The sequence below is a fragment of the Panicum virgatum genome, chromosome 2N (genome assembly GCF_016808335.1).
Source record: "Panicum virgatum strain AP13 chromosome 2N, P.virgatum_v5, whole genome shotgun sequence".
NCBI classification, from domain to species: domain Eukaryota; kingdom Viridiplantae; phylum Streptophyta; class Magnoliopsida; order Poales; family Poaceae; genus Panicum; species Panicum virgatum.
The window spans coordinates 55454704-55515651 of NC_053146.1; the positions used below are offsets into that span (position 1 = coordinate 55454704).

General features: G+C 48.0%; 4 protein-coding genes and 1 long non-coding RNA gene across 9 annotated transcripts; 2 read left to right on the top strand and 3 right to left on the bottom strand.

Annotated features, from left to right (window-relative positions):
* Positions 1–25814: 25814 nt before the first annotated feature.
* On the bottom strand, positions 25815–31904 carry LOC120658200 (la-related protein 1B-like). The gene is made up of 7 exons (XM_039936442.1): positions 31408–31904; positions 30496–31291; positions 30254–30410; positions 30081–30171; positions 26617–26694; positions 26453–26524; positions 25815–26345 (listed from the first exon to the last, which is right to left on the bottom strand). Exons 1-6 carry the CDS (start codon positions 31774–31776, stop codon positions 26474–26476), a joined length of 1542 nt encoding a protein of 513 aa, XP_039792376.1. The 5' UTR covers positions 31777–31904; the 3' UTR covers positions 25815–26345; positions 26453–26473.
* Positions 31905–34032: 2128 nt separating this feature from the next.
* LOC120658201 lies at positions 34033–44048 on the bottom strand. 5 transcript variants are annotated; one of them, XR_005668547.1, is made up of 8 exons: positions 43576–44037; positions 43299–43338; positions 42631–42731; positions 42356–42485; positions 35129–35201; positions 34799–34847; positions 34577–34686; positions 34033–34487 (listed from the first exon to the last, which is right to left on the bottom strand). It is a non-coding gene; the product is annotated as an uncharacterized LOC120658201 (long non-coding RNA). The 5 variants fall into 5 exon arrangements; XR_005668546.1 differs by having other exon boundaries at positions 42631–42726; positions 43576–44036; XR_005668548.1 differs by having other exon boundaries at positions 35129–35307; positions 42631–42726; positions 43299–44048.
* A 6311-nt stretch (positions 44049–50359) lies between these two features.
* Positions 50360–51927, top strand: LOC120658202 (probable aquaporin PIP2-7). Its single transcript, XM_039936443.1, has 4 exons — positions 50360–50763; positions 50875–51173; positions 51274–51408; positions 51524–51927. The coding sequence occupies exons 1-4, from the start codon at positions 50466–50468 to the stop codon at positions 51644–51646; spliced, it is 855 nt and encodes a 284-aa protein (XP_039792377.1). The 5' UTR covers positions 50360–50465; the 3' UTR covers positions 51647–51927.
* Positions 51928–53014: 1087 nt separating this feature from the next.
* LOC120658203 (cucumber peeling cupredoxin-like) lies at positions 53015–54076 on the bottom strand. The gene is made up of 2 exons (XM_039936444.1): positions 53711–54076; positions 53015–53612 (listed from the first exon to the last, which is right to left on the bottom strand). The coding sequence occupies exons 1-2, from the start codon at positions 53967–53969 to the stop codon at positions 53239–53241; spliced, it is 633 nt and encodes a 210-aa protein (XP_039792378.1). The 5' UTR covers positions 53970–54076; the 3' UTR covers positions 53015–53238.
* A 2106-nt stretch (positions 54077–56182) lies between these two features.
* Positions 56183–60675, top strand: LOC120658204. The gene is made up of 2 exons (XM_039936445.1): positions 56183–56659; positions 60265–60675. The coding sequence occupies exons 1-2, from the start codon at positions 56280–56282 to the stop codon at positions 60365–60367; spliced, it is 483 nt and encodes a 160-aa protein (XP_039792379.1). The 5' UTR covers positions 56183–56279; the 3' UTR covers positions 60368–60675.
* The last annotated feature ends 273 nt before the right edge of the window (positions 60676–60948 follow it).

Consider the following 60948-nt stretch of genomic DNA (forward strand, 5'->3'; position numbering starts at 1 on the left):
GATGAAAAGAAGCAAGATTGCTTCAGAAGGGGACTTAGTACGAAACTTCAAGACAAGCTAGCTCTTACTACTTGCAACAACTTTACCGAGCTAGTTAATAAAGCCATTACCCAGGAAGATGCCACGCTGGCGCACAAAGCTGATAAGAAGAGAAAGGCACCTGCTGGATCCTGCAGCAATGCACCCCAGAGGTACAAGCTGGTTCAGATAGGGAATCAGCAGGCTTCAAACCGTCCTCCACAGCAGGGCCGTTGGGTCGCTAGACCCCCACAGCAACAACAGCAGTGGGCACCCCGTTTCCCGACACAGCAGCAGAGGCCTTTAATGCTACAAGGTCCTCGCCCCAACAATTGTGGTAACCTGGGGCACTTTGCACGTGACTGCTGTCTGCAACCTCGGCAGAATAACTACAAGACTCCTGCGCTGAGTCAAGGTTCCGGCCAGAAGGATCAGAAAAAGAAGATTGTACCTACCAAGACTGGTCGCGTGAACTACACCACTCTGGAGGAAGTTCCGAAGGGCACCCAAGTGATGGCGGGTATGTTCTCCGTTAATCACTACCCTGTTACTATGTTATTTGATTCGGGAGCATCTCATACCTCTATCAGTGAAGCATGTGTGGCACGACTTCACTTACAAGTAACATGCCTAGAGAGACCCTACATTATTCAGACACCTGGCACCCGGTTAAATGCTGGCCAAGTAGTTCGAAATGTTCCCCTTAATTTGGGTGGGAAATTTTTCCGATCACTCCCATTGTCCTTCCAAGTCAAGGAATAGATGTCATACTTGAAATGAATTGGATGAAGAAGCATGGCGTTATCATCGATACCTCTTCTCGTATCATTCAGTTCAATTCTTCCACGTATGGTTCCATGGATATTCATCTTTCCCAGCATGAAATTCCAACCACTGTCATATACCATCTTGAGGGGAAAATTCTAGAAGAAATTCCAGTGGTTTGTGAATACCCCGATGTGTTTCCAGAAGACTTGCCAGGCATACCTCCCGATCGGGATATTGAGTTTGTCATTAAGTTACAGCCTGGCATAGCGCCCATATCTCGAAGGACATATAGAATGACTCCAAGTGAGTTAGCTGAATGAAAAGTTCAGTTACAAGAGTTGCGGGATAAAGACTTTATTCGACCGAGCACCTCACCTTGGGGATGCCCGGCTTTGTTTGTAAAGAAGAAAGATCACGGGCTGAGGCTATGTGTGGATTACCGACCTCTGAATGCAGTCACTATCAAAAACAAATACCCACTTCCTCGTATTGATATTCTTTTTGATCAACTAGCTGGAGCTAAGGTATTCTCAAAAATAGATCTACGATCTGGTTATCATCAAATCAAAATCAGACCGGTGGATATACCAAAAACAGCTTTCTCTACTCGTTATGGTCTTTACGAGTATTTGGTGATGTCCTTCGGATTAACCAATGCTCCAGCTTACTTCATGTACCTCATGAATTCAGTATTCATGCCGGAGTTAGATAAGTTCGTTGTAGTCTTCATTGATGATATCTTGATCTACTCCAAGACTGAGGAAGAACATGCTCGCCATCTTCACATAGTTCCTCAACGTCTTAGAGAGCACCAGCTTTATGCCAAATTCAGCAAATGTGACTTCTGGCTGAAAGAAGTTCCATTCCTCGGTCATGTCATATCGGCTGAGGGCATCACTGTGGATCCCAGTAAAGTACAGGATGTACTCGATTGGGAAGCCCCAACTTCAGTTCCTGAAATCTGCAGTTTCTTGGGTTTAGCTGGGTATTATCGTCGGTTCATCCCAGAATTCTCCAGAATTGCGAAGCCGATGACTGATCTTCTTAAAAAGGGTGTCAAATTCTATTGGAGTACCCAATGTGAGGAAGCTTTCCAGAAATTGAAAACACTTCTCACTTCAGCTGCAATCTTGGCCCAGCCCGACACAATAAAACCATTTGATGTCTACTGTGATGCTTCAGGCACAGGACTTGGCTGTGTGCTGATGCAAGATAATCGAGTGATTGCTTATGCTTCTCGATCACTCAAGCGGCATGAAGAAAACTATCCCACTCTTGATCTTGAATTTGCAGCTGTGGTCCATGCTCTGAAGATCTGGCGACACTATCTTCTGGGTACATTGTGCAACATTTATACTAATCACAAGAGTCTCAAATATCTTTTCACTCAAGCTGATTTGAACATGCGTCAAAGAAGATGGCTTGAGTTGATTAAAGATTGTGAGCTCGAAGTGCATTATCATCCGGGAAAGGCAAATGTAGTTGCCGATGCACTAAGTCGCAAAGCTCACTGTCATTGCATTTCAGCTATACCATTAAGCGAGTCTCTTTGCTATGAAATGGAAAAGCTGAATTTAAGCATTGTACCGCATGGCACATTGGCTCATCTAGAGCTTACTCCTACTCTTCGTGATCTCATCATCGCGGCACAAAAGCAAGATAATGGGGTGAACAAAATTCAGAGAAGACTATCAGAAGGAGACCCTAAAGTGAATTGCTTCCACCAAGATAGTGAGAATGTGTTATGGTTTAAGAACTGATTGGTGGTGCCTAAAGATTTTGAGCTCAGAATACAAATTTTTGAAGAGGCTCATACCTCTCGACTATCAATCCATCCGGGTAGCAACAAGATGTATCAAGATCTTAAACAATGATTTTGGTGGACTCGGATGAAAAGAGAAATTGCCAAATATGTGTCAGAATGTGACATCTGTCGAAGGGTTAAGGCCAGTCATCTCAAGCCAGCTGGAACTCTTCAACCATTGAATATTCCTAAATGGAAATGGGAGGATATCAGCATGGATTTCATTGTCGGTTTACCTCGAACTCAAAAGGGATACGACTCCATTTGGGTTGTGGTGGACAGACTGACCAAGTCTGCACATTTTATTCCCGTCAACACCCACTATTCAGCAAAGAAGTATGCCGAGCTGTACATTAACAGTATCTTGTGTTTGCATGGTGTGCCTAAGACCATCATTTCTGATCGAGGGAAACAATTCGTTGCTCGCTTTTGGGAGCAACTACATGCTAGCTTGGGAAAACGTCTTATTCGCAGTTCTGCGTATCACCCTCAAACAGACAGTCAAATGGAAAGGATTAATCAAATTTTGGAGGATATGCTCCGTGCTTGTGTTTTAGCTTACCCGCAGAAATGGGATCAATGTTGCCATTAGCTGAATTCTCTTATAACAATAGTTATCAAGAGAGCATCAAAATGGCACCATTCGAAGCACTGTATGGTCGTCGATGCCGTACACCTCTCAATTGGTCTGAAACTGGAGAAAGAACTATCTTTGGGCCCGACATAGTTCAAGAGGCCGAAGAACAAGTCCGTCTTATCCAAGCCAACTTAAAGATTGCACCGTCTCGGCAGAAGAGCTATGCGGATAAAAGAAGAGATCCACTCGTCTTTAAAGTCGGTGACCATGTCTATTTAAAAGTATCACCTTGGAAAGGCGTGCAAGGATTTGGAATAAAAGGGAAGTTAGCTCCCCGCTACATCGGTCCATATCCAATTGTGGAAAGATGTGGTCCTGTGGCTTACAGATTGAATCTTCCAGCCAATCTTTCTGCAGTTCATAACATTTTTCATGTATCACAACTCAAAAAGTGCCTTAGAGTTCCGACTGAAGTTGTGGAAAGTGACTCGATTTAATTAGAGTCTGATCTCACTTATTCTGAGCATCCTATCAAGATTATTGATCGCAAGGATCGAGTTACTCGTCGCACCACCAACCGATTCTACAAAGTTCAATGGAGCAATCACTCTGAAGAAGAAGCTACTTGGGAGAAAGAGGAATTTCTGAGATCCAAGTATCTGGACTTTTTAAACGCTCATCCAGGTACTTCATCTTCGAACCTTCTCACCTGTTTATATTCTCTCGTGCCTGAATCTCGGGACGAGATTCTTTTAAGGGGGAAAGGCTGTAACACTCTGGTGTTAATTTTACGCTAATACCGTGCTTAATCGCTAATCGAGGCTAATCACCGTCATTAGCGCTAATCGAGTTCGCATAGTACATTTCGTTTTAGCCGTGTTCGACTGTGTTTTTCTCCTTGATCCGAGCCTCAAATCAACTTTCGCCCAAAATGAAAGCTGTAGATCTTCTCTTCCTCTACAACTTCTATTTTGGCCAAATTTCAAGTTCATATATCAAAATTTGAGTTTTGGCGGGCCAAACACGGGTCAAAATCAGTCAAAATGTGTCACTGTTTGCTCCTGTGCTTGCCACGGTGTCGCCCGGCGCCCATGCCGGCGACTGTGGTCGTTGGTGCCTCCTCCACGCATCGGCCGTCGACGATCCTCGCACACCGCGCTGCGCGTCCTTATCCGCTCGCGACGCCCATCAGCCGTTCCTCCTCATCCCCTTCTCCTTCCTCGCGCTCGCGTCGCGCAGAGCACGAGCAAGCCGCCGCCGAGCCTTGCACCGGCCAACTCTCACCGCCGCAGCTTGTTTTCGCACGCCTCAACCTTCCTCGCCTCGCCCCGCACCCACGCCGCACCGCCTCGACCTCAATTAGGCCGTTAATCGGCCCGAATCGAACCCGCAGACCGCCGTCCTCCATTGCCGCTCCGCCGAGCTCCACCCCTCTCCGTCGAGCTCCCTCTCCCGGCCTTTCTCCGCCCAAATCGAGCCTAAGGTGAGCTCGGCCGCGACTTCCTCTCCCTTCCCGACCTCTTCCCCACTCGATTCCGCGGCCGCCAGCGTCGGAACGCCGTCGCGCCGCCGCCGCCGCCGCATGCCACCGCCGGCGCACGCCGCGGGGCCACTAGCACATGCTCGCGGAGCGCCGCCGCGAGCCTCAGGGCTGCCTGTGTCCCCTGGCCGCCACCCGCCCCGCCGCGCCGCCGGTCCGACCCCACTGGCGGGGAAACGCCGCGCGCCGCCGCCCTTGCCATGGCGATGCCACGGGCCGCCTTGCGCGCGCCTCTAGGCCGCGCCACGCGCGCCCCGCTCGCCCGCCGCCCGCCCCACACCCTGGCCGTGGTCCAGCAGAGCCACGCCACCGGCCGGCCATCGCCGGCGGGGGCCGGCGCCGCCGCGAGCCCGCCGGGCCGTGCGCCGGCCGCCGCGCGGGGCAGAGCAGGGGAGGGGGGAACTGGGGCTGGGCCGGTGCCCACTTACATGTTGGGCCCAGCTGTCAGCCTCCCCCTTTTTTAATGTTTTTTTTGTTTATTATTTATTTCCGCTATTATTGCATAAATGATTTATAAATCACAGAAAAATCCTAAAAATGCAAGCTAAATTTTGTTAGATTTCTAAAATTGAGATCTTCAGAAGAAAAATACTTGTGCATGGGAAATGTCACTTTTTCCCATGCTAAAAATGTGGTTTGTGTTTAAGCTAGTGTAATTAATACTAGTTGTTTTTTTGCTCTAAAAATTATGAAAAATTCGCAATGGCTTACTCCTTTCATGTGTAGTCCACTGTAAAATTTTCAGGTGCATGGTCTTTGTGCATGTGTGTGGATCTATTGTTGTTTGATTTCTTTTCTAGGGTTAAAATGAACACTCTCGATCGTCAATAAATGTTGGAAAATTTGGGTGGCATGCTTTATTTTTTTCACGTTGAGCTGGTAAATTTTTGTTGCTAGATCATGTATGCAAGTTAGGTTTTTGCTTATAAATTGCCCCTAGCTATGCTCTTTTCTTTATATAAATGTTGTTAGTTAATTATTTCATGCATGTGTAACCTCAACAAAGCAAGTGTCTGTCTTAATCCATGCTACTCTAAGCAAGTTTAATAGTTGTTGTTTTGAAGGAAACACTTCAGGCTAAAACAAGTTGAACTTCTGAACTACATGGCATTGCATCATTTTGAAATGCATCTCATCTTGAGCACTCATGCGTCGCATTGTGTCCTAACTGTTGCATGGCATTCTTTTCATATGTGTAGACGCCGCAGACGAAGTCGCCTACGAGCTGATCGCCGAGCCGATCCAGGAGCCGCAAGCGGGAGAGCAGCAGGAGGACGCAGTCGAACCCACTTCAGAAGAAGTTGCTAACCCCGCTGACCTGCAAGGAAAGCCCCGGAGCATAACCCATAAATTCAGTATATCAATGTTTAATTAAGTATTTGTGCATTTATGTTCTAGGAGTTGTATGGAACCCTAGTATGCATGTTTCCCTAGGTACCCGTGAGACAATACTAGTATGCAGATGTTGATAGAAATGCTCTGCTAAGTAGGATCTCGGTAGAAGTCGAGTGATTTCTGTCGCTCGAGAGATTTAAGATAGTGTTACTTTGTGGCAATGTGGTTTGAGAATGAATCAATGAGGAAAAAGAAATGGAGACCGGGCGGGGATGAGATGGCTCTGGATATGAAAGGGATGAAAAGAAAGCCTCCGCCGGTGTCGATTGAGGACCGTACCATTGTTGGCCCTGTTGATCGAGGATTGAACAGTTCTAACGACATGCCGGAAGTAGGAGGTAGTCGAAACCGGTAAGCTGTGTACCGCTTTACAACGATAGTTTGAATTCCGGCCTGCTACGCTGGGCGTGGGAGTTGGCGGGTGTTGGATAGGATGCCGCCTTCGGGTTCTCTGGGAATTCACCGGGAGGGGCCCATCACCTGGGTTTTAGCAGGCGTGCTTCAGATATCGTGGTAATGATGGAAATAGTTGATGCGCGTGGCCCGACGAGGCTTACGTGTGTCGTGTTGGTTAGGTCCACCTTGCAAGGTTAAAACAAATCGATTCGCCGTGTCTCACGGATATGAGAGCCTTGATCACTGCGTCACATCATAGTAAAGGATGCAAATGAGATTTGGAATGAAAACGTTCGTTGATGTCTCAATAGAGGTTTAATCTGATCCATCATGTGTGCTCTAGATGTTTAGGCGAATTTAGTTAATACTCGCTGTACTAAATGGAGCTAAAATATTGAAAGTAAGGATTCACTTCTAGCAGCCTTTCAGCAAAAGAACTCCAGAGCCAGAAAGCTTTGCATGTCTAGGTAATGGGCTAAGTATACCCAAAGTCGGGTAAGTCTTGCTGAGTATTAGTATACTCAGGGTTATTATTGTAACCCTCCTGAGCAGGTTGTGTCCCCGCTGACTTCAAGGAGGTCTGTGCGTCCTGGATTGGACAGCCTCTTCCTCCTGGGTGGACCGTCGAGTGGGCCCCGTCTTCCCCGTGAAGATAGGGCAGGTTGGCATCACATCGGTGGGCAGGATGTGGAGCTCACCTTGTATCGTCGTCGTGGTTATCGTATTGTATTTCGAACTCGGTTTTAAACTTCCGCTGTGTTTTGAACTCTATCATTTGTACTTAAAGCTTTTATGTAAAACCTGTGTTGTAAATTAATTTGAAGATTTCTGTATGCTGGTATCATCTGTGCTCATCTTTGTACGGGTCTACTAGTGCAATTGTGATCCTGGAGTACAGTAGTTTAATCGGGATTTACCCGACAGCCTGTCAGATTACACCGTTTTAAGTGCACGGTAACTTGATTAAGTATTAAGATGATGGTTAGCGCACTTAAGCCGGTTTAATTTGGGCGGTGCTGCTACAGCTGGCTTCAGAGCTCTAAATTGCACTGGGGTGGTTACTGGCGTGCTTAATTAAGTTAAGTAACTCTTACCTTGCAACGATTTCGGGTTTTTTGAAAAGTTGACGCTAGATGCGCTAAGGAATAGAATAGATAGTTCGTATGCCCTAAAGTATGTTACATAAGTTAGGTGGCATCTAAGTATCTATTTTTATTCCAGCACTTCCAGCTTTTACTTTTTGTTAAACCTTACTTCGGTAACGACGCACCTACGCTAAGGTAAGCAAGGTAAGCATTCTTGGTAGTCCTTTAGAATAGCCCACGTGTTTCATACGTGTGCGGGTCCCGTATGATGAGCATACGAGGAGGTGATAAGGCTCAATTCAAACGAGCTTGTCGCTATCTGCCGCCTAATATGGAGTGCGGATTTCCTACCGTGTGATTGTGATCACGGCCATTTCGTAAGGCAATGTTACGAGATGTAAACCTGTCATGCGGTTGGCCATGACCGTGACCCTTGGGACACGTCTACCCTTGGATGTCCCGTAAGGCGAGTGTACGGGAAGTGAATACGTTGTTATGACGTATGCAGCGCTGCCCATTCAGCGTCGAACGTCTGGGTGCCATCTCTATAGTGGATGGTAATGTATGTGTGAATATGTGGGAAACTTCATATGCGTTACCCGTGTGGCGTAGGACACATGGGGGCCGTTCGTGAGTGCTGGCACGAGGGTCCAAAAGTGGTTATATACTCTGTGTTCTTCTGCAGGAAACTAACCACGTTAAGCGCGTTATGAAATCCTTGATCATAGGAACGACTAGATTATATATAGGGAGAGTACATAATTGTGCCACCGATTGTCCTCGTATACCATATTTTGGTACTTGTTTGGGTGAGAAACGCTAGAACGTGCATGCATCCTGCATCTTGCATAACCGAGTTGGTTGATCATTTTGTTGCTTACGGTTGCACTTCATAAAAATTTAATTGGATCTCCATGTTTTTACTAAGCGTTCTTCAAAAATTTATTTATGTTGCGTTGCCAAATTTAATTTTCGTTACTTTTGAAAACTGTGACTTATGTTAGCGCTATGTGTTCTTATAGATGGCTAGCTTCAGGCACGTGATCGTGGATGCTGAGGGTTGGGCGCACTCCAATGCCCTCCACACCGGCCACTTTCCTCGTCTGCTGTGGCAGATGCTCAGGGCGTTTGACTACACTGAGCCCCCACAGTACTCAGGACACGAGTCTAGCGCTGTCAGATGATCGTGAAGATTCCTACGTGCCCCGCTCGCTTGGAATGGGACTCGTGGCAGCTCACAGTGTATGGAAGGAAGCTGGCAGACTCCTGGGAGATCGCTGCTAGGAAGGCTATTGAGGAGTTCTGTAACGAACATGGCACCATTGATGCCATTTCGAGTGATTTTGGTGATCGAATGACAACACAACACTTGGACTAATATGATTGTTAAGATGATCATTCTCAGGCTTTTAGGTTCAAGTGATGACAAAGAGAATCGATGGTAGTCGGAAGAACCGACGCCTTGATACTTTGGTGCAGAAGGGAATCGAAGCCAAGTCAGCCTATAGGCACCGGTTGAACCGACGGTCCAAAATAGGGCATCGGTGCAATGGCCGTCCTTTGTACCAGAGACGATGTCAAGTGCCCAGAAGAAGTTTCTTCAGCACCGGTTCAACCGACGGTGCATCGGTGCATACCACCGGTGTAATGACGTCAGCATCCAGGAGAAGATTCTTTCAGCACCGGTTGAACCGGTGAGGCATCGGTGCATTGCATCGGTTCAACCGGTGGTCTCTGCGTCAGCTGTCAGGACTTCAACGGCTACTTCATGTTGTGAGTGACCGGATGAACCGACGCTACCCCACCAAGAGGCATCGGTTCTTCCGGTGATACGCAGATTTTCAGCTAACCGTTGGAGCAACGGCTACAAGACTTGGTGGCCTATATATATGCCTCACCCCATCCATTTGAAGTGTGCTGGAGTTGCTGAACATCCCAAACACACCCAAGAACATCTCCAACCACCATAGAGCTTCATTGTACATCATATAGGCTTAAGCACACTTGTGAGAGTGCTTAGTGCTTGTAATAGGGATTAGTTCTTGCGAGAGCTCCCTTGAGAGAAGTCTTGCTGCGGCAAGCAACTTGTGATCCGTCGTGTGACCCTCCGTCTTGGTGTGGAGTGGCAACGACACTTTGTGCGGGGGAAGAGGAGGCCCCCTCCTTGGTGGAGAAGCTCCGTAGTGGATTTCGGCCGGGTGACCGAGAGAGACGGTGGCGGTGCACTAGACTCGGTGTCTTGTGCGCACTTGCCTTTGCTTGCCGGCATCGCCTTAGTGGCGTAGTGCAAGACGGTGATCGGAAGAGCCTCGGTGTCCCGTGGACGTAGGCGTTTGTGCCGAACCACGTTACATGACCGTGTCTACTCGGGAGTTTGCATCCCTCTTGCACTTATCTCTTTACTTACCTTATTACGTTTCCGCATTTACTCTTTCTTGTGTGCCTTTACTTTCTTAGTTAATTTGATTAGGATTGGCTATAGGTTGCAAGTTTTTAGGGGTAAGTAGAGAGTTGCATAGATAAACCTTAGTCATAACTAGCATGTGTAGGACGTGTTAGGTTTATCGTTTGCAAGTAGATTGAGCCCTAGCTTAAAAAGCGATTAGCGACCCTATTCACCCCCTCCCCCTCTAGGGTCGGACACCCCGGTGATCCTTACAAGTTCTCGGAGAAGCATAATGCCGAGGTTATAGATACTCCCTACAGTGTGTTTTCCTTGAAGGATGAGACCACTCAGGCCTATGCAGATCGGGTGAACCGCAATATGAACTATATGATGCCCAACTACAACGTCTGGACAGCCCTCTCGTTCAGCTATTCCTCAGCTTTGATCAACATGTATGAGCAGCTTCGCGAGGAAAATGCGATATGCAGGAGCAAGGCTTGAGAGGCTCACCTCCATGAGCAGCACATGATTGGTACCCAAGACAAGATCAAGACCCTGAAGGCCATGTCCAGAACTAGAAAGATAAGGATTCAGGAGTTGCAGGAGGAGCTGGAGAATAAGACTCAGATGGTGCAGCACCTTGAGGGGCAGCTTCAGCAGGCCCATGAGTTGATTGAGGACGTCCAGGCTCAGGTGCAGGCAGTAGCAGACATGGAGGCTGAGGCAGCCGAGGAGGAGCCAGAAAAAGAGGAAGAAGGCCCTGAGGAGATCGAGGGAGTGTCTGGAGTCGAGTCGGGACCTGGGACTCCGTGAGGACGTAGCTGGATAGCGTCGATTCTCCCCTTGCAGTGTAGCCTAACTGTAGGATAGTTGGGTAGGATGACCAACATAGTGCTCTAGTCTAACCTTGGGTTGAGAATTCTTTTGTGGCCCGGTAGTTCGAGTCATGTAGGATAACCCTTCGCTAGTGTGGTGTGTAGCCAGGTCATGTAAGACCCCTCTTTTCGTAGTGGTGTGTTGTTCGAGCCATCACAAGTTAGAGTACCTTAGATGAGCCTTCTCTCTGCGAAGAACTTGAATCCACAACACCCCAGGAAGGGAATCGTGGAGAGGAAGCTCCCCTACGCCAATTTGCTTCTTTCCTTGGCCTTGGAATCAAGTTTGATGAAGGGTTTTGGGGTTCTAGGGTTTTGGGTGAGAGAGAGCACGGGAGAGAGTGAGGGAGAGCTGGGGCACCGAATGAACTGATGAGAGAGAGAGTGTGTGTGATTTAAATGTTGTGGGGCCCAAACCCGTTGAAACAGGTTGAACCGGTCAGACCGGTGGTCACGACCGGTCAGACCGGTCCGGCTCAATCAGACAGCAAACATTTTTTGTATAGGTTTTGGTCGTGTCAACTTAATCTAAGGGTCGTGGTTAGTGTTAATTGTGGTGATTAACACCTGGGTGTTACAGTCCTTCCCCCTAAAAGAAATCTCGTCCCGAGATTTAATGAAGGTGCTAATTGAAAGGAAGATGGAAGGGTTAGTTACCTTGATAAACTTGTAGTAACTCCGGATACTTGGATCGGAGAAATTCTTCCATTTCCCGAGTAGCTTCCCGCTCAGAATGATTACTCCACTAAACCATATAGAAATTGCTGGTCTGATTCCGAGTGACCCTGGTCTTGTGATCAACAATTCTCACCGGGTGCTCTGGATAAATAAGATTGGGCTCCAACTGTAAATTTTCCGTATCAACAACCTCAGTCGGAACTCAGAGGCACTTCCGGAGCTGGGATACATGGAAGATATTGTGGACCGCCGATAAATGTGGTGGAAGCTCCACTCGATATGCCACCGGCCCACAACGCTCAACAATAGGAAAAGGCCGAACATAGCGGGGTGCTAGCTTTCCCCGTATTCCGAACCGTTGAACACCCTTCATTGGAGACACCCGAAGGTAAACACGATCACCAACTTCAAATATCAGAGGCCAGCGTCTTTTATCTGCATAACTCTTTTGGCGGGATTGAGCGGTTTCAAATTTGCTTGTATAAGACGAACCTGGTCCTCAGCCTCGCCAACCATATCGGGCCCAAGGAAATTTCTTTCACCTGCTTCCGACCAGTTCAATGGAGTCCTACATCTCCGTCCATACAAGGCTTCAAAGGGTGCCATTTTGATACTTTCTTGATAGCTGTTGTTGTAAGAGAATTCAACGAGTGGCAGACACTCATCCCATTTCTTACTATAAGAGAGTACACAGGCCCGCAGCATATCTTCTAGAATCTGATTAATTCTCTCGGTTTGACCATCGGTCTGAGGGTGATAAGCCGAACTGCGGATCAGTTGTGTACATAAAGTCGCATGGAATTGTTCCCAAAAGCGTGCAATAAATTGTGCCCCACGATCTGAAATAATGGTCTTAGGAATCCCATGGAGACTTACTATACGGTCCAAGTACAGTTGAGCATATTGCCTCGCCGTATAAGAAGTCTTTACCGGTAGAAAATGGGCTACCTTTGTAAGTCGATCAACTATTACCCAAATGGAATCATACCCTTTAGAGGTGTTGGGTAGACCGACAATAAAATCCATACTGATATCCTCCCACTTTCCTGAAGGAATATTCAAAGGTTGAAGCATTCCGGCGGGCCTCAAATGACTTGCTTTCACCCTCCGGTAAATGTTACATTCTGATACATACTTTGCAATTTCCTGCTTCATTCTAGTCCACCAAAATCGCTGTTTCAGATCTTGGTACATTTTATTACTGCCCGGGTGAATGGAATACCTAGAGATGTGAGCCCCATCAAGAATTTGTTTCCGGAGTTCTAAATCTTTAGGTACCTCCAATCGATTTTTAAACCAAAGAACTCCCTCACTATCTTGATGGAAACATTGAACCTGAGAATCATTCCCACTAAGTCTCTGTCTAATCTTGCCCATGCCCACATCAACTTTCTGGGCAGCTACAATTTGATCCCGAATCGTTGGGGTGAGGGTAATGTTGGTAAGTGTTCCTTCAGCTACCATGGCCAGATTCAGCTTCTCCATTTCATGACATAGAGTTGCATGTACATGTGTTGCTGAGGTGCAGTTGCAATTCGCTTTTCTACTTAATGCATCTGCAACAACATTGGCTTTGCCTGGGTGATAATGAATCTCCAGATCATAATCTTTAATTAGCTCTAACCACCACCTCTGGCGCAAATTCAACTCGCTCTAGATAAAAATATACTTAAGACTCTTGTGGTCTGAGTATATGTGCACTGGATTGCCCAGAAGGTAATGGCGCCAGATCTTTAGTGCATGCACCACTGCTGCTAGCTCTAAATCACGGGTGGCATAATTTTCTTCATGTTGTCTAAGAGCTCTGGAGGCATAAGCAATCACCCGCTGGTCCTGCATAAGGACGCAGCCTAGTCCCGTGCCTGATGCATCATAATAAACATCAAAGGGCCAAGTAATATCTGGCTGGGCCAAAACAGGGGCCGACGTCAATAGCTTTCGCAAAGTCTGAAAAGCCCGTTCACTTTTGTCGTCCCAAATAAATCTCACCCCTTTCTTGAGCAATTCAGTTATGGGCCTAGCAATTTTGGAGAAGTCCGGTACAAACCGGCGATAATAACATGCTAGCCCAAGAAAACTCCTGATCTCTAGTACAGAGGTGGGAGCCTTCCAATTCAGGACATCCTGAATCTTGCTAGGATCAACTGAAATTCCATCCTTTGAAATGATATGGCCCAAGAATTGGACCTCCGTGAGCCAGAAATCATATTTACTGAATTTGGCATACAGCTTGTGCTCCCGCAGGCGCTAAAGCATAATACAAAGATGCTCTGCATGCTCCTCTTCATTTTTGGAATATATGAGAATGTTGTCGATGAAAACCACGACAAACTTATCTAGCTCAGGTATGAATACCGAGTTCATGAGATACATGAAATGAGCAGGGGCATTTGTTAGCCCAAAAGACATGACCAGATATTCATAAAGCCCATATCTGGTGGAGAAAGCCGTCTTGGGTATATCCTCAGCTCAGATCTTGAACTGATGATAACCCGAGCGAAGATCAATTTTTGAGAATACCCTAGCCCCGACCAATTGATCAAATAGAATATCAATTCTGGGAAGGGGATACTTGTTTTTGATTGTGACGGCATTTAGAAGCCTATAATCCACACACAGCCTGAGACTTTGATCTTTCTTTTTAACAAAGAGTGCTGGACAGCCCCAAGGTGAAGTGCTAGGACGGATATACCCCTTATTGAGCAGCTCTTGTAATTGCTTTTTTAACTCGGCTAGCTCATTGGGCGGCATGCGATAGGGTCTTCTAGAGATCAGCGCCGTTCCCGGTTGCAACTCAATAGCAAATTCAACATTGCGATTAGGTGGCATTCCAGGCAAAACATCCGGAAACACATCGAAATATTCGCATACCACTGGTATATCTTCTAGCTTCTTATCCTTGGCGTGGTTCACCATATGGGCCAACGGGGTAGAGTTCATATGACACAAGGTCATCGAACCATGGGCAGGAGAATTGATGTGCACAGATTGAGAAAGAGTGTCAAGAATGACTCTGTGAACTCCCATCCAATTCATGCCAAGAATAATATCCATCTTCTTAGATGGTAACACTATAAGCTATGTGAAACAGACCAGGTTCCCGAGAGGAGAACCCGACTCTCTGTATCGTCGTCATAGTCCCTGGATCAGTAGCTATCACAAACAGAACTCATTTCAATCGAATATCACAGACATAACTCACGTTTACAACATCACATGGATTTAATTATTACATAATCCAAAGGATTGTACTACGAATCTCTGAGTACAAGCCCCTTGGGCTAAAAGAAAACAAACAGAAAGCGGAAACGATATCTAGTCTTCTGGGCAACTTCATCTTCATGAATTCTCTCCACAGGCAGCTCGGAGTGTAGCTCGGGCCATCCTTCACATCTTCTTTCTTCATCATCCTGTCGACTCCTTCACTCGGATCCTGCAGCTAGCAGGCTATCCCCAAGGACGGGATAGGTTCACTTCACCATCCATATGCAAGCTTTATGGTGGATGCAAACGGTAAAAAGATAATGCCAAGGATAGGCTATATTTTCCTAATGCAAGCAATATATATAAGTCATCCAAAACACCTTTCAACATGGGCAGCTCCGGCATCCCGGACTCCCGATCTCCTATCTTCCACTACAACTGTCTCAACCCTGAGTCGGTGCGGGAACTCCCTCTCCCCGCACCTCAGCTGCTATCCGAGCAGGAAAAGTGGTACTAGAGGGAGGTAGAAAAGTATATGTGGTTCTAACTACAGTGTGGTGCCAGATCCAGAGTTGTACATGACTGAGTACGCGGCTATACGTATAGTTTTCACCCTGCAGGGGTTGTACACCTGTACCCACTCGCCCCGTCACCAGCCGACCCATCGACCGACTGACTCTGAGGCACCAGTCAACGAAACTAACGGCTACGGTACCATCCTACTCCCGGTCTGGGGCGCGTCCTCCCGCAGAAGGTCGCCCGGGGCTGTGAAGCTATCTAGAATGGAATCTCCATGGATCCTGTGATCGGGGGCGATAGGGTCCTTCCCTCTCCCCCTGACACTAAAACACTATCCTCCTGCAGTAATGGTGCCGCGCATAGCTAGCTCGGGCTGGGTCCCCCCTCATAAAGGATAAGTGGTGTGCACGTTTGACATAGTTCCGTCACTAGGGCCACAAAGTCAAGTCCTTCATCCAACCGAGGCGAGCGTCTTCATCCAAGTTGGCATTCCGTCAACACGGTCTGCAATCAATAACCATTACAAGTATCTCCTCCAAAACTACACCTCTACTATGTTCCCACAGGAACGGTCTAGCACCCGCCACAGGTGCCCGTCACCCATTACAGGTGCTCACAGGATCGTGCCCAACACACAATCCCCGGCTCTCGATCCGAAGATAAGAGAAGAGGGTCCGCTCGCCCCCGCTGTAACCTAATCACCAACTCCCATATATGTGAAGGCATCTTCCAGCAAGCAAGGACTATCATATCATAAATCCCCATACCCCAAATCTCACTCATAGTAGCAATAGCATACAACAAATCACATCTAAGCATGGGAATCAAGGAATACGGTAAATAAATGGCCATGCAAGCTCATCTCATCACACTCAATTTGGGAGCGTAGCGTATCTAGCAAGCAATGCCTAATAGGTATTCAATCGCGAACGGGCGTGAACCTGATAGGTCTTCGTAGTCTTCCTTGATCTTTGACGTCTTCTAGTCGTCCGGTACGTCCTTCTGGGTCCTCCGGGTGTCAAGGTAGTCCTTCTGGATCTTCTGGTCGTCCGGGACGTCGGTCAACTCCTCCACATCAGGACCTAATCGTAATTACATATAAATACAAGGACCAAAGTGCAAGAATGCACAAAACAGGCTCAAAAGAGATCCAACTCACAACAAAACATATTCTAACGCGTAGATCATATTTTTAGAAGAATTATGAAACTAGTTTCATATTTTTCGGAGCTCTGGTTGAATTACTGTGATTTTTCAAATATTAAAGCATTTTCTGGAATTAATAAAAGATTATCGATAAAGGAAAAACACAGAGGTGACACGTGGCAGCGCCAGAGCGTGCCACGTCAGCACGATGACGTCAGCATAACGTCATCATGACATCACCAGAAATGTCAGCTCTGCTGCATCAGCTGTGGGCCCTGCTGACGTCAGTGTTGACCAAGTCAACGTTGACCGTTGACTAGTCAACCGGTCAGTGGAGTCCGCAAGTCAGTGGGTCCCGCTGGTTAGCCTCACATCAGACACTTACAAGCGGGCCCCACGTGTCAAGTTAAACCAGAAGAAGGGGAAAAGGAAAAAGGGTTATTGGGCCGGAAGAGATCTGGCGGCCCAACAAGGCTCGGCTCGCACAGGTGGGCGGCTCGGCCTGCGGCTTGCAGGCCGGCTCGGACAGTGGCTCAGACGTGATGGGCTGGCTCGGCGTCGGCTCGGACGAACTGAGCTGATAGGGCAGTGGTGGCCCAAACCTTCTTTCTCCTTCTCTTTTCTTTCTCTTTGCTTCTTTCTTCTCTGGCTGACAGGGCTGGCACACCCGTCAGTGTCTCCTCCCTTCCTTCATCTTATCCTCTGCTTCCTTCCGCGGCGGACATGTCCGCCGGGCTTCGGTGGCGGCGACGAAGCGGTTGCGGGTCGTCGGCGAGGCGGGGTAGAGGCGGTGAGGTGGTCGCGCGTCACGTGGTGAGGGCGAGGCAAGGGTCTGGCCTTGAGGGCGACGATGGCTCGGCTGGGATCTCCGGCAGGGCTTCACGGCGGCAAGGTAGCGGTAGAGCGGGGACAACGGGGGCGAACTAGGTCCGCGGCAGCGGCACGGGGACGGGACCGCGGTTCGTCAGAAGGCCAACACCGAAAAGCGCGCGCGAGCCCTTGGCAAGGCCGAGGCAGCGGTACAGCGATTGGGTCAGGTCAGCAGGTCGGGTGTGTGCGCGCGAGCGCGACGCGGGGGTGTGCATGGCAAGGGCAGAACAAGGCGTGCGCACGCGTCGGGCATGGACACGGCACAGCGGGACGCGTCTCGCGGCGAGGTTGCGTGGAGAAGAATGCACGCTCGTGCGTGCGCCTGGGACACCAGAGCGTGGCACGGCAGTGCGGAAGGCGTCGACGGAGCCGAGCACGAACGACGGCAAGGAAAAGGCAGGGCCGGTGCGTGCACGGGGTTTGGCAGGGTGGCAGAACATGGTGAGGCCGGCTGCGTGGTGAATCTAATGGCAGCGAGTCGTGTGCGCACGGGGTCCGGCATTCCGGGCCCGTGGCACTGACGTCGAGGCACAGTGAGGCTTTCGTGCGCGTTCACGAGCAAAATGCAGGCGTTCCCGGTCCACCGCGATGCGGTGAGGGCCAGAGCAGGGCTGGGTTGTCGAGGTGGAGTTGGAACGCGACGGTGGAGCAGCGAGCACGCCATAGGCGTCGCGCTAGGTGTGCATGGGCTTGGACTGGTGGCTGCCCGCAAGGTGTTCAATGAAATGCCCAAAAGAGCTGGCCACGTCGCACTTGATGCGGCTGTGTTCATGTCCAGGAGGTCGTGGCAAGGCTCGGTTTCACTATGGCTGTGCGTGTGCGTGTCGTGGTGTTGGAAAAAGGGCGACCTTGGGCGGTTTCCACGAGCGTGCGCGCCGGGCATGGCCATGGCAAGGCCACGGCGTGGCCACGGCGGTGGTGCAACGCCATGAGGACAAACGACGGCGGTCTGCAGGGTGGAACACAGCGCGTTGGGTCCCTGCAAGCGGAAAAGATAGGCCAGGGTGCTATGGCTTTCTACGGACGGTTCATCGACATGTCGCCGGCAGCACACAGGGACTGGAACGGAGGCTAGGAAATGCGACCTACCGATTCGAGTTGGGGACGACGAGAATGACGCAGTGATGAGGTGAGGCCGGGCGAGGTCGCAGCCATGCCGTGCCGAGCTGCTGCGTTGACAATGGCGTACGGGGCGCAGGCATGGTGAAGAGGCTCTGGTGGCGATGTCCTCCTCACGCCCGGCCCTGGGCGCAGCGGCGGCGTCCCTGGGCGGCGGCTTCTCCTCCTTTGTTTGACGAGTGACGACGATGGCGGCCAGCATGTCCTCCTCCCTGGGCTCGGCAGCGCGGCCGAATCCTCCTCCTTCTCCCCTGCTTCTTCTTCTCTTCCCCCCTCTTCTTCTTATCCACGACTCCCCTGCTCCTCACGGCTCACTCTCCCTTCCTTTCTATTCCAGGCAACGGCGGCGGCTAGGGGAAAAGAGGGCATCCCTGGGCTTTATAGGTGAGGCGCGGCTAGGGTTCCGAGGGCACGGACGTCGGAGATCGACTGGGCCGGCTCGGCGCGGGCATCCGGGGTGCGTGGCGGCATCACAGCGGCTGCGGGGCTCGGATGCGCGCGCGGTGGTCAAAAGCGAGAAAAGGAAGCGCGGCGGGGCAGAGCGCGGGCGGCCATTTCGTCGATTTGTCGCGAAGCGGGGGCGGAGAGGGAAGGCGCGCGCGGCGCTGGCGAAAAGCGAAGCGGAGCGGCGCGTGAGAGGCGGCATCGCTGGGAAGGGGAAAGGGGAATAGGACCCCCTGGCGGGTGGGTCCAGGCTGGCGGTGACACAGGTGAGAGGGAAAGGTGGCCACGGTGCTAGGCTGGGCTGGCCCCCTCGCGAGCTGGGCCGAGCGGGTTGGCATGGGACGCTGGGCCAGGCTGGTGTGGGTTCAGGCGTTGGGCTGGCGGGGTTGGACTGGTGGTGCTGGGCTGGTTCAGGCTTAGCAGGCCAGCAGCTGGTCTGGATTGGTCTGGGCTGGTTGTGCTGGGTTGGTTTGAGTTAGGGTAGGTCTTGAGTTTGGATATGGGTCGACGAACGGGTCACGGATTCAATTTGAATGGCTCATTTCAAATTAAATCCCACACAACATGGTTAGCATTTGAATTTGAATTGAGGGGCACACCTCAATTTAAATTCCACATAATTTTCAAGCAAGAAAAACAAACCCAAATCAAATTCGAGTAAACAAGGTAGAGCCAATAAAATCCAAGTAACTCCAAATATTTTCACACTAGCAAAAATAATTCCTTAATTCAAATCAAAGTTTTAATTTACTAGGATTTTTAGAGAGGTAGAATTCCTACTTAGATGAATTATTTACAGCACCAACACAAAAAAAATTTGAAATTCACATTTTTCAACTTTATAACATTCCGGAAAAATCCGGGATGTTACACTGTGTGACAAAAAAATTTCCCTATATCTGCAAGGGTACTTGCCTAACAAGTTGATTGGTAATTAAATGCCCCCCAGGTGAATGAATATGGTACGGCCTTGATATACTTTCCACTTCCAATCCAAGTCTACTTGCACATTCCTTGCTAATAAACGTGTGAGACGCCCCAGAGTCAAACAATACTGTAACAAGGTGCTTGTTAACTGAAAACGTACCCGTCATCACTGGAGCTCCCTCAGGAATACCCTTAAGGGTAGTGTAATGCACTTGTCCTGGCTTGAAGTGAGCCACCTTGCCCTTCTGATTCTGTTGACTTAATGGCTGTCCTTGCTTGGGTGGCATCGGACAGTCACGTGCAAAGTGGCCAACTTGCCCACAATTATAGCACGGATATAAATTTGGGTGCATCCCCTGCTGTTGCACCCAAGTCTTCTTCTCATGCTGCTGAGGAATAGGAGGGCTAGCTACCCCCTGTGGCTGTGGGTGCTGAAGTGGCCTATAGCCCCACTGCTGCTGTAGTGGCCTGGACACAGGCTGGTGCTGGAAGGGGGCTCTCTGTGGCCCAGTTTGCACGAGGCGGAACCTCTGGGGTTGCTGCTAGAGGACCCCGCTGCAGGTGCGTTTCTTTTCTTTTTTGCTTTATGAGCTAGGTGGGCGTCCTCCTGAACAATAGCTCCATTCACCAGCTCACTAAATGTGTTAAACTTGAACATTGCCAGGCGATCCTGGAGCTTGCTGCTAAGCCCCTGCCTGAAGCAAGCCTATTTCTTTACATCTGTATCCATGTGATACCCGGCGTATTGAGAGAGGGTGTTGAACATCTGGGCATATTGCATTACGTTGCTGTTGCCCTGCTTTAGGGCCAAGAACTCAGTGAGCTTCCTTCTGATTACCCCTGCTGGGACATGATGTGCCCTGAAAGCTTTCTTGAACTCCGCCCAGGTAAACCGAGTGCCAGTAGGGAACATGGCCACATGATTGTCCCACCATGTGTTTGCGGGACCTCTAAGCTGCTGTGCGGCAAACCCTGTCTTATCTTCATCATTGTACATGTACAGGGTGAACTTTGAGGGAAAATTCGATTCGTGCCACCACAACTCCGTGAAATTGGGTGTCACGTTCAAAATCATGCCACTCAATGGCATGGATTTCAACATGAAATCCAACTTCAAGAAATTGTAGTGGCATGGATCAAAATGACCCGAACTCAATGGTCTTGAGCCAGCTGTCGGCCTCCAATGGCTCATCCGCCTTGTGGAAAAACGGCGGTTGGGTGCCCAGAAACTCCTGGTATCCAGGAACAAGTGGCGGGTGGTGGTGTCCTGGCCGTGATGCTGCCCCCTGCTCCACGAGCTGACGAAGAAGTGTCGTCTGCTTGTCGCACCCAGTGAGCATAGCCGCAATGGCCTGAACCAAGTCAGGAGGCGGCGGTGGCGCTCCACCACCCTCGTCTGCCATTCAGCATTCAATCATGATTGGTTTAGTCACATTATCTTGATTACACAAAAATACTAATCACGACAGCAACTAATATCCGAATCATAGAAGAATTTGCAGAAGATGCAATATTTAAACTCATTGTCAGGTGTTCTGTCTACCCAAAACCGACCAGACCAGTGCCACCAATCAGTCAGACCGGTCTGCATGGCATTGTACCGGCTCAACGTAGAGGAACTGGTCAGACCGGTAACAAGGACCGGGCAGACCGGTCACTACCCAGAAATGAAATTCAGCGCTAAGTCTGAAATAATAAACCCCCAAGCCAATTCCCAAATGCACTTTTCAAATTAATGAATGTTATGATGCATGAGTATCCAAGGTCATCATCCAAATGCAACTGGAAGAGAATACACTTAACATGATGCATGAACGTCCTGCATTAATCTCTCAACCCAAAACCAACCCTCTATTTATGACTCTAACATAAACTATATAGGGCTATTACGAGAAACCCCCACTAACTCTACTAAATTACTCTCTCCCTAAGTCAGAAATTTATTTTTAATTTCTAATTTCTGAAAATTAGTCATACTCGTACCACCCCCAGTGCGTTTCAACTCTGATACCAGCTATTGACGGAACAGTCAAATTAAAACTCTAATTAAGCGTAATGGCCGTCATTTGAACAAATCAGGCGCACTAACTTAATGGCTTAATTTGGCGATCCTTTCGCATCCCACGGTCCGATCGAAATATCACCGGTACTCCCACGCGATGGTGGGCGCAGATGGTACAAGCATGACAGATTACTTAAAAATACATACACAATATGATCTTGGAACATTTACTTTTACAAACTGAGTTCAAATTTACACAGGAGAGTATAATTTACAACACTTTACAATAGATGCAGCTGAACGTTTGAATAGAAAAGATCCTACCACTACACTATTCTTCATCAGTCCTGATTCTTCATGACCGGTCAGACCGGTTCACCCCAACCGGTCGGACCGGTCGGCATTACCCTGCCGACATCACCGGTCAGACCGGTCCCACGGACCGGTCAGACCGGCCTTGCACAAAACACTGGGGTGCACACTCAGCCCTCCAGTGTGCACTCCACCGACTCCCTAATCCTAAGGGTCTCGCTCCACCACCTCCCACCCCTTTGTATTCCGGTGGATGAACTTAACACAGCAGGGACAGAAGTCAACATCTGAATGTCCTGAAATAATTGTGGTAACAAACCCTGAGTATACTAATACTCAGCAAGACTTACCCGACTATTGGGTATACTTAGCCCACATATCTAGACATGCAAAGCTTTTTGGCTAGTGGTTAGTTTTTGCGGAAAAGAAGCATCTACAGGTGTGTTCCTTGTTTTCCAAATTTTAGCTTCAATTTAAAGTAATTAATCTACTATTCCTCTATGGTTTGCAAATCTACCACAATCATGGTGAACAAATCATTAATTTAGATAATATCAGTCCGCATCTCATCTCATATTATTCCATTTCCTTGCTACGATGTAACCAAGAGATCAAGGCTCCCATGACCGCGAGACACGGCGAATCGATCTGATTTAACTTTGCAAGGTGGACCTAACCAACACGGCACGCATAAGCCCCGTCGGGCCACACGCACCAACCGTTCTCCTCTCCGCCGCGAACTACAGAACCGCCCCACCTGCGTATAGTCAGCCGAGCTCAACGTGAGACCACAAAAAGTAAAAACATACATTCCGATTCTCCGCGACTACTCGAATGTCCTAAGGGGTGGGTAGAAGTCATGTACTTTCGAAGTGAGGTAGTACTAGGCTTACCGGTTTCGACTACTTTCTACTCCCGGCATGCGGTTAGTATAATTCAATCCCCGATCAGCACAGCCGACAACGGAACGGTCCTTAATCTACTCAGACGGATATACACATTCCCCGTCCGGTCTCCCATCCCTCTTTCTTCCAATTGAACTTTAATACTCAAGTATCAGAATATAATAATTTCTATATCTCACGAGTAACCGGAAATTACTCGACTTCTACCGAGTCCTATTAGCATGGCAAAGCTATCGACCTACACATTCTAGTGTAAGACTCTGGGAACTTCAGAATTATGCAACTAAGGTTTCAAACAATTCCTAAAACGTAATGCACAATAGTAATTATATATATATATATATATATATATATATATATATATATATATATATATATATATATATATATGTTTCATGAATTTAAAATACTGGGTTATGCACCGGGGCTTGCCTTCGGGTTGCTGCTCTGCACTGGGGTGAACTGGGCCTTGGGCCGGGGCCTCACGCCTCTCCTCCTACTGGGCTTGCTCTAGCGGCTCTTGTGGCTCCGCAACCACCTCGTACACCACCTCCTCTGCCACGGCTACTACACGTGTGCATATGCATATGGTATGAGAAATGCATGCATGAATTATAAATTAACAACCAACCCATACCCGAAAATAATTTCTACCACTTACATTAACCATCCCACACTGACCCTGCACAGCCCCTGCCACACCGGTCAGACCGGTACACCTGACCGGTCAGACCGGTCCGGCCTAATAGTAACTTTAGCCTCTAGACAGTTCTGGATGATCCGAACCACAGGCCGGATAATCTGGATCCCTACCACTAGTCAAACCGGTCCATCCGACCGGTCAGACCGGTCCTACACAGATCAACACTGGAAACCTTGGCGCGGCGAAAATCGCCCACCAATTCCAAAACCCATCTAGGCTCTAGTTCAGAGACGCAAATAGATGTGCTTGACCGGAGGAAATCACCTCAAACTATCTCGAATAAGAGATCGAGCCATCACAAGTTAGAGTACCTTAGATGAGCCTTTTCTCTGCGAAGAACTTGAATCCACAACACCCCAGGAAGGGAATCGTGGAGAGGAAGCTCCCCTACGCCAATTTGCTTCTTTCCTTGGCCTTGGAATCAAGTTTGATGAAGGGTTTTGGGGTTCTAGGGTTTGGGGTGAGAGAGAGCACGGGAGAGAGTGAGGGAGAGCTGGGGCGCCGAATGAACTGATGAGAGAGTGTGTGTGATTTAAATATTGTGGGGCCCAAATCCGTTGAAACAGGTTGAACCGGTCAGACCGGTGGTCACGACCGGTCAGACCGGTCCGGCTCAATCAGACAGCAAACATTTTTGGTATAGGTTTTGGTCGTGTCAACTTAATCTAAGGGTCATGGTTAGTGTTAATTGTGGTGATTAACACCTGGGTGTTACAGTTCATTCCTCACCTACCCTACAAATTGATTTTCAAGGCCGGGGGGATAAATTGCCCTGCAAATGCATTTCTAGGGATGGGTGAGGGCGTGGCCTGCCCATGGAAATGAGCTCCCACCAAAACTTCATCTCTTCGAATTTAAAATTTTCAATTTTATTTTCTGCTATTTTCAAATTTTGAGTTCCCACCAATTTTGATCTATCAAGCTAATCCGCAATCAAATTTCATAGTGATAGGCATGGAATATGTTTCATCATAAATATAAATAATTATGTATTGTTGGCTCCGGAAATGGCTGACTGCTATTCAACTCGATCGGGTGTTATCGTGCGTCGGACCGGATATGGTAAAGCACAAAATGACTCGAGGTTTATATTGGTTCTGGCTTGAATGCCCTACATCCAGCTGCGGAGTGGTGGATGGTATTGCTCGAACCCAGGTGCTCAAAGGATTGGGGAGTTACAAACTTTTTGTGTGGGAGTGAATGCGAGTAATTCTTCTAATGCCATGTTTAGTTCCCAAAAAAATTTATATAGTACCCATCACATCGAATCTTCGGACACATGCATGGAGCATTAAATGCAGTTAAAAAATAACTAATTATACAGTTTAGCTGTAAATGACGAAATGAATATTTTAAGTCTAATTAATCCATAATTAGACAACAATTACCAAATAACAATAAAAGTGTTGCAGTACCAAAATCCAAAAATTCTCTCTCATCCTATGCGTAGGATCCTCCTTTTATAGTTCAACCTCCCTTTTAACTATCGTGTTGCCAAAGAAAAGAGATGTGGTGCTCCCGGCAGACGGATGTGTAGGCGCTTCCACCGGCGGGCGTCAGCTACGAGCAGGAACGAGGAGTTCCTGTTTTGAGCATGCTGCAGCTCTGCACAGCTGACAACTAGCACGTGTTCCAGGCTTCCAGCTCGCCCAGGTCGGCACGGCGCCCTCCCCCATGTTCTTCAGCTCCAGCACGGTCCAGGAGGAGAATCGTATGGCTGGAGTTGGGAGCGGGCTGCGGGGGATGTCGTTTGGTTGAGGCTCACGTGGTGAACAAGGCGTGAGGAGGTCAACAAGCTCGCTCCCACCTAAGGTACTTTCCACCAACATAAGCATAATTAATCTATAATTACCATATTTACTGTAGTATCATACAGACTAATTATGGACGAATTAGGTTCAATAAATACATCTGGCGAAAAAGCTTGCAGGGACGTGTCCTGTATCCGCTACTAAATCAGGACATCCCATAAATGATGCTCCGTTTGGTCTCTCCATTTTTCTTGCTGCTGTGCTTCCGTTAAAAACGGGGATCGAACACGGCTTTACGATGACTGATGAACTGAGGCCCGCTTCAGGGCCTTCAATCACAACATTACTCGCATGGTAAAATAGAGAGAGCCCACTTAGACACGGGCAGGGTTCAGCAAAAATTTTACAAGAGAGATCACCTAGGAATCAACAACAACAGAGTGACAATCACTCCGTACGCCCAGCAAGAACATAGTACAAAAATATTCCCACAGCATACATAATGTCAATGGCAACAGCCCGGATCGTTCCCCCAAGATCAACAAAGTCAGGTGCATGCAACCAAAAATGAGGGGCGATCCCACGAATAAACCCCAGGTAACACCAAAATCATTCAACATGACCTATCATCCACGATGCGAAGGCAGGATCATCTCTTTTTCGACAAAACTATACAGACCGAAAAATGATTTTCACTTTGTGGAATTTATTTCCTGTTATTGGTGTCTTCCTCTCAATAACCCCTTCAAAATGTGCCTTTACGTGAAGCCATCACGTCTGATCTAAACAAACAAAATCTTCTCGGCTTTCAGTTGACCTGCTGTACATTAATCCATCATGGAACCAGTGCCCGTGACCTGGACCAAGACTTCAATTCAGATTCCCTGAAGATCGCATGCAGTTGCATTTCAGCATCTGAACCTGTCAAATATTCGAGCTAGTACTCTCATCAAAAAGTAGTTTGTAGGTATGATAATAGTGTGAACATGGAATGAAATCAATCCAATGACTATAGTAGAAGAAGCAACCTGATTCACTAGTGGACAGCCTTAATGAAGTAACCACTCCATCCAGTCATTGCGCCTTCGGACATTATTTCCCTGTAGCACGAATAAAAACAATCCATGCCAGAGCTCATTATCTTTGTAGCCATGAAAAATAAAACATAAAGGAAATGTAGCAGTAGCCTAACCTGCACTTCCAGTAACTCAGAATCACGAATAGCATCTAGTATATAGTTGGTGTCTACCAAGCCTGTAAATGTCCTCATCTAAGAAAGAACATAATAAAGAAATGGTAAATATAACTGTTAGAAGAATGCATCCTGATCATTATATAGTATGTATTCATCTAAATAATCCATGCCAAAGCAAAAAACTGGATTGCCACAGTACTTCAAACATTTGCAAATCAAACAACTTTACGAGCATGTGCTCAACATAATCTGCAGACATTTTTTCAAACCCTTTTCAATTTTTTTCTTGAACATGCAGGAGCCTTTTCAAAAATATGATTCATTATATAGTCCCAAATCAACATAATGAAAATACCAAACATTATTGAGAAATATTCAAGATTATTTATCTCTAGCGTGTGAAACTTGAATGTTAGCAAACAGAAATTGTCTAGTACAATAATTAAAAGCAGAGCAAGGAAGTTTCTGTCATTCAATCCTCATTACTGCATGCAAGTTAATTCGCAAACCATGCTGGACATCTCAAAATATTTTCAACATTATGCCATATTGATATTACCCTTTTCATTTCAATATCCTAACTTCCACTTAATACTTCAGGTTGTTTCACACAATCACACTATGCAGATATCACTATATCAGAATTAGTCATTATTCCATTCTAACAATGTCAGTTGTTCAGTTGGAGCATGTATTACATATACAAGCATGCCATGATACCTGGACACAAGATGAGGCAACAGCTCATAGAAAACAATATGTACCATGATTTTACAGTGAATAGAGCACAAAGCAAGGGTAAACAACAGATTTCAGACTAGATTGAAAGCCACAGTATCAAGTCAATAACCTTACCTTCAACAATTCTTCCAGTTACTATTAGAAGATTAAGTAGAACAATTTGCAAATAAGAAAGGAAAGGAGAAAAGTATTGTAGGCCTAAGTTTAATGGCAATCTGTGGAAAGGGCGGATGGTATTGAATGTATACAAGTGCAGCAGGCAAAGATAAATGTAGCTTACTCACAAGTCAAAAGGGAAAAGAGCTCACCTAAATTACAATCTGCTTAATACAAGGAGAAAAAATAAAAAACCGAAACGAGTAGAGCAAAGGAAAAACAGAACAGACCGAATGATCGCAGCTATACAAGTTAAATTCAAGTTGCACTGGTCAATCCAATATCCTCATTGTCATGTATTTTGATGACTTGCTTAGTTTATTACAGGTATATCGTATGAATGAAAAATAATCATTATGGCAACAAGCAACAGAATTGACACAGCAACCTTACATCAGACTAGAAGAGGGTCAAAATTGCAAACTAGGTATTCCCTCCGTTCCAAATTGTAGGTCGTTTTGGCCAATCTAGATGTATAGTCTAGACATTGTGTTTAACTGTTTATCTAGATGCATAGCAAAAGCTACGTATCTAGATTTGACAAAATGACCTACAATTTGGAACAGAGGAAGTAGTACCTAAAAACAAATATGTATCTAAAACAAGGATAGTAACTACTAAGCATGCAGCTTATTATAACTTTTATTGTTATAACTCTTCAGACTGCAGGAAGTGAGTGAGGAGACTACCAACAACAACAACATAGTCTTTTTCCCAAGCAAGTTGGGGTAGGCTAGAGATGAAACCCGAAAGAAATAAGTTCAAAGTTCAGGCACATTGATAGCTAGTCTCCAAGCGCTCCTATCCAAAGCTATCTCTTTAGAGATATTCCAATCCTTAAGGTCTCTCTTAACCGACTCATCCCACGTCAATTTAAGTCTACCTCTACCCCTCTTTACATTATCGACCCGCTCAAGAACCCCATTACGCACCGGCGCCTCAGGAAGCCTTCGTTGGACATGTCCAAACCATCTTAGCTGATGCTGGATAAGTTTCTTCTCAATTAGTGCCACCCCGACCCTATCCCGAATAACTTCGTTCCGGACTCTATCCCTCCTTGTGTGCCCGCAAAACCACCGCAACATCCGCATCTCTGCTACACTCAGTTGCTGGACATGTCGCCTTTTTGTAGGCCAACATTCAGCACCGTATAACATCGCCGGACGAATTGCTATCCTATAGAATTTGCCTTTTAGCTTTTGTGGCACCCTCTTGTCACAAAGGATGCCAGAAGCTTGCCGCCATTTCAACCAGTCAGCGGAAATTCTATGTCTAACATCTTCATCAATGTCGCCATCCTTTTGTAGCACCGATCCTAAATACCAAAAAGTATCCTTTTGGACCACCACTTGCCCATCTAGACTAACATCTCCCCCCTCATGCCTAGTCGCGCTGAAATCGCACATCATGTACTCGGTCTTGGTCCTACTAAGTCTGAACCCTTTCGACTCTAACGTGTACTCGGTAGCAGGGTTTTATTTCCCAACCGGAAACCGGTTACCGCCGCCCTCCGGTACCGGTTTACCGGACCGGTTAGGCCGGTAACCGGTGGAAACCGGTTGAATTCAAATCCAAATTCAAATAAATTCAAATTTTCCCGTGCAACCGGTTCCGACCGGTTTACCGGCCAGTTTGACCGGTTTACCGGTTTACCGGTCGGTTTGACCGGTTTGAAATTCAAAAGCTCCCGTGCAACCGGTTTACCAGCCGGTTTGACTGGTTTACCGGCCGGTTTGACTGGTTTACCGACCGGTTTGACCGGTTTACCGGCCGGTTTGACCGGTTTGATCGGTGGGCCTTCATGGGCCGGCCCATTTTTTTTCTTTTTCTTTTTTGATTTAACTTTAAATTTCCACAAACTATACTAAATGAATGAATTTTTGAGAAAATTTGACACCATTAGATTCATCACACCTTAAAGTATTTTTAGGAATTTTTTGGGAATTTTTCATTTTTTGAATTCAAATTTAAAATTTGAATTTTGGCCGGTTGGGTACCGGCCGGAACCGGAACCGGACCGGACCGGTTTGACCGGTTACCGGTCAAACCGGACCGGTTCCCACCGGTTAGGTTAACCCTGCTCGGTAGTGAGGAGACTACCGCACGCGGTAAATTTATATCTGTGATAACTTTTATTGTCATGACACATAGACTATTTATGACCTAAAGATCAAGAAATACGCCACCATACATAAAAGAAGTGCCTTCTGTTAAGGTGTAGCACATTTTTTGTTGCACATTGTGAATCATATCTCTAATCTACTAGTTGGGCAATGGATCATGTAGGAACTAGGAAGAGGAAATGTGCCTCTTTACAACATATAAAAATTAACTACAGTGATAAAGCACCTAAATATGGAGCCAACTTATGTACTGATCAAGTAAAACAGCTTTGGGATTTGAAAAGTACACATATCATAATATAAAGCCAGCAGAACCAGCATATCATGATATCGGAATTCAGCATGATAATGCAATAATTATGGAAATCACTAGGAACAGAACATCCTACCCATGAAACCTAAGCAAGAAGTGATTTTTTTTAAAAAAAAAGATCAACTCACCCGGTTGAACCCCAAGATGAGGTCGATAGGTACCCATCCTTGATCATTCATATGTCTCCTCAAGAATGTGTCATGGCATAGGTTATTTGTGCTACCAAGACAAGAGTAGAACCAAATAATTAAGATCACGAAACAGCAATAGCACACAGAGAGAAACCAAGCAGATTCACTACCTAAAATAGAATTCTATCTGAGTCCTAATAACATCTTGAAGATTTGGCTGATCCTGGGGAGGAGGAACCCATGCAGGCTGCATGGGTGGCCGGACAAGATGCATGTTCTGAAACTGTTCCATTGGCGGGAGATAGACAGGATAAGGTTGCACATCAGCTGCATTATCACCAAAATAACCACATTACAATAAACATATGTGAAGTTCTTCATAGAAAATAGAAGGATGAGTTTTCAGGCTCACCGGAGTAGGCAAATGGTGGCACATAAAAATGCTGTGGCACCATGAAATGAGAAGCATGTGGCGGTGGAGGCCGGTGAAAGGCCCCAGGCTGGTAGACACCAGGTGGCTGCTGCTGCTGCTGCTGCTGCTGCTGTTGATATGGCATTACTGGAACTCTAGGGAAGTTCCTAGGCGAGAAATTACCTCCTCTCTCATGGTCACGGCGACCCCGGTAACCACCACGACCTCCAGAGCCATTGCTACTGCCACTACTGTTTCGGGGATTATTGTTCCAGTGGTTGCTGCTGCCACCACTATTTCTATTGTTTCCATCACCACTACCAGTACTGTTACTGCTGCTAACACCAACACCTCGTATGTTGTTGTTCCAGTGGCTATTGCCAGGAGCATTTCTGCTGCTTTCATTGCCATTCCCACCGGCACCGCCACCAGGGACATTATCACTCAAGTTGCTGGAACCATTGCTATTGGTGCTGTTAGAACCGCTGCCAGTACCAAGGCTCCCCTCGTTCCAGTTACCATCACGGCCACTACCGCTTCTCCCGTCACCTCCACTACTATTGGCAGCCCTGCGGCCACCATAGCTACCATTTCCACGGCTGCCACCTCCATTATTTCCACCATTGCTGCCACCGCGCCGAGCTGGGTTTGGCTGGGTTGTGGAGCCGTTCCGCTGCGAAGAAGCCATAGCAGTAGAATTTGGAGGAGGCGTGGAGGTAGGGTTTGAGCCTGTGGGGATCGGATTAACCTCCCCACCTAGATGAGGTGGGGGCACGGATGAAGCGCTGGAATCATCCTGGTTGTTGCATCAGTAGATTCATCAGACCCAAAAGAACATGATGATCAAACAGGAGAGATTCGCCTAGATGTTCTCGCATCGAAACAAATAAACATGATCGCGAGATTCGGTACCTGCTGTGACAGGCCGGAGGCATCGGAGAGCGACTTGAGGGAGTCGGACGAGGCCGACTTGGGCCACGCGCGCGCCGACTCCGCGAGCGCCGGCCACGAGGCGTCCCCGCCGATGATGCCGCCGCCGCCGCCGGGGGTCGTCCCCGCCGCCCCCGCCGTCGCGGCGGCGGGGGGCGGCGCCGGCACGTTCCACACCGTCTTCCTCGCCGCCGCATTGGCTGGATCGGCCCCCTCCGGCTGGCCCGGCGGATCCCGGCGGGGCGGCGCGCGGCCGGGCTCCGACGGCGCCGCGATCGCCGGCGTGGCGGCGCCGGCCGCCGCCCCCGCCGCCGCTTGCGCGGGCGCGGCGCCACCAGCTGCCGGCGACATCGGGAGGCGATGCGACGGGGATTCGGCGTGGGGGGTTTTGGGGCGCGGACGAATCGGCTGCGGGGGGAATGGGGGAAGGCGAGGAGGCAGGCAGGAGGAGAGACGAGGGAGAGGAGAGGGGAGGGGAGGGGACTGGGGGGAGGGCCGGGGGAGAGAGCAGTGTGGCGGTGGGAGGTTAAGTGGGAAATTAGCGGAAGTGGCGGGGGTATTTCCGGGAAGTTGCGCCGAGGACGGTGGATTTGAGATTTGCGTGCGTTCATGGCTTCATGCCATTGCCAGATGCCAGCCCTCTCTGTACTCTCGTGCTACTACGGCGCGACCTTGACAGGCTCACTGATTTTCTGAAAAGAAATAAAATTGACGAATTCCGGGAAAATCTAAAATACGAGCCAAGTTTAAGTAAAAAAAGAAGAAGTTTGAAGTTGAACGTTCGCAGTAGTCAGTAGAACGTGTGACCGATTGGTTCTTGCCTTCTTGGAGTCGATACAGCCATACTGGTAACCTCAAGGCACGGGCACGGCCATGGCTGAACGCGTGGCAGTGCCCCCGATGGAAATAAGCTGGCCGCCCTTTCCGTCCAGCGCGTGAACTGGGTCGAGCCAGTCCCAGTCCCAGTCCCAGCTCTCCGCGTTCTTCCCTCGGCGCGTTCGCGACGCCGTGTGGTGTCTCTGCGTGCGCGGTGTGCCGGTGGTGCCTCTTGTTGGCGCAGGCGCAGGCGCAGCGCATTATTCTTTCTTTTTCCCTGCGTCCCTCTCGCCAAGCGAATCCACCGCATATCATCGCTGCCTTGACCGACTCGCCCACTCGAGGTCTCGGGGCACCATTGGCGCGGGGTGCCAGGCGGTTGGCGCGTGGGCTGGTCGTCGACACTCGACACGACCGAGCTTGTCGTCCGCTCGCCCAACCCATCGCGTCACGCGTGATGCCTCCTCGCTTGGCCCCCTGGCCAGGGTGCCGCCAGCCAGCCAGGCAGGCGAGGCCAGCCACGCTGTTCCGGCCGCCGGCGCAGCGAAGACGAGAACGTAGGAGTAGGAGTACTACTGCTCGACGAGGCGCGCCGCTATCGGAGCGAGAAGTGTGTGACGTTTGTGAGGCGTTAACTGTCGGGTCAAGCTCTCGCACGCGCGCGCACGCGGTGCACGCCGCCCGCCAGCGCCAGTTCTTGTTTGGGCATCGACACGATCGCTGCGCCGCCGGGTCCCTCCCGTTGCTCGCTCGCTCTCGGTCGGTCCCTGTCTCGTGCCAGGACTGGGCACGCCGGAAACACCAAGGGGAGCGGGACGGGCGCCCCTGGGCCCTGGCTGCTGGTTGGTGGCGCCGGTCTGCCGGATGACGGCTGCGCTCGACCGGATGGATGGATGCCCATGCACGCAGCGGCCCTTCTTTTTCGGGTGGTTACGCCCGATCCGATTCTTACTTTAGTGGGGCCCGCGCCGCGTACGGCCCTCGTCTCGCCACAAGACTACAAAGCGGCCGGGTCGTCGTCTTCGCCGCCCGTTTCCTCATACGATCTTTTCCTAGGTTAGGATTAGGAGGCGCATGGGCAATTACGAGTTTGACCGGCCCGAAGGCCGGAGGGAGGGATGAGTGGCAACCCAAGACAAAAGTCACAAGTCAGATGTGCTTTGCTACCTTATTTTACACTAGCCTATCTAGGCACAACGGAAGCTGGGAATATTTAGGCAGGGCATCATCTAGTATTCGTCTCCACTGACAATGGATATCGAATACTAGAGCATGAGTGGAGAGTCAACGGTAGCCATTGCCGAGTGCTGATGGATAAAAAAAATGCAGGCAAAGCTAGCGAAGGATCTAGGTTTTGAATGGGTGGATTGTGAGCCACTGGGGAGTGGGGACACGCATCGAGAAGAGTCTCAACCGACAGACTTGTTATGGGAGAAGAGAGCCGAGCTACGAGCCTACGCTCGTGCGCTTGGGAGAGCCATCAGCGAGACCTGCGCCTTGCTTTCGTTCAAGCGTCCCAGGCGCAGCCACACAGCGCCCTCTCCCAACTCTGAATCTCTGATGATGACTCCCCTGGGTGTGCAGGCAGCAGCTTCGGCGCAGCTCTGTTCATGCGCGCGATATGATATGATGCCGCCGCGGCCTGTCAAGCTCGGGGTATGGCCGTTTATTAGCTTCGACTAGTGAATGACGCGCGCCTTCGCGCGCGAGTCTGTGTAATGCGTATAATTTTTTTGATATAGTGATTTTTCAGAGGTCGGTGGTTCATGTTGTTTAACAATATGTGCCTGATAAAGGAAATACATATATTTGTACTAAAGAGCAACAGAGTGATAAATAGTTTATGGATAAACTACTGCAGATGATACATATAGAAGTATTTGACAGGAGCAGTTGTTATATTACAATTTAAATCTCCAATTGGGATAGCTAAGGAGCTGTAGGAGAATAGGAGGGTTCACTAACTTAACAGACATTGTATTTAGGTGGAACTGGCCATGTTACATAGCTGCATTAAGTAGTTTGGAAAATGCCGGCATGAGAACAGTTTTCCCTGTGTTCATACTTGGATCAGGGACGGTTGAAATGCAGTCGCTGGCATGATGTATCTGTGCCCGCCAATGTAGAACAAATTATCGTCCATTGTAACCTGTAATGGGCTGCATATTCTCCATGAATTAGTGCACAGGTAAAAAATCTCTACGTTAGATATCATGTTGCTTCCATCATACCCTCCCACAGCATACCTGTAATGAGGCAAGCAGCAGTGAGGTCACCTCCAATGCTTAAACTTAAAAGGAATTATATTGCACCTAGGCAAGAGACTGAGTCTTACGGGGCATCCCCCAAGACAGCTACCGAGTGGGTCAGTGGGATCCTCTTCTCACGCTCATACTTGGAAGCAGCGCCCAGAAACCTTCCCTTGGATCATACCTTTCTGCTGATCTGTGTATTGCAACAATTTTGTTCAATAGGCGAGTAAAAAATGACATCTAAACCACAATTGCAACATTGAAATATTGGTTAGAGAGTTTACTGTAAGTACATGTTGACCCACCAGTTATATAGAGCGCGCTATTAAATGTGGATGCAGCAGGAGCAAATCGCTGGAACAACATAGCACACAAAAGCACAAATGTTAGATCCAAAATCAAACAGTTCAGGATAAATTGGACAAAGGAATCAATTGATGAGCACAGAATGATAAACTGGACAAAGAATACATTAAATTAGAAACAAATAATTGATATCAAAGAAAGAAACAAATAAAATCTGAATGGCAAATTGTGACTGTGAAGTATCATAAATGATGCACTATAGGACAAACAGAAGGTAAAAGCAGATCATTATTGAATAATTATTAGGGAAAGGTAAAGATGCTATTTACCTATGACAATTACTAAATCATCTGGACCCGATGACACCCCATCAAACTGATAAGGAAATCTGATTTCAATGGCCTGCAAGAGTTATTCTCAATAGCTAGTCATGTAAATATGATGCTAGCAATATGCAAAACAAAAGCCAGCCAACCATAAGAAGCTTCATAGTCCAATCGCAGTAAAGCTGTAAACAAATCAAATTTGCTTTTACATGGCAGAACATGCATAATAAGAAAAACAGACCAATAAAGTTTAGACATGACAATATATACCAAAAGTTAAACTTTCCCATGAAAGGCGAATCAACCAATACATGAATCTGCAGCATTTCATTAGATCAATAGAGACACAAGAGTATATGAGGAAGCATAATAGAGGTGGAGTACTAATAGAGAAAATGCGCAGCAATCAAATGAAGTTAGATCTTCAAGCATGGGCCGATGCAGTTGTATGAATCCAGTGAAGAACGAACCGTACATTGATTTCTAAATTGAAAAGGGCAACCATATCCAATCTTTGTTTAGTGCAGTAGTACAGGGACCTCCTAAAGGAAAGGGACAGGCCAAGATGACCCTGTTGGAGTAATGGGCTTGGCCCATTTATTCTAAAGCATTAAAAGAATTTAAAGCCCACTATTAATGTTAGGGAATCAATGCTTAATTCCGTACCGGGAATTAAGGAGGATCTCAACCTACTTAAAAGGTGGACTTCGTGTACACCACTTGTGAAGCCGGTAAGAGGAGGACGGTGAACCACACGCGCGCGCGCGCTCGCTCGCCGCGCCGAGGCCGGCCGGCCGGACGGGCGGTGCGCGTGCGCATGCGCATGCGCGGCCGGACGTGACGTGCAGGTGCGGTGCGGCGCGGCGTGGTGCGATGTGATGGCTATTTTGCCGTTGACAGCAATTAATCGTGCGATTAAACGTGCAATTAAATCTGTAATTAATGGTCATAACCGCATCACCTAAATGACTCTGATGGTGTCCAGGTTCAACGATCCTGAGCACCTGAGTCACTATATAAGGAGTGCCATTCCCCTCATCCATTCTGCACCAGAGCACTGAGGCAACTCGGCTCCTCTCTTCTCCCTCTCCAGTTGCAACAACTGAGTTCCCCAACGCTAATTTCTGCGCGCACAGAATTAGCGTGAGCAGACCTCCGAAACCTTGCTCGCCTTGAGATCCTGCACGGGATAGGCGGGCAATCAGGTTTTTGGGTAACGCTTTAGCGTGACTGCTCAAAAATACTAAGGCTTTGCCCGATTGAACGATTACTTTCTGGTGGCCGAACGACTACGTCGACTACATCTTGGTGACCGTTCGCGGGACTGCATTGCGAACTTCTTCCTGCACCGATTTAGTTCGACTACTTCGACTGAGGCCAACCGAGTAGATGTCTACTCCAGTTGGTAACAGCGCAGCCAATGCCTCCGGCAACGGCCCCGCTTTAGGGTACTCCCTGAAACTTTGGTTATTTATATTGTTTATGCTTATATGTGTGATAAGTATAAACATGTTCACATGTTTTATTTTACTCCTTAAAGTCATAGAAATATTGCTAGTTTATACATTTAATTTTGGAATTAAAATATACCGAAAATTGCCTAGATATCTAACAATCCAAAAACCTGAATGTGTTAATAGGCTTTCGGTATCTAGCTTTGCTGCATCAATCAAACCATCACCTTTTGATGGTTCAAATTACAAACGTTGGTAAGAGCGGCTTATACTGTGGTTAACACTATCGAGAATGATCCATGTGAAAGAGGGTAAGCCTGAACAATTCTCTCCAGAGGAAGGGAGTGCGTTCGATGAGGCTGATATCCTCTTTCGAGGTTTGATCATTAGTGTTCTCGGTGAAAACCTGGTGGATTCTTATATCCGGCTGCCAACTGGCAAAGCATTGTGGGATGCTCTTGAGGCTCAATATGGAGTATCTGACGCCGGGAGTGAGTTGTATATCATGGAGCAGTTCCTTGAGTACAGGATGGTCGAAGACCGTTCTGTAGTGGAACAGGCTCATGAAATACATACTCTGGCAAAAGATCTCAAAAATTGCAGCAAAGAGTCCCCATGTGTGTTACCCAATAAGTTTGTGGCTGGAGGTATAATCTCTAAGCTGCCACCTTCTTGGAGGGACTTTGCTACTTCTCTAAAACACAAGAGACAGGAGTTCACAATAGATGGACTCATAGGGACTCTTGATGTTGAGGAGAAGGCGAGAGCAAAGGACATACGTGGGAAAGGAGTTGTTGGTGCTTCAAGTGCCAATCTTGTTCAGAAGAACAACTCCCACAAGAACAAGAAAAAGCCACCGCAGAACCAACCAAAGACTAAGAAGACAACCACTTTTAAGAAGAAGAAGACGGGAGCTTGCTATGTGTGCGCTAGTACGGATCACTTTGCTGCAAAGTGTCCGAACCGCAAAGGCAACGACTCCGCCAACATGGTTATTAGCGAGCCTGGAGGAACTTCGGGGTACGGTAATTTATTACCTACTGTTCTTTCAGTCTTTGGTTCACCCGAGTGGTGGGTTGACACTGGTGCTAATATTCATGTTTGTGCTGATGCTTCTTTGTTCTCTTCTTACCAGACCGGCGGGACTTCCTCCTTGCTGATGGGGAACGGATCACATGCGCGTGTTCTTGGTGTTGGTACGGTAAATCTGAAGTTTACTTCGGGGAAGACCGTGCAGCTGAAGAACGTGCAGCATGTCCCCACCATTAAGAAGAATTTAGTCAGCGGCTCTCTACTGTGTAGAGATGGTTTCAAATTAGTCTTTGAGTCCAATAAATGTATCTTGTCTAAGTTTGGTACTTTTGTTGGAAAAGGTTATGAAAGTGGAGGCTTGTTCCGTCTTTCTTTGTCAGATGTTTGTAATAAAATTGCATACAATGTTATTAACGTTGATGAAACAAATGTTTGGCATTCGAGGCTTTGTCACGTTAATTTTGGTTGTATGATGCGCTTAGCTAATTTGAGCTTAATTCCAAAGTTCACTTTTGTCAAAAATTCTAAGTGTCATGTATGTGTTGAATCAAAACAAACTCGTAAGCCTCATAAGACCGCGGAGGCAAGGAGCTTGGCACCCTTAGAATTAATTCATTCCGATTTGTGCGAAATGAATGGAGTGTTGACAAAAGGTGGTAAAAAATATTTCATGACTTTGATTGATGATAGTACTAGATTTTGTTACATCTATTTGTTGAAGTCAAAAGATGAAGCTTTACACTACTTTAAAATCTATAAAGCTGAAGTAGAAAACCAACTTGAGAGAAAGATCAAAAGAGTTAGGTCAGATCGTGGTGGCGAGTATTTCTCAAATTTATTTACTTTATTCTGCGAGGAACATGGTATTATTCATGAGAGGACGCCTCCCTATTCACCTCAGTCAAATGGGGTTGCCGAAAGAAAGAACCGCACTCTAACGGATTTGGTTAACGCCATGTTAGATACAGCGGGACTTTCCAAGGAATGGTGGGGTGAGGCTATATTGACTGCATGTCATGTCCTAAACCGTGTTCCTACAAAGAATAAAGAGATAATTCCATTCGAGGAATGGGAGAAGAAAAGGCCAACACTGTCATACTTACGTACATGGGGTTGTTTGGCAAAAGTGAGTGTGCCAATAACCAAGAAACGTAAGCTTGGACCTAAAACTGTGCATTGTATCTTTCTAGGTTATGCTATTCACAGCGTTGGATATAGATTTTTAATAGTGAAATCTGGAGTACCTGACATGCATGTTGGTACTATAATGGAGTCCAGAGATGTTACATTTTTTGAAAACATTTTTCCCATGAGAGATGAAACAATTTCATCTAGGCAAGAGTTCATCAAGGATGATGGCTCTGCTGAGCCGATAGAACACAATGAACATACACTTGTAGAAAATCCTGAGGAGGATAACAATGATGCTTCGAGAAAGAGCAAGAGACAAAGGACTGTAAAGTCTTTTGGTGATGATTTCATTGTATACCTCATAGATGATACACCCAGAACCATTGGAGAGGCATATTCATCTCCTGATGCTGACTATTGGAAGGAAGCAGTAAGGAGTGAGATGGATTCTATTATGTCTAATGGAACCTGGGAGGTCGTTGAACGTCCTTATGGATGTAAACCGGTTGGATGCAAGTGGGTATTCAAGAAAAAGCTTAGGCCAGATGGTACTATTGAAAAGTACAAGGCTAGGCTTGTGGCCAAGGGTTATACCCAAAAAGAAGGAGAAGATTTCTTTGACACTTATTCACCAGTTGCCCGATTGACCACAATTCGAGTGTTACTTTCCCTGGTAGCCTCTTATGGTCTTCTCGTTCATCAGATGGACGTTAAGACGGCTTTCCTCAATGGAGAGTTAGAAGAGGAGATCTATATGGATCAGCCGGATGGGTTTGTATCAAAGGGTCAAGAAGGAATGGTTTGTAAGTTGTTAAAATCTTTATATGGTCTCAAGCAAGCGCCTAAGCAGTGGCATGAAAAGTTTGATAGAACTTTGACCTCTGCCGGCTTTGTTGTGAACGAAGCTGATAGATGTGTGTACTATCGCTATGGTGGGGCTGAAGGAGTGATTTTGTGCTTGTATGTGGATGACATACTGATCTTTGGCACTAGCCTTAATGTGATTAAGGAAGTCAAAGAGTTTTTATCTCAAAATTTTGAGATGAAGGATCTGGGAGAAGCTGATGTTATCCTTAATATAAAATTGGTAAAAGAGATCAATGGTGGGGTGATTCTTACACAGTCTCACTATGTGGAGAAGGTGTTAAGTCGCTTTGGTTATAGCGACTATAAACCTGTCTCAACACCATATGATGCCAGTTTAATTCTTAGAAAGAACAAAAGGATAATGCGAGATCAGCTGAGATATTCTCAGATCATTGGTTCATTAATGTATTTAGCGAGCGCTACAAGACCTGACATCTCGTTTGCTGTAAGCAAACTGAGCCGGTTTGTTTCAAACCCGGGAGATGATCATTGGAAGTCTCTTGAAAGAGTAATGCGCTATCTGAAGGGGACAATGAACTATGGAATTCACTACACCGGGTACCCAAGGGTACTAGAAGGGTATAGTGATTCAAATTGGATTTCTGATGCTGATGAGATAAAGGCCACAAGTGGATATGTGTTTACACTTGGTGGTGGAGCTGTTTCCTGGAAGTCTTGCAAGCAGACCATCTTAACGAGGTCAACTATGGAAGCAGAACTCACAGCATTAGATACCGCCACTGTTGAGGCTGAGTGGCTTCGTGAGCTCCTTATGGACTTGCCGATAGTTGAAAAACCGTTACCGGCAATCCTAATGAACTGTGACAATCAAACGGTAATTGTCAAGGTGAATAGTTCAAAGGATAACATGAAGTCATCTAGACATGTAAAAAGGCGGTTGAAATCTGTCAGAAAATTGAGAAACTCCGGAGTTATAGCCCTGGACTATGTTCGGACGGCTAAAAATCTGGCAGATCAGTTTACAAAGGGTCTTTCACGAAATGTGATAGACAATGCATCTATGGAATTGGGCTTGAGACCCACGTGAGTCATTCTATAGTGGAAACCTGTCCTATGTGATCGGAGATCCCGTGAATTAGGATGGTGAAACAAACTAAAGTCTGACAGTGAGAAGAGAACCTTTGTGAAAAGAGCTCATTCCGTGTATAAGGTGCATTTCTCTTCTAATCTGTATGGCAGGTTGGTCTATACCTTAATGTGTGCCAGGTGGTTTCTTTTAAACAAATGAGTTGTTTTCTTGAAACAAAGATGTTGTCCTATAGAACATCTGAAAGGAACACACCTATATGAGTTTGACCACTGGTCATGGTCTATGAGAATTGGGTATTCTCTAGAAACTCATGAAGGGCCTGGAGTATGACTTATAAGCTCCAAACCGCGGGGATGCTTTTGCAGCCTAGTACCAGTGTAGGGCTCTGGTCAAACTTGTTTGCACAAAACTGGCAATTCAAGGCATAGTCCATTGCACAGTTGTGAATAAGTGTAGCCTTTGTCCTAGATGGAAGTTCAACTTAACAGTCTCTGTCGAATACTGGTATATCAGTGAGGGAATGAGGGTATTTCTAGTGTGGCTTGAATTTCTTGGTGGGGATTGTTGGAGTAATGGGCTTGGCCCATTTATTCTAAAGCATTAAAAGAATTTAAAGCCCACTATTAATGCTAGGGAATCAATGCTTAATTCCGTACCGGGAATTAAGGAGGATCTCAACCTACTTAAAAGGTGGACTTCGTGTACACCACTTGTGAAGCCGGTAAGAGGAGGACGGTGAACCACACGCGCGCGCGCGCTCGCTCGCCTCGCCGGGCCGGGCCGTGGCCGTGGCCGTGGCCGTGGCCGAGGCCGAGGCCGAGGCGAGGCGAGGCGAGGCGCGGCCGGCCGGCCGGACGGGCGGTGCGCGTGCGCGTGCGCGTGCGCATGCGCGGCCGGACGTGACGTGACGTGCAGGTGCGGTGCGGTGCGGCGTGGCGCGGTGCTATGTGATGGCTATTTTGCCATTGACAGCAATTAATCGTGCGATTAAACGTGCAATTAAATCTGTAATTAATGGCCATAACCGCATCACCTAAATGACTCTGATGGTGTCCAGGTTCAACGATCCTGAGCACCTGAGTCACTATATAAGGAGTGCCATTCCCCTCATCCATTCTGCACCAGAGCACTGAGGCAACTCGGCTCCTCTCTTCTCCCTCTCCAGTTGCAACAACTGAGTTCCCCAACGCTAATTTCTGCGCGCACAGAATTAGCGTGAGCAGGCCTCCGAAACCTTGCTCGCCTTGAGATCCTGCACGGGATAGGCGGGCAATCAGGTTTTTGGGTAACGCTTTAGCGTGACTGCTCAAAAATACTAAGGCTTTGCCCGATTGAACGACTACTTTCTGGTGGCCGAACGACTACGTCGACTACATCTTGGTGACCGTTCGCGGGACTGCATTGCGAACTTCTTCCTGCACCGATTTAGTTCGACTACTTCGACTGAGGCCAACCGAGTAGATGTCTACTCCAGTTGGTAACAGCGCAGCCAATGCCTCCGGCAACGGCCCCGCTTTAGGGTACTCCCTGAAACTTTGGTTATTTATATTGTTTATGCTTATATGTGTGATAAGTATAAACATGTTCACATGTTTTATTTTACTCCTTAAAGTCATAGAAATATTGCTAGTTTATACATTTAATTTTGGAATTAAAATATACCGAAAATTGCCTAGATATCTAACAGACCCTTACCTCTTAGAATACCTTAAGCTGCTTGGTTATTCTTGTTGACTTGTCCAGGCACACCCTTTATTAGAGGAGAAACTTGTGTTTTTTTTCCGCAGATCCAACAGTGAGATCTTGCTCAGATTAATTAGAATGCCTATCATCAATGTGTATAGAACTGAATTATGTCAATTGTCAGCGAATAAACTAACTATAATTGAATCTCAAAGGTGGCTTGTATTACATCTGCTTTTCATCAAAGACATGAGGTGCGTGAAGGCAAATAGAAGAGACGACTATACTTTCGCAGTTTGGTCATTGGTGAGCTTGCTTGTATTGTAGTCTTAGTCACTCCATAATAATTTCACTGAGCACTGTGAAGTTAAATGGACATATATCTATCCTAGCATAAAGAAACAAAATATGAGAATGCACAATATAATATCCTTGCCCCATTTTACAGTAAAAAGCATTTCCTTAATCTGCAGTTATAGATGCAAAAAGAATCAATTTTAATCTCTGATTTTGAGCAGCTTTAAAAAGTAAGCACAGCATAGAAATATTTGGGCATAGAAATGTTGCTGTTTTAATTTAGAAATGAAAGCGAAAGGAGGCATTTGGGCAAGTAAATAATTCTCAGGACATTCAAGTATAGATTTGCAAAACGGAAATAAAGATCAAACATGTTTCCTGGAAAGCCTCGAGGTAGCTTTGCTGATGAAATGCAGGTTTTAAAAATGACAGCAGTGCCTAAACATCTGACATAGGCATCGAACATATGATGTGCAACTCCTTTAGAATATATTCCATATGCTAATGCAATAAAAAATTTGATGTTCAACCGGAAATAAGACAAAGGAATGGCATACATTGATCAAGCAAAGAATTAGATTGGCTGCTCTTCCATTCACAATATGCAATAAATAGGCGGGCATGATCAAGGGAAAAAAATATAGGCTTAGAAATTTACCTCTCTTTCCCCTTCCAAATTCCTATCCGTGAATGAGATGCTGATCAGAGTCCAAGGGGGCAGCATAAGGGTCGGCAGGGTCGCGAAATCCGAGTACACGCCGCGGCGGTGTAGATCGACGACGGTGTACGAATAGGAGCCGGCCGCCGCCGCCGCCGCCACGGTCAATGAAGACGGAGAAGGGTCAGGGAGAGGAAGGACAGGAAGGAGGCGAGCAGGATGGAGGAATAGAGGGAGCCGTAGAACAGACTGGGATAGACATGGAGGACTGTCTTACCAGCGGCGGCGAGCACGGACTCCGGGAGCCCCTTGCCCCAGAGCACGACGTCGAATGAGGATTCGAGCAGAGGCTCCGTCACGCCCTGCGAAGCCGTGGAGCGCGTCGTGGAGGTCGGGAGGCGTACACGGAAGTTGCTGAGCACGCGTTAGAGCGCGCTGACGAGCTGCAGAACTGGCTGTCCGGGTGTCGCAGAGCAGAGGCTGCGCCCGCGCAGGAGGGCGAGGCCACGGAGAAGGGCACCGCCCCGAGTCCCATAAACCGCACGTTCGCCACCACCATTGCGTCTTCGACCTGCACCAGGAAGAGGGGAGCAGAGGCAGCGGCATCATCGACGCCCAGATCGGGTGGCCGATTCGCCGCTGTAGGCCAGCAAAAGCGGGCCCGCCGCAACCAGCTTGCCGACGTCGGATGGAAAGGCGGTGGGAGGAGGCGCAGTCGGGCTCATGACGGAGCCTACACGTGCGCTCGCGGCCTGGAGCCAGCGACGTCGTCTGCGCGACCGCGTCCTTTAGGGCCGCCTCGGCGGTGTCCGCGCGCCCGCGGCCAGGGCGGCGGCGGAGGCGGCGGCTGCGCCCCACGAGCCGGTGGCCGGGCCGGGCCAGCGGCCGCGCCGCTACGGCGGCCGAGGCCGTGTCGGGGGCCGCACCGTTCTGGCGGCCGAGGCCGCGTCCGAGGCGGCAGCAGCGGGGCTGCTGTGCCCGCGCGCTTGCAGGCGCAGCGGCTTCGGCGGCTGGGCCGCGGACAGGACCGGCACGCGTGCCGGCGGCCGGTGGAGGCCGTGCTTGGGGGCGGCGGCGGTGGCGGGTGCGCCGCGGCCAGGGCGGCACTGGGCCTGTGGCCGGAGAGGAGCAAACGCTGCCGAGAGAGGCCACGATGTCTCTAGAGGAGATATTTTTCCGTGAGCATTCAATTTCTAACGCGTGGGGAGAAACATTGAGAAAAAAAAGCTAAGATTGGGCAGACGCGGTGTGAACGCTAGGAAATACAGTGTTGAGCAGGCACAGAATGTGAACAGTTGGAAAGTTAGCCGGGCAACCGAGAAGACATCAAAGCCGTCGAAATGAGATCGGACGCTGGTACAAATTTGGGATGACGTGGACAGCTTCTCTGTGCGCCGTGGGAACGAACTTTCATCTATAGAAATTTGGGCAGTTGGCACCATGACAAGCACGCGTTTTCCGTTCAGGGTAGGATCAGCCCAAACGTTCCAACGCGTCGCGCGTGGTTGCACCTAACCGAGGCGTGTTCGTCTTCGTCGTGGCCGAGAAATTTACAAAAATGGGATCGCAAATATTGGTGAATGCAGTTTTGTCATTGGTCCCATATTTCATAGGCACAGATGGTCCCACCATGTCATTCACTAGAAGTGGCAAATTTACGAGTGGTCAGTGTTTGCAGTCTTAATATTGCAATTTTTTCGTTGTGGCCACTCACCAAAAATACGCATGCGACATTGATTTTGATCCCCTCTCCTGCTTGCCCTTGCCTGCTCCTCTCTTTTCCGATTCCGAGTGTGGCTGTAGCGCACGTCACATTTGTTTTTATTAGGTACTGTTTAGATCTCAAGTTTTTTAAAAAAACATCACATCGAATGTTTAGACACATGTATGGAGTACTAAATGAAATCTATTTACAAAACTTTTTGTACGGATGGGCTGTAAATCGCGATACAGATCTAATGATCCTATTTGATCCATAATTTGAAATAGTGACCATCCACTAATTATGGATTAATCATGAATTAATTAGGCTCATTAAATTCGTCTTGCGATTTACAATCCATCCCTGCAAAATATTTTGTAAATAGATTTTATTTAGTACTTCGAAATAGTAAAATTTCGATTCGAAAAATTTGGCCAAAACAACTCAGCAAAACCTTAGTATCTTTGTGAGTAGTAGTGAGGCAGTGCACGACTCCACGTCTGCACAGCTTACGTTGTGTGACTGAGCTCTTGTTTAGATGCATAAAAGAGAAGCTGTAAAGTACTATAGTAATTTCGTTTTTATTTAGTAATTATTGTCCGGTTATAGGTTAACTAGACTCAAAAGATTCTTTTTTAAATTATAGACAAACTATATAATTAGTTATTTTGATTAGCTACATTTAATACTTCATATATACGTTTAAAGATTGATGTGATGTGATGTGGAATCTTGTAAAGTTTTGAAATTCGAAAGAACTAAACAAGGGTGAACCTGTCGGGCTGCCAATCAGTAGCGTGGGCCGTCACCCGTCAGCAGCAAACTGGGCTCTGTTTGGTTACAGGGATCCAAATTTTTGAATCAAGGAATCTTGCATGCATGATACATTAAATAAAGTCTATTTGCGAAATTTTTTTACAGATTGGTGTATCTTTTCGCGACGAATCTAATGACGGTAATTAATTCATGATTTGTTACAGTAATGCTACAGTAACTATCCGCTAAACGTGGATTAATATACCTCGTTAGAGTCGTCTCGTAAAGTAGCCCTGGAGATCTGCAATTAGTTTTGTGATTAGACTTTATTTAATACTCCAAAAGCTAAGATTCTTCGATCCAAAATTTTGGATCTGAACATCCAAACAGGGCCTCGGAATTTGGTGGCGGAATTTGGTGGCCCATAGAAGCGAAGGCACAAAAGTGAACGGAAGTGACGAACAGGAAGTACGGGATGCTGCTCGGGGGTCACGCGCGTGACTGCTAATGGGTCTGGCGCAAGCAATCCACCTCTTCAGAATTCCGTGTTTCGGCCTAAATTGGCCCAACAAATTGGACCACTCATGTTTTATTACTAGAATAAATTTTTTGTTGCTGGAATATTTTTTAATTACTGGAACAATTGTTATTGGTCGAGAAAAAATATTTTTTCTGGCAACACAAATAATTGTTGGACTTTGTGTGATGATTTAACAAGTCACACACGTGAGTCCTAATATTGGCTCGAAGTACCAGGCTCAAAGCATGGGCATGGACATAGAAGTATGGAACACACGCGCGCCTACCCGGTTTGGAAGCCAAGTGGAATGGAAAGAAAAACAAACAAAATCTACAGAAGGGAAACAGGTGGAGTTTCTCAAAACGGCACTACTAGCCTCTGGACGTCTAGTTAGTTTTTTATCAGATGATTTGTTGTAGTACTGATAAATAACAATTGCAACTTCAAAATTCAATGTTTGTAACATTAGGAAAAAAATGTATACAAACAGTTTCGACATCCGATTCGATGATGGAATTCCCATCGCAATATTGGTTTCGTGCAACATTCACTATGAAACATAAAAATCAACATACGTCAAGCGTCCGATCGATGAACGGACATCGAACATCCGATTCGTAGCAGGGGGCGGGGGGGGGGGGGGGGGGGGGGGATTTGAGAGCCCCTGCTATAACAGCCGATGGGCTAGAGACTATCCTACCGAGCAAGCTTAGACCCTTTTTCTCTCTGCAGTGCACGTGATTTGTAGCTTTTCTGTTTGTAGTACATGTGAGCCTGTGTAATCTAGCATTAATTAGTACTCCCTCCATTCCAAATTATAATTCATTTGACTTTTTAACTTCAAGTTTGACAACTCATTTTATTCAAAAAATGTATGCAAACATAGTCAAATTTAAGTAATTCTTGAAGAACTTTTATTACTAAAGCAAACCACAACAAAAAGAGTGATATTTGTACAGATTTTTGAACAAAGTGATGGTCAAAAAAGTCAAATGAATTACAATTTTTTAAAAAACAAAATGAATTACAATTTGAAACGGATGGAGTATCTAATATTGTGCTTAATACCTTTGATGTAGCCTTCTAAAGTGCATGTAGAGTTCTCTTGATTCCAGAGGCCATGGTACACAAGCGGGGTGGTATTTATAGGCTGAATCACTCAAAGTAGCCTTTAATTTGTGCAACATATCACAAAATCTGTGAGCACCGGATGATCGTTGGATCGTCTATGCGTGGAAGCTCAGTAACACAGGTGTCTGGATGAAACAACATTCCTCTGTTATTAGTTCAAAAACATGTTTCTATTTTTATTGCAGCGCGTGCATAGGCATAGTTAATAAATGTCTAACCTTCGATATATAACCGACTATAGCATCTTTCGATTGGACATCCTGATCTTCAAATTTCTCATGTTACAAAACAGTAGGATAACAGAAGCATAGGTTTTATGAAGATTAACGGTAACTGACAAGAACTTAGTTTAAATGTATCATGACGCCATGCTTGGTCATACTAGTTGAAGTAAACTAAGAAACTAGATACAGAAAAAATAATGTCTGGCTAGACAGACTCTGTTTGTGACACCAAACATCGGTTAATATGGATGGTATAAAAAAAAGGGTTTGTTATCATGTACATGTACTCTAGTCTTTTTGAATGACACATGTATTCTAGTCTCGCCGGCCTGTATCGCACGCCCGCCAGGCCAGCTCTATCCGCGGCGCACGGCAGCCACCCGCTGCACGCGAGCACCGGATAGGCCAGGCCGCCGGCCCCGATCATATCGATCCGGGGCATTCTGATGAGATGCGGACAGTAACGGTGGACGGAGCGGCGCGCGGGCGCTCGCGATCGGCGACGGGGACGGCGCGGACCGGAAGCGGGCGTCGGGAGAACAAAAGAAAAAAAAAATCAGTTGCCGGACGACGCAAGCCCAGATCCCCGCCACCGGACGGGCCTGGCGCGGTCGCGGTGGCCCCGGCCCGCGCACGCGTTGCCGGTGAATTGAAACGCCAAGCTGGGCGCGGCCTCGCCGGGAGGCGACGCGCACAGGGGGCGCTAGCTCCTTGGAACGGACGAAATGCCAGGCGTGCGCGACGTGGGCCGCGCGCCGGAGCCGGACGGGACGGGACGCCGGGCGCGACGCGACGGCGATACTGGATGGGAGAACGGCTGGCTGGTGGCCAGCTGGCCCTATACTGGCCGGGCTTGCATCCTCCTGTAGTGATGCATCAGTCGAGGAAAATCAGTTTAAGCTTGCAAGCATTTGTTTGCATCGCCGTAGGATTAAAGACGTGTTTGGGACAGCGTTTGCGGTGCTTTTCCGCAGAAAACGCAGAAAAATCTTGCCAAACGCTTCGCTTCCAACGCGCTTAATCCAGCTGCATGCGAAGGCGAAACGCGGGATTTGAACTGAGCAGCAAAAAATCGCAGAAGCGAGCTCGCGGCCGCGTTGCGCTTATTCCGCTGGCGCTTATCGCCCACGCAGTCCCAGACAGGGCCTAATTATCGCTGCCGATCACCAGAGAACACTGGCTAGCAGTCTGGACATTTTGTCGGCATTCTCTCACTAGCTAGGGAGGTTCAGCAGGCTCGATCCAGCTCCATGGCACCACGGTTTGACACGATGTACATGTAGAAGCCACAGGTTCGAAGGAATTTGTACGTTTGAAGGTTTTGGCCTTTTTACATTGGACTACTATACAGTACAAGAAATATCTACTGGACTGGGGCTTCCTGCCTGTGGCTAGGTGGCACACGGCAAGCCTGTCCCTGTGGTACGGCGCAGTTGTTCGCGTGGATGGCGCATTTGTCGCGCCCCGAGCACTGCTGGGACCAAACAAGCTTTTTGTTCCCCACAGCTACAGTGCAGGCAGGCAGTACTAGCTAGCTTTGCTTGGTGCACGAGGCCACCGAAGATCGAGATCCGATCATCCCCGTCCGGCTTTCCCGAGCCTTGCGGAGAAAGGATATGCTTTGTAGCAGCATGGAGATCTTACTTTGCTAGGCAAGTGTGCCGGCGCAAGCAAAGACGATCCTTGCCAAAACAGTCCATCTGATCTCAAGCTGGTAGTGGTCTGTAATCCAAATTAAATCCAAACCGCACCATTTTTTTAATCACATCAACTCAAACCACCTCGAACCAACCCATGGCGTGCCAAAACCAAACTAAACCGAACCGCCTGCAAATTCAAAACCGTTTCCAACCGCATCACGTGGCAAGCTTTCTATTGTACAAGCCCAAAACACCATTAAATAAATCGGCAACCACAATGTTGTATGCCCATGAGTGTTCGTCTGCTGCCAACACAACGCCGCGATGGCTGATTTACCTTGCGCAACCACAATGATTATCAAACCAAACCAAACCATTTTATGTGAAACCAAACCAAACGAGAGCTGAAGTAACCAGTTTCCCACCTAACTGAAGTAGGACCAAAGCAAAATCCAAACTGTTGTGCCCGGTTTCCACCCGAACTGTTATCAGGTTGAATCTGATCCGGCTCCCCTACTCGATCGGGCAAGGCGAGCAGGTGGAACGAAAGGGGAAAAGCGCCTGCAATGCAGCGCTGGGGGCAAGCTTGCCAGTTTGCCACCGGCCGGCCGGGCCGGTCACGGGTCACCAAAACAACCAGATGCGCAACAGCCCTCGCATTCCATTCTAGTGTGTAGTAGCTCCTCTTTTAATTCAGTTCCTAAAAGAAGCACAATCTCGTACTTGTTCGTTTTAAAAAGATGAAAGAAGTTCGCCGTAATTTGAGCTTGCAGCGACACGCCGACACACCTTACCGCAAGCGCAACGTGCACACCAAACCCTGCGTGGATAAGAGCACGCGCGCGCACATGAGCAAAACAATCGTGTAGCTTTCACGTCAGCTCATATGTGCGAGCCAACTTTTGGACGCTATCGAATTTCACCATCTTCATTTTGAAAATTCTAGCAAAGTACGGGAAAAAAGGATAAATTTGTGGGGAACGGTGAGTCACAAGGAAAGAATCGTTTGAAATATCTTTCGTCGGCCGTCTGCGGGCCGCTTCTCGATCGCTAGCTGCTAGCTTCTTCCCCTATTTAAACCACGGCCACTGCCTTCCCCTCCGCGCGTCTAAGAACCCTAACAGTAGAGAGAAGCTAGGAGCTAGCGCTGTGCGCGACACTGAGCTGAGAGAAGGCACCGCCGGTCGGACCATCATGCCGAAGGAGGATGTGAGCATCGAGGCGGCGGCAGCCGAGAAGGCGCCGTACTGGGACCCGCCGCCGGCGCCGGTGCTGGACACGAGCGAGCTGCAGAAGTGGTCGCTGTACCGCGCGCTCATCGCCGAGTTCGTGGCCACCCTCATCTTCCTCTACGTGAGCATCGCCACCGTCATCGGGTACAAGGCCCAGTCCAACAACCTGCAGACGTGCACCGGCGTCGGGTTCCTCGGCGTCTCCTGGTCCTTCGGCGCCACCATCTTCATCCTCGTCTACTGCACCGGCGGCGTCTCAGGTACTACTGCTCGTACGTGTATTCATGTCGTAGACTCGATCGTATGGACGCTGTGCGAAATGAACCGGCCGTGAGCAGCAAGGTAAGCATGCATGCGCACTGTACATGCAGGCGGGCACATCAACCCGGCCGTGACGTTCGGGCTGTTCGTGGGGCGGAAGCTGTCGCTGGTGCGCACCGTGCTGTACATCGTGGCGCAGTGCCTGGGCGCCATCTGCGGCGCGGGCATGGTGAAGGGCATCGTGGGGGGCGATCTCTACGACACCTTGGGCGGCGGCGCGAACGCGGTCGGCAGCGGGTTCTCCGTCGCGGCGGCCCTCGGCGCCGAGATCGCCGGCACGTTCGTCCTCGTGTACACCGTCTTCTCCGCCACCGACCCCAAGCGCACCGCGCGCGACTCCTTCATCCCGGTGCGCATCCATCTGTTCTTGGTGCTGCTGCAGCTGTATGATATGATTGGTGTGCGGATGATGATCTGATACTACGAGTTGTTGGAGTGGCCGTGTGCAGGTGCTGGTGCCGCTGCCGATCGGGTTCGCGGTGTTCGTGGTGCACCTGGCGACCATCCCCATCACCGGCACGGGCATCAACCCGGCCCGGAGCCTCGGCGCCGCCGTCATGTACAACAAGGCATGGAGTTACCACGTAAGATCCGAGGAACTCACTCGCTTGCTGGTACATATACAAACCTTTTCTCCCCACTTGACAAGGATCCGGAGCTAACAATCATCGGTCGGCGCGTGTGTGCGCGTACGCGCAGTGGATCTTCTGGATCGGGCCGGCGATCGGGGCGACGGCGGCGGCGCTGTACCACAAGCTCGTGCTGCGCGGGGAGGCCGTCAAGGCGCTCGGCTCCTTCAGGAGCACCAGCGCCACGGTGTGAGCCAGCATGCCCAGCGGCGAATGAAGCTTTTGAAACTGGAGGCCTGCACTGCTCCCCACTATATCCATTGTCCTCCAACTGATTTCTCTGCTCAATCATTCGTATGTCCTCCCGTTTAATTAAAGTACTAGCAGATCCTTGCATGATGAACTGCCTGTCAAGGTGCGCGCGCTTACTGCTTGTCGATCTGTGCCATTTTATTTTTTTTATTTGGGACTACAAGGTCGTCGAACATGTATAAATAAACATTTATATGTTATGCTTTATGAGTATTTTGTTGAGAATGCTGCCTTAACTAAGTAGGGAACATATCTAGTGCAAACTATGGACCTCGTGCAAACCTACTAAACAAAATTTCAAAAAATTCTGAAAAAAATCATGAATGTGCTTCTCAGATTACATCATCTATATATAAAATTTCATGGTCAAATTCGTCTTACTCTAGAAGTTACAAAAAAAACAAATTTGAGATGCATTTGAACCATTATTGTTGTCAGAAAATTTGTCTTTTTTGTAACTTCTAGAGTAAGACGAATTTTACCATGAAATTTTATATATAGATGAGGTAAGCTGAGAAGCACATTCATGATTTTTTTCAGAATTTTTTGAAACTTTGTTTAGTAGATTTGCACGGGTTTGCACGAGGTCCTTGGTTTGCACTAGATACGTTGCCAACTAAGTAATACGTCATCTGGAATACTTACTTTCCGAACTAATAGGACTGTAAGTTTCTCCCGCGAAGAAATAGCACTGTTGTGTCAGACTAGTATGCCGCATAAAGTAAATTTACACAGCTAAAAAAGTCGAAAACTGTACTCTGCTTAATACAATTACAGAACTGAGTGAAACAAACTCGCGCACCTGAATTTTTTTCTCTGCTTCATTCGCCTTTCTAGTTTGGAACTAGCATGCATGGAAGGGAAGAGAAGACTAAATTGGAGTGAAAAAAAACTCCCTCCACATCAAATTTTGAGTTACAATCAATTTGTACAGAGTTGCAATTTCTGTCTAGAATATCTACAACTTAAAATTCAGGTGCAAGGACAAGGGGAAAAAATTCAGTGGACCCCGGACGCACGGGCGCCTTCGTGCGCCCCCTGCCCAATGCTCGCCACATCTGCATCTGATGGTGTTCAGGGGGCGATCAAGGGTGCTGACCATGATAAGGGGGAAAATTGAGTGAAAAAAAAATACATGAGCACAGGAGCTATTGGATGCCGAATATGGAGCAGGTGGCGGGCATCGGGGTCGGGACGCACGGAGGCGCCCGTGTGGCTAGGGTCTACTGAATTTTTTCTAAGGATAAGGAGTACGTTACTAACAATTAACTGTCGAACAACCGCATTTGGCCCTTGCACACAGATAACAAGACGCAAAGAGCAATGCATTGCCACATCAAAGTACAGAGTCATCGCTCTCCATCAATCGTAGACACAAATACACGTGACAGGTGACACGTCACTACTAGCTAGGTCATTCCAACCAACCAACGCCAAGAAACGGTCCAGGTCAACCATCACCGTACCCAAGATAAAAATATGGCACAACAACCCTACCAATCAATGCAAGAATTGTTTTTGCCGAACGATGAACTAAGCAAGGATGAGCAGGCCGATCACGGCGAGGCATGGGATCCGCACCGCCTCCGGCCACGCGGGGCGGCGCCGTGTGTTCCACGACGCGCCCGCAGAGCTCGCTGGTGGCGGCGGCGGCGGCGGTAGCAGGGCTGGTGGGGGAGGCAGCGGTGAAGGGGGCGGCGCTACCACGGCGACAGCGAACTTCATGCCCCCGAGGCAGTGGCCCGAGACGTTGCAGATGAAGTAGTAGTCCCCCGGCACGGTGAGGTTGACGAGGTCGTGGCCCGTCGCCCACGCGCCCATGCTCTGGTTCGCCGCCGGCTCGCACGTCCGGAATGCGTCCTGAGTCACCCGGTGCACATCGTGCTGCTCCGCCACGTAGTTGAACACTGCCATCGATCGCGCGTGCATCAGCTCACAAGATCACACAGCAGCCACAGCAGCAGGAATGTGTGGCGCCGTTGCGGCGTGCGTACCGTGTACGTACCGAGCGTGTCGCCGGCGGTGAAGTTGTACTTCTGCGACCATGTGAGGTAGTTGAGGCCGTTGGTCCACCCGGCGGAGTCGCCGACGGTGTACTCCGTCGCGCCGGCGCCATGGCGTCGAGCTTCTTCAAGGACGACGGCGACGAGGAGAATGGCAGCTGCCGCTCTTGATGAAAGCGAGGTAGCTCCCATGATTGGCCGGGGAGACCACGCAGCGTTGGAGGCAATGACAGAGTGGCTTCGGGATTGGTTTCGCTGCATATAACTAGTAGTCCTTAACGGGATCGGAGCTGTCAGCTGTGGTGGTTCTGCATTTGGGGGCGCAACTTGGTCTATGCCTGCTTGAGTTGTTTGCTGAAAGGCTGGCCTGGTCGTTGTTTAGAAGCCACTATAATAACCATACTGAAGCTGTGTCTTTTTTGTGTTTATGTTTGTATCCCTTTGATTTACCTAGTGTTCCATGGTTAATTGGGTTATTTTTGTTTTCAAGTATGTGTATTTGGTCAAAGTCTACTGCTTGCTGAATTGGACGTATAACATTTTCTTCACCTGCCTTGATTTTACAATGCTCCTAGATTAGCATTTCGTAGCAGGTTTTTTTTTATGCCATTTGGTAGCAGGTTTTTTTTTTGACGCCAATCGTCTAGGTACAGCTGGTATCTGCCTATGTATTTGGTAGCAGGTTTTTAATGAGACTTCTTTAATTGACAAGTACACGAGTCAAACGGGCTTAGCACCAAATGAGCCCGATCCCTTCTTTCCCCCACCACGCGCCGCCGTCAAGGGCCGTGGGAACCCGTGGGCCGCGTAGGGGAGTACGGGTTACCTGGGCCAAATGGCTCAACAGGCCCAGGTAGGGGTGGTAATGGGCCATAGTCCTAGTGGCCTCTTCACAACCCAACAAGACTTTTAAATTTTTTAGTTCAAAATTGTATAAGATTAGAGCCTGGTCTTTTTAGGACCCGGCTCTTAGATTTTCTAGTTCAAAATATTGGGCCATTTACCACCCCTAGGTCCAGGACGCCACAGTAGGGCTTCCCCGGCCGTGCCGTGTCGTGTCTCGCGCGACGGCACGGCGTGCATGCATGCTGCACGGCGATCGCTTGCGGGCAGTCTTGCACACATGGAGGCTGTTCGGCTTGTCTAGACTCTTGTTTCGCTTGTCTCGGCTTATTTCCTCTCACAGAATACTATTTATTCTACCAGCCATATATTATTTATACGGTCACCCGAACAGACTCATGGTGCCGTCACGGCGATGACTAGGTACGTAAGAGTACCCCTTTGTGGCTGCAAAATGAAGTTTTGGCTACTGGTTTTTGTCAGCCCACCCGCAATGTCGGTGGCTGGCTTTCTGAAGAAGTCGGTTGCCGTTGGTTAAGCAAACCAAACAAAGGACCAGCGACGGCAGCACATCATCCTTCGCACACAATGTGCATGGAAACCACGCGTGCAGCTGAGCACGTGTTCGCTTAATTTTCACGCGATCTCTCCCAATGCACACGTACGGTACAGTTCCGTTTTCTGGTAGTTTTTTTTTGCCACTTTCAGGCTTAGATCAATCCGGATGCCGCTGTCTAGCCGCGACTTATTAATTACTAAGGCCAGTTCTTTTGGCTAATTTTTTTTAATCGGAATCTTACTATTTCGGAATAATAAAGTCTATTTATAAAACTTTTTGCAGAGATGGATTATAAATCGCGAGACGAATCTAATGAGCCTAATTAATTCAGAATTAATCTACAATTAGCGGATGATTACTGTAGCATTATTGTTGCAAATTATTAATTAAATAGACTCATTAGATTCATCTCGTGATTTACAACTCATCCGTACAAATAGTTTTATAAATAAACTTCATTTAGTACTTCATGCATATGTTCAAATATTTGATATGATATTTTTGGTGTAAAAAATTGGGATTAAACAGAGACGCCTCTCTCCGCAACAAGTAAATGCCCAGTTATATTTTTAACTTCCACAGCATGCAGCGACACAAGCAAAGGCTTGAGATGTGGCACCAGTGAGCAGTAGAGTAGTAATTGAACCTGAACCTGTGGGCTGTGGCCGCTCGTCCACCACCTCCGGCCGTGTGCGATCACGTCGCGGCACACGTCGTCTCCAGCAAGGCCGCAAGCGCCAGCGGCCCACCACTGGCACTGGGTTCCTTCCCGGGCCCCGAATCCGGACGATGACGCCACCGAGGCCGCGCAAGCTACGCGTTGGCCTCCCGTTGGCCGCCGGTCCACCCCCACCCAACGGTCAGGGGACCCCGCACCCCACGCCCGCCCCCAAACCCCGAGCACGCGACCCGGGCCCGCGCGCCAGCCGCACGGTGGCGCCAGCGCGATCCTCCCGATCGCGGCCGATTCGTCCGGCTCGGGCGAGGCCGCCGAGCCGTCCGACCCAGTCGGTTCCGTTCTGCTATAAAGCCCGCCAGGCTCCGACCCGTTTCTTCCAGATTGGCCCAGCCACCACCAACAATTTCGGATTCCCACCTCTCCTCTCCACGGAATCAGGCAAAGCAACCGCCCGGCCCCGCTCCCGCGCGCCGCAGGCAGGCAGGCGGTGATGGCCGTGGCGTGCGCGCCGCTCGCGGCGGGCGGGTGGGAGGCCGGCACCGGGCTCGCGCTCGGGGGCCTGTTCACGGAGGCGGAGCTGGCGGCGGCGGACCTGCTCGTGCAGCTCAGCGGCGGCGGGGGCGACGAGGCGCCGTCGGAGTCGGGGTCGCCGCGGTCGGTGAACACGTGCGCGGGCGGCGCCGCGGCGTGGGAGGAGGAGGAGCGGGAGGAGGCGGGTGGTCTCGAGCTGGACAGGAGGACGAGGAAGAGGTACCGCCTGGTGTCGGAGCTCTACGGCGCCACCAGGCCCGTGGCCGGCGCCGGCGCGGGCAGCGCCAGGAAGAGGAAGCGGGGTCACGGGCCGCAGGCGCAGGCGGAGATGACGATGAGGTACGGTGATCAGAGCTTTCTGGGCTTCTAGTTCTAGGGGGTATAGACCGTAGGCAGGAGGAGGAAGACGGGAGGAATGGGACGGGCGGGAGGTGGGAGGAAGGGCTTTTCTGTAATTACCAAAGATTTCTAGGGCCTATTTTGCAATGTCATTCCTTTTGCTTTCAAAGTAGGAAGAGAAGAAGAAGGGGAACCAGAAACATGACAAGAAAAGTTAAGCTAGCTTGTACAGAAAGTTGGTAGTGCTGCTACTACGTTTTGAATTCGAATTTTGAATCTGACCTGGGCCACAGCAATCAAGATATTTATTCCCAGATCCTGTAATGAAGTCCCCCCTAACTTTTGGTAGCTACTAGCATCGTGTTCTTCTCCGTGGCCTCTCTGAAGTTCGAATTTTGTATCCCCTTCTCCTGCCTCCATGGCCGAAATGTTTCCTCGGGATCTGTAAGTGCGCGCGGCGGCGCTGAAAATTTTTGAACCACTCCAGATCGCAGCATCCGAGAACATTCCTGTCCAGGCCCACCGCATGATCATTTTGCTCGCTGCAGCTGCAAACGCGAGGCTCCTGAACCTGAGTTAACTTCGCCTGCACGCGTACGAGAGTAGGCAGACGTACACATGCTTTGAACACGAAGCACAAGAAGGTAGATCGAGCATGTGGAGTTGTGGGTACGTAGGCGCTAAGTTTTCCGGCGACTTCTGGAACGTGTCAAAACCCCATTTTTTGCCGTCGGCTGTTTTCAACTTTGGAGGCAGATGAGAGCTCTCCGAAGATCGTAGAGATGAGATTATAAAATTATTACCATGCATCGGCAGCTTTGAATTGGCAACGATGTCTCTTACTTGATCAAGGCCTCGTTTAGTTTCCAAATTTTTTTATATAGTACCCGTCGTATCGAATTTTTAGACACGTGTATGAAGCATTAAATATAGTTAAAAAATAACTAATTACACAGTCTGACTGATTCCCACGAGATGAATCTAACGATGTTAATTAATTTATGATTGGATATTAATTATCAAATAACAACGAAATGTGCTACAATACCTAAATCCAAACTTTTTTACCAACTAAACACACCCCAAGTCGCAGTATCCAGGCACTACGTTAGCTGCCTTAGTATTTTATTATGCACACGAGCTGTTTGTGCTGGCTTTTTGTGGCTATGCTAATGCGCGTATGGAGAACGCGGTCGAGTGAGTGAATAGGTTAAGTAATTCATTATCCTAATCAGAATGAAAAGAAAACCACCAAGAAAATACATATTATATATCATCTGCTACGGCATTAATCTTGCTCAGGATTCAGGAACAGCCATGGCTCCATATTGTTAATTTCTTTTGAACAAAAAGCAGCAAAGTTCTGTGTGTTTTTTAAAGCCCGGTGTGTGGTTCCTTTTGTTTTGGATGAAAATCCTTTTCAGAACCTGACCTCTATTAATGGCTTACAAACTGTGTGCCGGATGACTGCTGACGCAATGCAAATGGATCGGTACGGTGGGTCTCCGTCCCTGGAACTCAATGAAAAGAAGCTTTCTATGACTCACATGAGATTAGCTATCTTGAGTGCATATATATATAATATATATATATATATATATATATATATATATATATATATATATATATATATATATATATATATATATATGTGTGTGTGTGTGTGTGTGCGCGCGCGCTAATCTACACCCTAGGTGTAGAATACCATTCTACACCCAGCATCCAACCACCACCCCCGGCCCGACCCACCCGCTCCCACCCCGCAAGCCCACGGCCCACCTTCCCCCGCGTGCTTTACCCCCAACCACCCCCTCCCACGCCCGGCACGGCCCGGCTGCCTCCCGAGAAGCGCCCCGACCCCCACGCAAACCTAACCGCCGCTCCCTGGTTTCAGCTGGACCCCAGGCGGGCGGCGACGGGATCCCAGGCGGCCGCAGCCCGGCGGCGGGATCCCAGGCGGCGACGGCGGTGTGGTTGCAGCCCGGCGGCGGGATCAGGATCCACTCCCGCACCCTCGAACGGCGGCGGACGGAACCCAGGTATCCCCCAGCGCCCTCGACCTCCCAGCGAGGCGTTCGAGCGGCGTGGAGGCGGCTCGCAGCTTGCGGTTCTCGAAGGCAGCGGCAGCAACGAGCGGCGGGGCATGCCGACTGTGGTGGTGTCGAGCGGCATGGCGCGGAGACGGCTCGCGGGGCGCGAAGGCCGCAGCGGCGTCGAGCAGCGTGGCGTGGATGCTACGACGGCATCAAGCAGCATGGCATGGAGGCTGTAGCGGGGTTCCGAGGTAGCTCGTCGGTGTCCTCGAGCAACTGGTGCGGCGTTAGCTAGCAATGGAGTGCGGCGGGGCGAGCGGTGGCCGCGGAATGCGTGACGAGCGCGATTCCGCGCCACACACCCGCGTGGGGAGTCGCGTGTGGAATTCTCCGCCTCCTCCGAGGAATGCATCATTGGCTGCCCCAGGAGGACTACAAGAGGCTTTGATCTCCACATCCAGATGGACACCATCGACTTGATTTGCAAGCTGCATTACTGACCAATGCTTACGCATGTCTTGTTGACATAATCATATTGATTCAACGATGAATCTGACAATCAAGATCTTTGCAGACCTCCCACCACCTGCTTAGCTGTCAACTACCATGGTTGCTTCCTCTCGCTCTACCAGCTTCAGTAATTAAGAATCAAATCCTAATAACCGAGTATTTAGTATCAGTAATTTTGTTAGTTTTTTAGGTGGTTCAGTATTTTTTTGGATTGCCTAGTGCCGATGATCTAAGCCTGAACCAATTAGTTAGTTTAGTAGTTCTGTATGCATTTTTGAGTTCAATATTTTTATTATTGCAAGCTTAATTATTCTTTTGTTTCTTAGTTTAGGCTCAGCACCATATTATTTTCAGTAGTTGTGTTAGTATCTAGTATCAATAATTTTCGATCATTACTGAACATTTGATGCTTTGAGTTAGTATAGTAGTTCAGTAGTGATTACTTAGTTATTGGACCAAATAATGAAATACTAGACTACTAAACTGCATGAGATTGAATAGAGCTCTGTAACAAAAACTACTAAAACTAAAAAAATTTACCGAGCTCAGTGCAATTTTTTATATTCAGTAATTCAGCATAGTTTGAATAGTCTAATTACTAAATGAACTATCTAAACCAGATAATGATTTTCGATAGCTAAATAAAACTAAAAACCATGGTGTAAACAAATGTCACTAGTAACTCAGTAATCCATCCTTTCAGTAATTCTAAACCATCCTTTTTTTCAGTAGATCCCATGAGCTTCACTTGTGAGTTTGGTTTGACAGTGCATTCCATATAATTCTAAACCGCTCATTTTTGTTCATTAGTTTATGGTTTCTTAGTATTTTATTTTATTCTACGTTTTTAGTTTTAGTAGTATAGTAGTTTCAGTAGTCTAGCAGTTTCAGTAATTTTTTGTTATGTACTTTTGGGCTGATGCGTTTTTTTACATTTTTATTTATGCTATTGTAGTTTCAGAAGTAGTTCTATAGTTTATACAAGCGTGCAGTTTGATTAATTTTTTTTGCTGATGCTGTCAAAGGTATATCATTGATAGAAGCTGTTTTCTTTTATAATAGGCATGGAAATGACGAGGATGAAAAAGCGGAGGCTCCCACATTCTCCTCTAGATACGACACATACCAGAGTTGTCATGGAATGCGCAGCTGTAGGTGGTGGTGATTGATAGTACCGAACTTTTCAAGGGAGATGGTTCCAAGTGAAGGGTGCCTCATGTGGTTTTTTAGGACTTGTTTTTTGGACATTGCATGTGACAGTTAATCGTGACTAATATATGTACAAATGCATAGTCACCACCCAACTATGTGTATATGATTGGATTCAGTAATCCATATAACCCTTTCATTTCAGTAATCCAGTATTTTTTTGTGGTGTTTCTGGTGAATCGTTTATTTTTTAGGGAACACACTTGTACATGCTTGGATTTAATAAGAGGGAGATCCAGTTACAGTATTTCTTTTATGTACATCCGGTAATTTCCCCTTGTTTTTGGTGACTCGAGACTTTTTCACTACACATTTTTATTTTACATTGGATGGATTCGATAAAACGAGATCCAGTACTCAGTACTTTTTTACACATATCCAATAATACTTATGTATGCAGATTCGGTAATTAGCAGATTCGGTAATACTTCATTGGATCTACTGATTACTGGACTGTAATAGTTGCAGATTCAAGGAAGGAAGGGGTGATGATTTATGTGAATCCAGTAATTTGGTTTCTTGAGTTTGGATTCAGTA

Excerpts from the sequence above, each read along its gene's own strand:
- LOC120658200 (XM_039936442.1), bottom strand. The coding sequence starts at position 31,776 with ATGTCGCCGGCAGCTGGTGGCGCCGCGCCCGCGCAAGCGGCGGCGGGG. Across the intron at positions 31,292-31,407 it reads CCTCCGGCCTGTCACAGCAG|GATGATTCCAGCGCTTCATC; the intron begins GTACCGAATCTC and ends TGCAACAACCAG. Across the intron at positions 26,695-30,080 it reads TCATCTTGGGGTTCAACCGG|ATGAGGACATTTACAGGCTT; the intron begins GTGAGTTGATCT and ends GTTCTTTCTTAG.
- LOC120658202 (XM_039936443.1), top strand. The coding sequence starts at position 50,466 with ATGCCGAAGGAGGATGTGAGCATCGAGGCGGCGGCAGCCGAGAAGGCG. Across the intron at positions 51,174-51,273 it reads CGCGCGACTCCTTCATCCCG|GTGCTGGTGCCGCTGCCGAT; the intron begins GTGCGCATCCAT and ends GGCCGTGTGCAG. Across the intron at positions 51,409-51,523 it reads ACAAGGCATGGAGTTACCAC|TGGATCTTCTGGATCGGGCC; the intron begins GTAAGATCCGAG and ends GCGTACGCGCAG.
- LOC120658203 (XM_039936444.1), bottom strand. The coding sequence starts at position 53,969 with ATGCAGCGAAACCAATCCCGAAGCCACTCTGTCATTGCCTCCAACGCT. Across the intron at positions 53,613-53,710 it reads CACCGCCGGCGACACGCTCG|TGTTCAACTACGTGGCGGAG; the intron begins GTACGTACACGG and ends GATCGATGGCAG.
- LOC120658204 (XM_039936445.1), top strand. The coding sequence starts at position 56,280 with ATGGCCGTGGCGTGCGCGCCGCTCGCGGCGGGCGGGTGGGAGGCCGGC. Across the intron at positions 56,660-60,264 it reads CAGGCGGAGATGACGATGAG|GCATGGAAATGACGAGGATG; the intron begins GTACGGTGATCA and ends CTTTTATAATAG.